General features: G+C 36.3%; 1 protein-coding gene across 1 annotated transcript; it reads left to right on the plus strand.

Annotated features, from left to right (window-relative positions):
• Nucleotides 1–4,583: 4,583 nt before the first annotated feature.
• Nucleotides 4,584–48,771, plus strand: KLHL4 (kelch like family member 4). Its single transcript, XM_050901789.1, has 11 exons — nt 4,584–5,005; nt 30,381–30,554; nt 31,013–31,149; nt 33,019–33,215; nt 36,302–36,514; nt 37,610–37,796; nt 40,858–41,082; nt 42,615–42,777; nt 45,702–45,914; nt 47,544–47,715; nt 48,419–48,771. Exons 1-11 carry the CDS (start codon nt 4,584–4,586, stop codon nt 48,476–48,478), a joined length of 2,163 nt encoding a protein of 720 aa, XP_050757746.1. The 3' UTR covers nt 48,479–48,771.
• Nucleotides 48,772–72,089: the final 23,318 nt, after the last annotated feature.

Below are 72,089 nucleotides of genomic sequence, written 5' to 3' on the forward strand. Positions count from 1 at the left end.
ATTATCTGGAAGTTCAGCATGTTTATACAAACCTTTTAAAATTATGCCCAATTTCCTGCTAGATGCCAGTCTACCATCATATTTAGTGTGATTTCCTAACCTGATCAAAGGTCTTCCTCAAAAGCTCATACCCATTGAATTGAATAGAGGTTTTTCAGAGAACAAAGACTTCTTTTTCCTCAAACTACTAGCAAGCCTCCTATAGGATGAACAACTAGAAATCCTCCACAACTGCAGGCAGTGATACTTAGCTGTTTTGCTACCAAACTGGAGTTGAGATTTCTAGAAATGTATCTCTTTTTCATAACTGACAACCGCATTAGTTTTACTTGGCTCTACTGTAGCCATTAGATAAACATCTCAAACACTCCCTGACATGTCACACAGTCACAGAATAACAGGTTGGAAGGGACCTCTGGAGCTCATCTAGTCTGACCGCCTGCTCAAAGCAAGTCCAGTTAGAGCAGTTACGCAGGACCAGGTTCATTTGGGATCTCACTTTCTCTGAAGAAGGAGATGCCACAGCCTCTCTTGGCAACCTCTTCCCACCTGCTTGATCGCCCTCATGGGTAGAAAGTTTTTCTTATAGCTAATCAGATTTTCCCATGTACCAACATGTGCCTGTTGCCTCTAGTCCTATCACTGGGCACCTCTAAAACAGGCTGGCTCTGTCTTGTCTGTACTCTCCCATTAGGTACTTGAAGGCAGCAATAAGATGCCCCTGAGCCTTTTCTTCATAAGGTTGAACAAATCATGTTCTAGCAGCCTCCCCTCATCCATCATATGCTCCAGCTGCCTGACCCTCTTGGTGGCCCTGGCTAGACTTGCTGTAGCCCTAGAAAATCCTGTTCTTTGGAGATTTCCAACTGTGAGGGGAAAAAATAATGCTGTTATAGTGGATATTTATCTAAATGCGACCAAACATATTAAATTAGGAATAGTAATAACAGAAAAATCTTATATCTTTTCACAGTTAGAGGTTTGAACCCAGTCAGAGATACGCCTAAAAATACGTTAGAGATTTATAAAGAAATCATCAAGAAGTAAACATTCCCATTGTGTTCAGTTTCAAGGGAAATTAGTTTTCTCACCAGAAGATACATCTAAATGATTAAAAGCAGGTATGTGGCATATATGTGTATAAAAATGGTGCAGCTTTATGCCACATGCCTGCCTCTAGTCATTTCAGGCCTGAAGTTTTGGATTATCAAATCACTTATACTATCCTAGTACAGCACATTGAAATTTTAGCCAGAATGGTAACAAGCTGTGTGAAAAATAATCTACTTATGCCCTACCTGAAACATATTCTGTGCTGACTCAAACTGACTTTTTGAGCAAGACAGCCTCTTTAGCAAATGTCCAGTTTTACTATTTTAATTTTAGCTAGATCTTCACATCTGCCAAAACATGTACTGAGTTAGTAGGAAAAAGAGTAATTCACAAACAGAAGTACTCTTTGTACATTCTCAAGTAAAATTCAAGGAATATGCTTTTGATGATATCTTGGAGTAAAGGATGACTTCTGCAAAAGAGATTTAAGGAAAGGAAACCAACAGAAGCTTTGTGACATGGTGAAAAAATATGGATTAAATGTATAAGCTGTTGCTAAGAGGAACTGACAGAGCTGCTGAGATAGCTCAATGACCTGATTAAGATAGTAGCGAGAAACCATGTACTCTGTCTACCCCTACAAGATTCTATCATAAATTATTTTATTAACTTGATATATAGAGACTCCCTCCTTAAATTGGATCTCAGATTACCATGTAGGTAATCCTGAGGAATATACATAGATACCACTAAGTCTCATTACTTTTATGAAATTGAAAAGAATAACATCCATAGGTGTGTAGGCTGAAATTGAAAAGTTAAGAAACATTAAATTAAATATTATATAGTTGTAATGCAAGAAAAAAATACCTGAAACATTTATGTCTCCAGAAAATTTCAGATTGTTATAAAAGGTCATCATTAAAGTGTGAAAACATCTTACACTGACTTCTGGACATATGATAATTTGTCTTACTCAATGGCCAGCATTTTCATTTATCCATTCACTCCCTATACATTCTTAAAATCCCTGAAGTTTGGGAGCAGCGTCTTTATTAGCTTACATTCTCAACAAGCTTAAATTGAAACCCCCTATCAAACTCACAAACAGACCTTTATATACCTTCTTCTTAATATGACTTCTTAGAAGTTGAACAAGTTTTCTACTTTCTATCCATTCTTACAACACATAAAATGAAGTCTTTGAAAAATATGTTCCTTTAAGAACACTTACAGCCTGATATTCTAACACAGAAATCCTTCTGTCATTTCATTCTCAAATAAATATTACAGAACACAGTTTGTCTTAATGAAGTCTTGTTAAAGAGAGTATTACTTTTATAGGGGAGCTGCACTGGTTTGGGATGTCCGTATGTGACATTGTGGCAGTCTTTGCTGTTGTGTAAATCACAGCGCTGGGAAGAACAGTGGCAGAGCAGAATGGTTCTTGCGTCAGAGCTGCTGAGACCCAGCGCCTGGTGTCTGAGCATAAGCCAGCCTTTGCTGGATGTTCAGTCATGACTTTTAGCTGAAGCAGCCAAGGCACACGTGAGTTCTGACAACTGCTGCGAGGACAGTAACCCGTAGCAGAGGACTGGGGTCAGCGATGGGAGCAATTATGCCAAAGCACTGCAGAAGGCTTGCCAGGACTTGTATTTTAGCTCCCACAAATAGTTTATTTTTTCATATAAGAAAGGATTCTTATCTGCAACCAAGTTTTTCTTGTTCTGTCTGTCATAGACATTTACCCTAATATCAAAATCACATGTTAATGTACATTTTATTGCAATAGCTCAGCCTCAATGTTCTATATAGCAACAAATATGCATTGGCTAGGTCTGTCAAATATCTTTCCTCAGCTTCTTCCTTTCTGCCTTTTATGGCCAACTCTTTCTCATAGGTTTTCTTTTGTACAAAGTCTTTTCTTTCCCTCTATGTATCTAAATAGTATAATATCTTTCAACTATGTTATTGTCCTTCACATGTCCTGTAATTTCTCACATGCATCCAGTCCATGATACTGCATATCATTTGCCTGAATACCATGAATAGCATAGGAGCTTGACAGCCCAGCAAAAAGGCTGATGATTCCTTAGTCCTATCCTCTCATTTTGCTTTTTCTTTTCAAAACTCTACTTCACATTTCTCTGTTTGCATTATATGGAACCAAAAAAGAAAAGAAAGCAGATTTTAGTGTTTGAAGGTTCAACATCCCATCAGTAGAGTTCAGGAAAAAAAGAAGAAGAAAAATCACAACACCGACAGAGAAAAAGGAAGTTCACATGGGAAGGTCTGAAGAGGAGATGTAAGATGCGTTGGAGAGGGGTACCCTCCTTTAGTTCTGAATCCTGTTTTACTGACTCTGTGTTACAGCTTTTTTTATTTCTGCACACTGCTTACAGTTGTATAGATCATCAGTAGCAAACTGTGGAGAATATAACATAAGAAAAAAAATCCAGTCCATTGCATTATTTTCAATTTGCATGTGAAAACATTCTGTGTACATTATTTCAAAACACACAAGGAACAGTTCTCACAGCCCTGCCTATTAATGAATGGATGGGAATGAATCTATATCATCTATTAAATTTGCTGAAAACATGTTACAGTGTACACTGTCAAAAGAAAGGTGTTTTCTAAAAAAAAAATCACACTCGTTTCACCGTCCGTGAGAAATTAAGAGCAGGATGGCAAAGGGTGTTTACACAGGCACTTAGCCAGGAAACTGTGTTTTCCACAGATACAGTCATTCAGGGAGCACATCTCTGATTTTCATGAGCTCCCTCCCTCTGCTCTCATACCCCTGTAATTATATCGAGAAATCTATCTGTAGGTGAGAAAATACATACAGTTCTGCACAATGTATTCAAATGCTGCCTCTTTCCTTTAGGTAAGTGCTACCACACTGAGGCCATTTGTAGGAATTTTAAACAGCAAGATAAACAAATGCAAACCCCTTAAGGAAACACATGAACTGCAGTATAGTTTCACAGTGAATCGTTGCCAAAAATCTGTGTAAGAAGACTATAATAGAATTCTTTATAAATCTTCTGTGAAATGCAGCCCTGCTTATTAGCAGGCTTGATGGAAAACCTGATGAGATAGAGAGTCTTTTCACTTTATTTGTATGTGCTTTCCTGCATCTTAAGTTGCAGCTTAGGATCCCTTAGGATCATGTGAGGCTAGGTTATATATTAGAGAGCTGTGCTATAGTGCTGTGAGTGTGTAAGCCTAGCAGCTGGGTAGTGTTATGGTTGCTGCTTTCCTGTGCTAAGCTGATTTACTTGTTTAAGGTCTGACCTCATCATCCTGTCAGTATGGATTCCCACCTATACAGTTAGCAGCAGCTTAGCATCGGCTTGAAGAGCTTGCAGTATATTAATCAGAAGAGAGAGGGAGAGAGCTACCGGTATTTGTTCTTTTGTTGTCTTTTCTTAAGAAGAGGAGTTGAAACACAAGAGATAACAAAGAAACCATTTCCTTTCTAAAAGAATAGGCTTTTGTCTTTTTTTTTTTTTTCCCTGAAAAAAATGTCAGTATCTGGGAAGAAAGAGTTTGATGTGAAGCAGATCCTGAGGCTCCGCTGGAGGTGGTTCAGTCACCCCTCGCAAGGCTCCACAGGCACGGGGGGCTGCCATCAGCAGGAAGGATATGAGCACAGAGGGACACCAGTTCAGAACAGGTTGAAGAACCACTCTCGGGACAGAAATGGGCTGAAGAAAAACAGCAGTCCTGTCCACCACAATATACTGGCACCCGTGCCAGGTCCAACCCCAGTGCACCACCGATCTATTCAAACCTGGCATCATCAAAATCTCATAGAACAGCTTCGGTCAAATGAGGATATTCCCAAAACAAGCACAGAGGAAAACTGTGTCAAAGAAGATTCAAGTAAAACCACACAGGAGTTGCAGATGATCACAGAAGAAAATTCAGATGAATCTGCAGAGAGGTAGGAGTTTTAAAGTCTGCACTTAGAAAGCCATACTTCTATCCAAGTTATTCCCTAAAACTGTCTTTGTTTTTAACCAGAGTTCCTTACTGCATTAGTCTCACTTTATATATGTGCACACCCACACTCAAATGAATAGGAACACACTCGCATTAAAAAAATGAACAGGAACATTGTCATGAAATTTTGATCTTTGCTTAAGATACATCATTTCATAACTATTCCATAAAAATAAAATCTGCCAGTTTGTCAAATTTTCTCTATCACAGTTTACAGCATATTAATTTTTTGGTCTTGATTTATTATGTTTAGGTGCAATGAAAAAATGAGCCTTCTGAAATATTGTCCTCATTCTGACTTTATCAATGGGTGCAACTTTGACAAATGGGAACTGCTGGAGGTGCACAGTCTGTGTGGTTGCCATCGATCTGTCAAATTTCTCACTGCTTTTTTTTACTGCCTTCTGGACAAGTATAATTAACCTTGAACTAAGTGGAAAGGAAGCATCATTACTTGCTTTTTTTAAAGGTTTATTTGAAATCACTTTACTTTCACAGCTTGTTCAGTATACTAAGACAAATACTTTCTGCAAGGTCAGGTGAAAAAACATTACAGCTATGAGACCATAAAGGTGTAAGCACAAAGGAAGAGCTATTTTTAAGATGCTAATACAGAGAAGAAAATATTAATACCAGTTATTCAATTAAGCATACCTTTTAATTTTTTATTATTTTTTTTCAAAATTGATGTCACTATTATTAGCTTATACAACAACAATTTTGCCCCACCTTGGACTCAAATTATGCATTTGTAATGTGATTATTTGCACCATTTGATGAGATTGCCATCAGTCTTTGGGAATAATTTAGGTTTCTTACATTGCATTTAAATACAAATCTATCTTACTTGAAGTTATAGTTTCTCTCAGTAAAAACAAAGCTGACAGTTTGTGTATTTTTAGCAGTTATTTTTCAAGTCATACATCTGGTGTAGGGAACATCTGCAGACTGAACAGAAAAAAAACGCATTCCAAAATGTCATTTTGAAAACAGCACTACTAGTCAATATGTACTCCATAAAATCATTACAGAATAAAATGAGTGAGGTAGGAATGTGGTAGTTCTGTATGTTTACTAGTGTACTAGTTTGTAATGTGTAAGAAGCATACTCCTAGTATAACATTTTGAATGACAGTACAAATTTCCTGGGAAAAAAAAAAAGTAAATTTAGGCACACCTTAGAAAGAAAGTCAATTTAATTTGAAGAAAAACAAGGAACACTGAATAATCAAAATAAGAGTCTATATCGGGTGAAGAAGGTAAAAAAAGTGTAATCAATTCAGTTTGGAAAGTAATAAAGCAATGTCTTCTAAAATAAGATGTGACATTTTCTCCAGGTATATATAAACTTTCTGCTACAACTTCATGAAGTTTTGTGCCTTCATGTTCATTCAAATTTAAGTTCTTCTCTTGAGCTCTTCAAATTTGCAGCTTTTAGAAAAGTTTTGGGAATGTATATATCTTATAATATATTGTTATATTCAAATAAGTGTTTTTTCTGTACAGTTATCAGTGAAAGCTTGTTATGCATGTTGTAGGTTACAATCTATCTTAAACATACACCTTAAAAGGCTGAATAATGTAAGAAATTGTTTAGAAAGTGATTCATGACTATAAATTTCTCTATAATTAAAATTTTATTTCAAGAAAATAAAATAGATCATTAAAAACACCTTAACATAGCTCCAATTTCTTAAATATGTACCAAAAGAAATCATTAAGTAAATCACCATTCTCTTCCCCTATAGCATCCAGCACAGACCACACACGAATTAATATGCTAATTAATTGGGTAGAAATGAAATACTGAGAAGAAGAAATAAAGAGAAGCAGCCTTATACCTATCTATATCTAGTTGCTGGATATATTTTCATCTCTTCAGAACAATGCCTTATCTTGTACCTTTGAAATGATCCTTTTAAATCATTTGGGCCTCCTTTTTCTTTAGAAGTTCCAGTCACAATCAATTGTAATCAATGGGATCTGCTAGTAATTAACACATCTGAAAAATCAGGCATTTGCAGAATCCCCTGAGTCCATCTTCGTACACTATTAAAGCCACTGCATAATGAACTATACAATTATTGCAGCCATATGCTCTTTCCCATTCATACCTGAGGACACCAAAGACAATCTCATACAAATTTGCCTTTTATTCTGTAAAAGGAATCGTATCTTCAGAGTGGTTGTCTCTAATCCAGCGAGTTTACCTCTGCCTGTAGAAGTCCCATTCTTAGCTGGACTCTAAAGCAGGACACCGCTACATGTCACTTGGACATTGAAAATAGTTAAAAAGGATAGAAAATCAGGCCAATAACTCAATCTTGAGCAGACTATGAAAGCAATTTCTACTAGCAGCTTAATGCTTCCTACGAAAAAGCTTTGGAAACATGAAAACAGTATTCTCAATTTCTTCAGGAAAAACTTGAGATGTCTTTCTCCAGAAACCTCAGGACTTAACGCTTTCAGTGATGCAGACATAGCACCCTGGGGTTTGATGAAATAAGGCTTGTTTATTGAGAAGGAAAGGTAAAAAAGAAAGTTCCAAACAACAGTTCCATTTTGAATATGCTATCATCAATACACTTGTTTCTGCTTTCTTCAGTCTTTTTTGGTACTCCTGTACCCAAATTAAATAGCGCAAGACCTAAAGAAACCCTTCTGACCTACAGGCTTGTTCCTGAATGATATCCTGTGACAAATGACAGACAAAGTAAATGAGGGCTTAAGTGACCAAAACTCATTAGTTTTGTAGTAACAGCAGCCAGTTAAGGTGTGACCAACCAATAAATGCTAGGTGCATAACAGCTAAATAAATTGCTTATTGGCACAAGGTTAAGTAAAGCCTCCCAGCGTGCCTGGGGACTGTCTTATCCAGTGTTGCTAAGAGAACATACTCAACAGGTATCAAACAGTCTTCTAGTAGCATCTGAAATGACGGGCCTTGACCTGTTATAAGATCCTTATGGAAGTTGCATCTATAGTTTTGAAAGAAGCTGAACAGTGGACAATACACATTTCATTGACCTAGTCTGATTCTCACCAATCTACTCCTTGAATGAGGATTGGGACCTTTTCACAGGTGAAAAACAGAGAAACTAGCTAAAATCTGAATAGATACCAAGTAATTTTGTTTATTTGTACACTGTATTTCCCACTATAAAATATTATGGTATTACTGGGATGCTCAGAAAGCTAAACCCACAGAGTACAGCCATGCAAATGAAGGGCAAAAACCTTCAAAGATTTTAGGTTTGGCTTAAAGTAAGTAGGAGCTTAAGTGAGCTCTGAAAGAATGCATGATAAATAAACCGTGAACTGCTTCTGGTTCAGAAGGCATGGTTGTGGATTTTTGTGCACTTTAGCTAGTTGGTGATCATCTCTGATCTCCTCTAACTGTCTGGAATCTTTTGAGGTTCAGGCTTCTCTGTCAGGGAGACCTTGAAGCAGTTCCATTTCTTTCAGAGAAAGTGATCTGGCAGTGGTCCAGAGACATCAGCAAAAGCTCAGAGGATTTGATTGCTAGATTTTGTTTGACCATCGACAAAAACTTCGCTTGTGTGCAACACGTGAAAACACACTTGTGCACACACAAACTGAAAAAGCACTGATAGCTCCTAATAAGAAGAATCCATGATATTGAATTACCTTGATTACTTCCCCTGATAAAGTTTGGACTCACAGGCATGACTGTATTGACCTTTCAATATGAGCACTATGCCTAGTATTTATTAACATTATGCTACATTGCCACATCAATTTATGCATGTTTGCTAGGAGATGTATTATGGTTCCATAAGTACACTATTGAAGACTATGTGTGCTGGTAAAGTATGCGTGTACCTCTTTTCCTAGTTGCCCAAAGGCAGTTAGATTACAATAATGAATGTAGCATCCATTCATCATTTTTCTCTTCTGCATTTTTTTCTAATTATATGGCTGAAAAATTGCTGACAAACTCTAGTTTGGTTGACAAACCCTAGTTTTGCTAAAGATACATGCTTTCTAATTTCCCATATGAGACAAAATATACTTCTAATTAATTTTAATAGAATCTTTTGATGTCATAATCCAAGCAGTCAGTACTGATGTACATGGAAACAGATATTTGGGAGGAGTATCCTCTTAATTGAGGCAATGCATTTTCTGTAGTGACTATTTATGAAGTTTGGTTATTTTGATGGCTCATCTTAAGACATGAAAACTCCTCTAATTGTCTTTGGTTTTTTTTTTTTTGGTTAGCCGTATGGAAATAACTAACAGACCATTTCCCTTACTGTCTCTGACATATACATATATACACACATACATATACATGACTATTTCAGACATTATCCCTTATATGAAGATTTTCCCTGGAGTTCTACTTTTATTTCCAGTAGCAGATAACAGCCTTGGCTCACATTCCAGTGTGAAATAAAGGTACCACACGGAAAAAATAACCCTTTAATTGTTGCAGTATCCCAGAAAATAATGAACAGGTGGAAATGAATAAATCAGCGTGCAGTGCCTGACCTAATTTTCTTGCACATACGATGCCATTTTTTTGATTAGCTACTGTGGCACAGATCAAGGACACATGCTGTCATGTTTCCTTCTGTTGAGCACTTTTTTGGGGAGAGCCATTACACTACACATTCATCATGTCCTCTAAAGTTTGTAAGAGATACTCACTGAAATGATGTCTGCTTAATTTTTCAATACAAAAGATCATTTCCGAAAAAGAAAACAGGTGATAATTTTCCTGGTGAAAATGGAACATATGAATTATTCTATGAAACCACCGGTCAAACCAGATGGAGAGGGTTTTTTGCATTAAGAGTACAGTTCTGGGTATCCAAATAAGCAGAGTCCTACCACTGATTCACGAGAATGACTGATAATGAATGACAATGCTCTAGTAAATGGAAGGACTACGATGTTTCCTTTGCAGAGAAGATGATAAAGCGCTGCATTCAGAGTAGTACATCATGACACTATTTTCCCCTCATGAGTAAGAATTCAGTTTCGTGAACCATCTCTGATGCCTAAGGTAAAAGTTTAGAAATGATTATTCCTAGTCTCACATAGCAGCAGCCTTTATTTTTAAATCAAAACATAACCGCTCTGATTTTATTTTCACTGAACTTCCAACATTTTGGGAAAAAAGCTTTCAAAAATCTTAACTTTAACAAATAAAAGGTTTGCAAACATAATGAAGAATACTGGACATTTAGTCAGACGGCATGTCAATCCTATGGCAAAGTGGGATCAACTATATTTAGATACTTCCTTGGTTATCTGTAGTACAATTTAAGCTCATTATTTCCTTGATCTTTCCCCCATGGATATAGATAGCATATTGCTCCCCTTATTCTTATTCCCACACTATTCTTCTTTACAGCATTCATTTATATGTTTGAAAATTGCTATAAGTCTAAAGAGCTGCAATTCTTGCAATCTTTTTTCAGAAATCCTATGCTAGACAACTATGATAATTTTCATTGCTCTCCTGACTTTTTCCAGAATGTCTGTACTTGCAGTACTGTGGTCAGGTCTGGATATGTTCTGGTTAAAGCCTGACAATTCTAGTGTAGAGGGCAGCATTACTTACATGTCATTCTGACTAAAAATTTGTTTGAATATCCTGCTCAGTGGTTTTTTTGTCAACAACATGGTGCTATTGCTCATGCCTGGCTTGTGATTCATGTGAAACTCCTGACCCTGTACCAAAGACCAGTTCCCTAACCTTCTGTACATTTTTGCAGTTATTTGTTCCTAAATATAGTACTTTGCACAAATAAATTCCATCTTATGTTTATCAGATAATGTCTCCAATTTGCTGAGTTAATATTCAGTTCTGATCCTGTGCTCCAATATACTTGCAGCTCTTCTCAGCTTGGCATGATCTTCAGTTGTAATAAAGTTCCTATCAAAGCTTTCTCTTTTTCCTCCTCCTTGCAAGTAATTTAGAAAATTTGTGAAAAGTCATAGTGGAACTTCAGTGGAAAGTTCCTTAGGAACTGTGGTGGGTTGACCCTGGCTGGACGCCAGCTGCCCACCAAAGCCGCTCTATCACTCCCCTCCTCAGCTGGACAGGGGAGAGAAAATATAATGAAAGGCTCACGGGTCGAGACAAGGACAGGAGAGATCACTCAGCAATTACTGTCACGGGCAAAACAGACTCGACTTGGGGGAAAAAAATTAATTTAGTTTATTACCAATCAAATCAGAGTAGAATAATGAGAAATAAAACCAAATCTTAAAAAACACCTTCCCCCAACCCCTCCCTTCTTCCCAGGCTTAACTTTACTGCTGATTTCTCTACCTCCTCGCCCCGAGCAGCACAGGGGGCAGGAATGGGGGTTGTGGTCAGTTCATCACACGTTGTTTCTGCCGCTCCTTCCTCCTCAGGGGGAGGCTCCTCACACTCTGCCCCGGCTCCTGTGTGGGGTCCCTCCCATGAGAGACAGTCCTCCATGAACTTCTCCAGCATGAGTCCTTCCCACGGCTGCAGTTCTTCACAAACTGCTCCAGCATGGGTCTTTTCCACAGGGTGCAGTCCTTCAGGAACAGACTGCTCCAGCATGGGTTCCCCCGGGGTCACAAGCCCTGCCAGCAAACCTGCTCCAGCCTGGGCTCCTCTCTCCACGGGGCCACAGGTCCTGCCAGGAGCCTGCTCCAGCACGGGCTTCCCATGGGGTCACAGCCTCCTTCAGGCATCCCCTGCTCCAGCATAGGGTCCTCCACGGGCTGCAGGTGGAGATCTGCTCCCCCGTGGACCTCCATGGGCTGCCGGGGGACAGCCTGCCTCACCATGGTCTTCCCCACGGGCTGCAGGGGAATCTCTGCTGGGTGCCTGGAGCACCTCCTCCCCCTCCTTCTTCACTGACCTTGGTGTCTGCAGAGTTCTTTCTCTCACATACTCTCACTCCTCTCTCCTGGCTGCAATTGCTGCTGCACAGTAACTTTTTCCCCCTTTCTTAAATCTGTTATCCCAGAGGCGCTACCACCATCACTGATGGGCTCGGCCTTGGCCAGCGGCGGGTCCGTCTTGGAGCCGGCTGGCATTGGCTCTATCAGACATGGAGGAAGCTTCTAGCAGCTTCTCACAGAAGCCACCCCTGTAGCCCCCCCACTACCAAAACCTTGCCACACAAACCCTATACAGGAACCCAGTTTGATTTAGCTTCCTATTTATCAGTGAACCATTGATAATTACTTTAAAAGTATGATTTCAAACTAGTTTTGCACCCGTTCCATAATGGTTTACTCCAAACAGTACTCAGATTGAACTTAGTACTATCCGATATGAGACAGTGTCAAATAATATTCTGATGTCCAAGATATAAATGACAACTACTTCTTTTCTGTTCTCCATAATGCCTACTACAGCCTATTAATGAAGGACTTCAATTTATTTTGACTTGTTATTCTTGACAAATTCTTGCTGACTGTTAGTCTTCTCTTTTATCTTTAAGTGCTTAGAAACAATAATTATATTAGTTTTACACTGCAGAATTAGGCAAGAAGTAAGAGCCAGGAAAAGAAACTATGTTTCTGTCTTGCGGAGAATTTTTTGGTGTGTTTAATACTTATAAAAATGTAATATATACTTCAGCAGTGTATTTTAAAAAGATGATTATGGCATTCTGCTATGGATAACCAAAATGCTTCATTGCTACCTCAAGGACAAGCAAAAACTAATTGTCTTCTAAAGATGACCTTTAACTAAAGGTCAAAATATGAATTTGGAACTGGAGACATTTGAAATGGGTTATTTAAGATATTGTAGCTGATTTCCTCTCAGAAGTGATGCTTGAACAGCTCATGTGGCCTTTCAATGCTTTAGCACAGCGGAAGAGCAGCTTGCAGCAGGGGAACGAGGGTGACATTCTAGGCAATAATGGTTGATGAACACCCCATTGACAGCACTGAGATGCTGCATCTGCTAGTGCCGGAGATTACTTTAGTTTTACTTACGAGCTGAACAAAGGCACATGTAGCACATGAGATAATTGGTGACATTAAGCTGAATTTTAATAGCATTTTATGGAAATTCACTCACAACTGGTTGAAAAATGATAGGTGAGAGCAACCAAGAAAATTTTCCTTTGATATCTAATGTTTTCTAAGTGTAGAAAATTTGTGAAGTTATAGTAAGTGGCATCTGATGCAAGATTAAAATCTAAGAGGAGAATTACCTTTTTCCCAGAAGCTGATATTTACAAGGAGGGATAGGACTTTTTAGGCAATGTGCAAATGTAATGAACAGTGACCAATGAAGTCATTCTGATTAAACAAATGCTGTTGCCTCATACAAGAGGTCTCAGTACAGCAATTAGAATCAATATGTCCCAAAGGCATCCTCAGCAGATTTTATTCCTACTTTCTTCTTCTATTATGACATCTTACGAGGAACTTGAAAGGCAAAAAGTATATGAAATTAAAGTGGGTTGAAACAGTTCTTAAAAAATAAAGGAAGAAGTAGGTTTGCATTTTGAAATTAGTTTTGTATTTAGCCTGTGGAAGGAGTGGATATTTATTCAAAGATTTTTTTTCATAGGTACATAAGTAGAATCATAGAATAATTTAAGCTGAAAAGGACCTCTGGATGTGATCAAGTCTAACCCTGTCCCCCCACCCCCCACCAAGAAAGCTATAATGAGAAATAATATGACTTACTAAAAACACACAATATTTTACAGGCTTACATTTAACACGCATAGCTTTCAAAGATGAATTATTACAGGCAAGGGGAAAAAAAATTTAATAGTAATCTAAGAAACTAGGACAATTCTATTCATTTCAAAACAATTTCTTTATGATTCAATTATCTTCTCATTTCCACTCCACACAGCTTGCTCTCAGCAAAGACAGCTGTTAAATTACTTTTTAAAGAGTTATTACTGTTCTTAAAATCACTTCTTAATGTCTCCAGAAAAAGTTAAGGAGATGATTAAACACATGCAACCAATGCAGAGCAGTTTTTACAGATATACTGAGCATATGCAATTGTAAGACCAACAGGAAATCATATGGTTGTTGAAGCATTCTTGGAAAAGGGGGAGAGAGTTTGCTTGATTTGAAAGTTATAGCTAGACAGCGTTCTGAAAGAAATGAACAATTTATTTTCACCGTTGTTTTGTGGCTGAATTGTTTACTTTGAACTATTTGAAATACTGTGATGAGGAACATTACTAAATCTTTCACATTTAAAGAAATAAAGGGATTTGTTTGTTATAGTCAAACAGCTAAGCCCAATATATACCAATTTAGTTTAGCTCCTTTCATTCTACTAGAATAAAATAATGATACTATATTTAGAGAATGACTATATCATGTGATAAGATAAAGAATATGTCTTGTGTATGGCATACCTGTAGGTATGCAGGCTAAATGAATACAAAAATGAAGCTGAAGTACTGTCAAGATTCCCAGAAAGACCTTAAGGTAAGTATAGGAAATAAACTTAAAAAATAATCTCTAAAATAAAGCTATAAACAAAATTTCCTCCTCTGTGAAATCAGACTCCACCTCAGTGACTCTATCGTCAGATACACTGGCACGAGGACTTCCCACACAGCTCTGACAGCAAATCTTCTCCCTGTCCACCCCCTTCCCTCCTTTTCCAAGCAAATGCTTAATAGTCAAAACTCAATTCAAAGCTAATGAAAATAGATAGAACAAGACCTTAGAGCCTGGCTCTTTCCAACAATTCTGCCCATCCAATAATTATTAGCTTAAAACATCTTTCACTTCATTCTAGTAACTGTTTCCATTCTATACGATAAGTCAGGATATTTCACTAAAAGTCTGTCTGCTGCTCACAGGTAACAAGAACAACAACTAAAAGTATTTAAAGGAACACTCTACCTTGTAGCCATTACTTCGTTTGAGGTTGAAATGTATGTTACGGTACCTAAATTACTACAGTTTTAAAATGTTTTCTCAGGAAATAGGTACTGTGTTCTCATGCTGTGTTCTATAGTTGCACGAGGCTGCCTTATTTAGAAATGAAGCAGCACATGAAGAGTATATGATTAAAAGTTTGCTTCATTGTTTTCTCAACTAAAATCCATTTAGGCTAAACAAACATTTATCGGAAAAGAAAGCAATGTCTGATACCTGGTTCTTTCTTCAGCTTTGCTATATATATTTTGAAAATCATTGGACAAGAATCTAGATATCTTACCTGTATATTAACATTTGATTTAATCAAATTCAAGCTCTCTCAGCCAGCTTCTAGCTTTTTAAATACATGACTTTATGACTAGTTGCATTACAATCTGAAAATCAATATCTATGGGTTACGTCTCAGATTTGTTGCTTGCTTCTGATATAAACTCAGAGAAATCACTTAGCCTCTTGGTATCACAGTTTACTCATGTTAAAGATAGCATTTGATATCTATTTTCCTAGGGACACAATGAGAACTGCTCAGTGTTTTCAAATATCATAATTTGCCTGCAAACTGCTACTAAAATGCAAAGTGGAATGCATGTACATTATGATTGACAAATTATACTATATAGTTGCACAGTTTATCTTCTCATGATAATACCATCACAAAAATCAAACTCTACTACTTTAGAAGTTTCCTGTTACAATAAACAGTAGAGACCACCAATATACTTATAATAAAATGTTTTGAACAGCAAACAAAGGGAATACATTTGATAAAGTGGACAGCCACTGTGACCATTTGCTATGCTTCAGTTTACCTGATAAATTAGAAGTCAAGAGGAAGGGAGATATTCTTGCAAGAAATGAGCATTTTCAAAGCCTCTTCATTTTAACAGAAGTCGAGAAAATGAAGAACCTTTTTGAACCGGGCAAATATACCTTGATTTAAATGGAAATTGTGAGCAAACCACTAAGAAATCCTAGGAGTTGGAGAAAAGCTATTTTAAGCTATTACATACGGTTTGCGTTGCTAGGGAAACATCTTTTACAGTGTTCATTTAGCACAGATGCTCAGGAAAGCTCTGTGTCTCCATGCCATACCATTTCAGAATGCTTCAGAACGTGAAGAAATAGAGATGCACATATACACACGTGCAGACAAAAATATCTCTGTAATTTTATCTTAGTCATGTTCTGTGTCTTTGGTGGAAGTTAGTTCTTTCCATTTCTGCCACGACCACGGTGATACAGCTTTGTACATTTGTATTTGTACAAAAATCACAAAAGCTTTGTAATTAAAACCTCTGTTTCCAGGCTGAGGATATTTGTTCAAACATTACCTTCAGTTCTGATCCATTTGGATTCATGTTTTAGATAGTCATCTATTTAGAGCAAAAGATTTGCCTTTGCCATATACGTAGTGAAAATGCAAGGAGAAAGACCAGCTCTGGTGACACCATTTCTAGCCCACCCTTTTGACCCTAGGACAGATATGACTTGCCAAAACATATCATATACCCTGCTCCATGCGTGCCACAGAGTTCTGCATTCTCCTTTTACCTCTTCAGTGCCCAGGTAGGTGACAGCCTGGAAGGAGTTGCAGTCTGCCATGATCAGAGACACACCTGCCTCTCTGTTGAGCGGGCAGGAGGGCTCAGACCCTAAGCATGCCACTGAGCCTGAAAATGTGTGCTGCCTTTAGTTTTCTTTTTCAGAGAGCAACAGCTCCATAAATTTAGAAAACATAGGATTCGAATTACTGAAAAAGAATTACTTTTTCAAATTTTGCAATATTTCAGTCTCTCGGTTTTAAGAGACCTTGTTTAAAATTTGGGGAATGGCATATTATTACTCTATACCATTATCCACTCTTGGTGCACTCTCAGATCCCACTACAAAGCGAGTGCATTCTCACTGTCTATCCAAGCAAGGTACTTCAAAATTGCATTAAAACAATTCATGAATTCAGCCATGTGAGTTGAACCCCTGTGCAGAATGGACCTGCAAACACATGCAGAATCACATGTTGGGGACACATGTACATGCAGTCACATAATAGGTATATAACTAGTCTTATGAGTATCCTGCAAGCTCAGGAAGCAGCTTTTGAGAGTTTTATTATTGGACCATATGGTATGCCAGGAACCAGTATTTTGAGTACTAAACTTCTAAATCCTTGAAGTTTTACTTACAATTTAACAACGTTTTGTAGTTTGAAACCTCCTCAACAAAATTAAAAAAAAAAAAGCAGAAAATATTTTTTTAAGAAACCATTTTTTAGAAAGCTAAAAATTAAGCCTGTCTATGGATGTGCTATTGAAGGCACCCCATAATGTGCTATTAAAGGCACTTGACTTTCGTTTATTCAATAAACGATAAATATTCTTCTGATAAAGAGAATAAAGATATACTCTGAACAAAAAATATGGTGTTCTACAGTTTGAAATTACGTTTATAATGGATATATATTGATCTAACCAAACATTAATAACTGTAGAACCCAAACTTGCCAGTATTGCCTATTTGTGAACCATAATGTTATTTACATATCAGAGGGTAATGTAAGAAAAAGAAAGAGACAGCGGGTTAGAGATTTGTACGGTCTTAGCACTACCGAAATAGGTTTAGGCTAGGCAGGAAAGAGGCAGAAACTGATTCTTGCTACAAGGTCATTTAATTGGAGTAATGAAAACCATCAGTTATTTTGAACATCACAACTACAGCTTTCTGCAGAAAGTTCTCTGTTTTGTCCAATACACTGGAGAATTCTGTTCATCTTTTCTGGGTCATGAAGTGTAATTCACAACATATGTAAACACTGAACTACGATTATATCAAGAGTTTTAAGCCAAACATACCTAAATATCTTTTAGAACAATACTTTGTAAAAAGCATTTAAAGATTAAAATGCTTGTTCTGAGTCATGATTTTCATGACTGTCTCACAGAGGACATTCACAGAAGATTGCATCCAGTCTATCCGGCTGTCGTTCAGTTTACAGAAAACTACATGTAAAGCCAGAAATTCCCTCCTATGCCATTACTTACACTCTCCCACCCCCCCTTCTGTGTGCTAGTACAGTGGCTTAGGATGGACTTTTGATCTTTCTGTCTGAGATGCTTGACCTAGTAAAATCATCCAGCAGTACAGCCAACTCAGTCTCTTGATATATCTTGTCATAGTGGATTTACAAGCAGTGTAAGAGAGCTTCCTGGGAAGTTACAGCGTTGTGATCGTGCAGGAGCCAGACTGTTCAATCAGAACACAACGAAGCAGTGAGAAAGGCACAGAAAGGAACAAGGTTGTAAGTCAGGACTAATTTTTTGTCTTAATTTGTTTTTTTCATTGACTTAAAGGATCCCAAATTCTTCTATAAAAGGAATTCAGAGTGGCTCGGTGTTACAATATGCCAATGAAGTTGCTCAGCATGAAGATCCCATGGGATGCCACAAAGCAGCAGCGCTTATATGTGCCTCTTACTTCCTCATTCAATAATGTAGCTCAATTACTAGTTAGCTGTTTAAAGTGTCTTTATACTTTTTCACTTTGTGTTACAGTGAATTTGAACCTGAACTTAACACAATTAGTAAAAGAACAAAGTCAGGACCAGAAGGACAGTTTGGCCTGCTCAGTGAAGCAATAAAGCTCTGGTATATTTACTAGTAAGCTACTGAGCTTTTGTTCTTCATCTGGAATCTGAAAATATTTTCTTATATATTTTAAACAATACATCAGGTTGGTACCTCATCTTTGAATTTTCACAAGTTGTTTTCTTTTAAGTCTCTACAGTTCCTAAAACATCCTTTGTTGTTTTTCCCCATATGTCAAACCATTAAGTGAAAAGACTTATTTCACTTTTACTGGCTACTGCTGTGACATTTCGTAAATCAATTGATAGTAAAAACCACAAATTTTTACCTTTTCTAACAAATATCTTCCAATCATAACCATATTTTAAAATTATTTTGGAGAATAACATAGCTGAAATTTCTAATTGCTAGACTTCTAACTTCCTCATCTGTTACTTTTTCATTCCATAAACTGTTGCTGAGGTCTTTTTGGTTTTCCTATACCCCAAATACTCTCTCTGAAATGCAAGACCGATTTCTGATGTAGATTATTTGGAGGAAAGACTTGCAATATATTAAGGTGATCTGTACGCTCCTTGCAAGATAGAAAGGTAAGACCCCAGCAAGGAAGGGTCCTGACCCAGAAGCAACATAAATATAGTTTCAGCTTTGCCTGTTCAATTTAATACATCAAATTTCTCATTGAATTTGGAGGGAACATCAATTTTATTCAATAAAGAGGTGTTCAGCAGACAGTGTCTAGCAAAAGGTGAGCAGCAAAGGCTGACCTACCCTTAAAACACTTGATTAGCTCTCATTTGATCTTCTCGCTGGTGGAAACATGGTCAGTACGAACACAGTAGAATATATGTTATGATATTGCACAAAGATTAAACAACTAATAGCAGTTTTCTACAGTCATAAGAGAAAACTGTGTGAGAAACCGAGCAACTTCCCAAAAGAGTAGTTAGAACATAATAATTTCCAGAGAGGGGAGTGTCAATGCTTTCAGGACAACCTTCAAACATTTAGATGGGAACAGATAAGTGTTTACATTAATCTGCTTAAAGCCTTTTTACTCTCCAATTGAAATCCTCATTAAGTGTATTATTACCTCTTTCCAATTTTTTAAATTACCAGGAGTCATAAGATCATAAGATCACAAGATCACAGGATTATTTGGGTTGGAAGGGATCTCAGGAGGTCTCTGGCCCAATCCCTGCTCAAAGCAGGGTCAGCTGTGAGATCAGCCCAGGTTGCTCTGGGCTTTATCCAGTCAGGTCTTGAAAACCTCTAAGGATGGGGACTACACAACCTGGTGAACAGTCTTAAGGCATATCTTGTAGTATATTTTCACTGAAACAATACACATTGCAAGCAACCTAAATAATCAATTCCTTCTTAAGGAGGCAGAAAACAAATCTAAGGAAAGATTTGGTTTTTCTATCAAGATTAGATATGATAGCATACTATCACATGCTTCATTTAGTTACTGTTATATAATAACCTCAGCAAAAGTTGTAATGCATATTTTATTAAATAAACGTGATTAAATCGCTCTGTTATTTTTTGTAAGTTCACATTATAATGTAATTTTGCCTCCCTCCAGCCTAGAATAGTGAATAGTACAGGTACTCCAGGAAAAAATCTGTCATAATAATACTATAAGCAATATTTTCCACAGTTCATATCAGTTCCACTTGTACTTTTCAGCCTTTCTTTATTTTTCTTTTGATTTCATATACTACTTTTATTTAGATTTCATGTTTTTATTTGAGTTCATTTACAGTGAGCTGACATTGAAACATACTCTGACTTTTTGGAGCTGTTATCACTATTATCTGCCAGGAAGAATGCCAAGTCACCAATGGCATCAAGAGTACAGGTTTTCTTAAGACATGTTGCCAGAAATAGTGTTAAATACACTTGATACTGTCAAATAAAAGTAGACCTAATAGCCTGTCTGTAAAGGTTGTAAAGGTAATTCTCTTTCTGTCTTACAAAGATGCTATGAACTCATGAATAGAGGTTTCCTCAGTAAGCAATTATTCTAAGTTGCTGTCTCAAAAACCTACTTTTCTGAGCAAGCATACTAGATGTGCAGTGGACATTAATTTCTGACATTAACAAAAATGCATATAATAATGAATACTAAGATATTTCTCAGATATTAAAAAAGTGAAAGTCAGTGACAAAGGATAAGAGCAGGAGATAAGGCACAGTAGTCTACATAATTTATAATATTAACAATTCTTTCCAGTATATATGGAAGGGTATTCAATGTATGCTGGTTTTATTGTACTGACTTGAAAGAAAATCCACTCAATTGAGCCAGATATGAATACAGCAGGCTAAGTTATTTTAATACTTTTCTAGACCTAGGTTTGAGTTATGTTTTCTGACACAGAAAACCAGAAGATAACAACTAGCTGGAGAATACCTTGGTATTAGGATTTCTGTAGCTATGAACACATAGAAATATTTGGCTATAATATAGGGAAACACTCTCAGGGTATAATTACACAATTAAGAAAAGGGAGGAATTGACCACAGATAAAATTATGTAGCTAGCAAAACCTTATAGAATAGAAAACTTCAGTCTAGCTCTCAAGTGTGCTTTCTATCTGTGAGGCTGACCATAGCATTATATACATTCTCTCTCACACTTTTCTAATAAATCTGTAATTATGATGGGGCACACTGGCTAAATAGGTTAAAAATCACACATTTTTTTCCATTGCAGTAGTGTTTAGCCTTGAATGAGGTATCCAGCAGATCAGCTGAGGAGATATTTTGGAACAAGCCTGTAGAATTTCACATGATTGGGGAAGTGTCAGACATAGTGAAGTGAAATTTAAAGTGGTGCTGAGGTGGGGATTATCATGTTTGCCCATTTGAGTGAAACGTAAGTCTTGTTATTGCTTAGTTGGTATCTAAACAGATAAAAGTAGAAAAGGAAAAGATGCGAAAAATGCAATGGTCATGGCAAGCACAAGAATAGAGTCCCTTTGCCTTAGACGAAGTACAAAAAAGAAGTGAGAAGCATGTATTAAGGTATTATGGTAGTGGTTTGAGTTTTCATAAATCAAGATGTCTTAAAAAATCTCACAGCTGTATCCATACCCAATTAGCTGCAAGGCTCAAAATCATAGGGGCAAGGATAGTTGCTATTGAGACTGTTAGTCTCTGGCTTTTCAAAATTCTGTTCACTGGAGACGGAACCACTTCACATTAATTTTTTTCTTATACTTGTATCTCCCAAGCTCCCCTTTGTTCCACTTTCACCAACAACAGTGAAAGGGGATAGCATAAAGCAGGTCTTCTTCCCCACAATCTCTCCCATCAGGAGTCTTTCTGAAAGGTGCTTAATGAAGTAACATACATGGACTTAATTAGTTTCATCTGGCAATAGTCATGCTTAGATTTAAAACAATTTTTTTTTCCTTTGGCTTGTATTTTGTTTTGTATGTCCTCTAAATAAAAATACCACAAGCTCATGTCCAGCATTTAGTCATTACTTTTCATTTTGTATATTTTGACAGCTTGAGATAGATAGTGCTATATCATGCCTTCTGGTCACATCATTTTTTGTTCTTTAGAAAGATGCTATTAAATAATCTATCAATATTATCACTAGCTACAAGAAAGTTGAGCAAGAAGCAGTCAGCCTCACTGATTTTCTCCTTCATGTCTTTTAATTTCCCTCCAACATAATCATGTAATAGAAACATCATATTAGAAATCATGCATTGCAGTGACAACTGCAGAATGCTTCCTGTGCTGTTGGAGTCTGTGTTAATCAAGACAATGAAGTATTCCTCATAGTTTACATTATATCACATCTTGCATGGTAAATTTCAATGTACAATGACTTAGTATTGATTTTCTTGTTTGTCTTAGGAAAAATGAATGTTAATTAAAATATAATTTTGTTTAAAAATGAGTTATACAACAATATTCACCATGCCAGATGTACAATATTACCATGCAGAGAAATACTTCCTTCTTCTGCAGGAAATGGTTGAATCAGCACATTAATCATTAAACACGCTGGTTCAGAGAAAAGGATAGGTTTTTGGTTGCTATAATAAATAATAACTACAGGTCCTAATCATCACTGGTATAAACAACATCATGGCTAATGTCTTCAGTTTCTATGAAGTTGCTGCTTCCTACATCAGCATTTGACCTAGTATTTTCTAATCAAACTTTCAAGTTAGTTCAAAAACATCTATTGATACCAGTGTACGGAAATTGATTTTGTTACTCATGAACCATAGTTACAGAGCAAGATTCAATTTTTGTAATTTCCTTATCCTTATATGGCATCTGCTTAACCTTGTGTAGTTGTCAAGGTAGTTATAAAGGAATGGCATGCAGACTTTACCTCTGATTAATTCTAAACTAATTTTCAGCAGTTACTTGTAGTCTCAAAATATCTACTTTAAAACTTTCTGTCTGTGAATAGTAAGATGATAGCTTTTATATACTTGTAAACAAAGAGTAAAAAGTGAACTCAAGCATTGTTTATGATTTGAGAAAAAAGGCACATAGGTATTTGAGATAAGTAGCCCCCACTACATTTGGCATTATCAGAAAAAAGGTTAATTTTAAGATGGTAATATACGTACTCCTATCTTTTTACCTGAAACGTTTCGCTTAGTTATTATTCTCTATTATGTAATGTAAATGAATACAGTGTTAATTCTCCTGGGGGATAATGTTCTTGAATGGTGATTTAAGATGGCATTAAGTGATTTGTCTGAGACACTCACTTCATCACTGAATATAGACATATATCTATTATAATAAAACACTCATGGACATACAGGCAGTGTGCTCTCCAGACTGATTAGATACTGCTAAAGCTCCAATTTTTAAGAAAGTATCTCATGCTATGGAAATAAGTGTTCTTAAGTCATGCCATTATAATGTTTATAGTAAAGTTTCATATTCAGATTAGTCTGAATCAGGAAGAGAATCATTATTTAAATTGAGAACTCCTAATATATTACAAATTTTAACACTGACAGGTCACTGTGATGAAGTCCCTAGTTATACTGTGTCATCCAATGGCCATCAAATATCAGAAGAAAGATTTGCTGATTTTTGCTCCTGCAGTCCTTTTAGTGAATGCAACAATTTAAACCTGCTCACTAGAAACCTCTTTGTTCAGCCTATGAATATTGCACTTTGGGCATCTATGTCAGAGCGGTGGATTTTACTCCCAGTGGAGCTGCACTATCACCCCGAGTCCTTGTGGGAAGGCAGTGCGGGGCACTGCATGCAAAGCCACAGAGACCAATAGGACTTGCTCCACGGCCTTTCCCAACCTATCATTCTGACTTAAGAGAAGTGGAGGCTACTTGACTCCTAATTTTAACATCTCTTGAAATTTGTGAATGGGTCTGCAATAAATTGCTGAGCAATTTTCAAAACTGATCCCCAAAACTCAGGAACAAAATCCCATAGACGGTGACTCTTGAATAGGCATTTATGTAATAGTGAAATCTTAAAATGTTTGTCTTCAGCAGTTAAAGAAAAACGATTCACATAGTACTATAGTGCAACCAAAGAAGATCTGGACCAGATCTTACTGTGCTTTTACACAGTAATAAATTACAGAAACTACTTTCTATATACATAGGAATATCACATTTCTTAATTATCTGTATAAAGCAAATTGCGAGCATAAAACTCTAGACACAAGATGCCAATAAAGGAATGCATGAAGCTTTCAACTGTCTTCCTAGTAGCGAAAGATCAAGAAATGAGGGAGTACACATGCTAATAAGAACAATCTGCACTGCAGTGAGCCTGGAAAATCATTTTATAATCTCCTCTGTTAAAAAAAAAAAATATACAATTTCCAAAGGAAAACAGCTTACTGGGGAGAGTGTTTGGATCTACCCTTCTTTGTAACATGAAATCATGATGTGGCCACAGCTGACATAAAGCATAAAGGGCTGTACAGTGCTCAGGGGCTCTGCAGTCTGGTTGCAGCCTCTGTTTTCCAGTGGAACTACCCCACCAAATACGTGCTCTCTACACACAGGAGAATTCAAAATATCATAACCCAAATTCATCCTGATATGAATCATAATGGCATTCATCTGTATATTATCATGTCTGGGGGGGAAGAACAAAACTTAAAACAGCTACAGTACTTTCAGTGGTATGCTGAAGCTCCTCTGTTTAATGATATGCACACTGATACTTGTAATCCCAAATGGGAAAAGTTGTTTTAACTAATGCCAACTGAGAAAAGTGGCAGGTTTATGTTAATACTAGCAATAAAAAATTATTAAAACCAGGCAGTTTCAAGAGCTCCAAGTTCTAAAGGAATTGTCAGTATGAACTTTCAATTTAGATAGGTTAGAAGTCAGCAGTCTCTCCGTTAACTTAAATAATTATACATTTCAATTGCTTATTTGTCTGTTTCCTACATAATTTTCTGTCATTGTTACTACTTCATGTTAATGTTACTACCTCAGCAGTCATCAACATATAGTACAATTTTCCATACTCTTTTGGATCAAAGTTTTTTACCCATACCCTAAAAACTTCAACACAATCTTTAGCTGTTATATTTACAAAGAATAAATGATGAAGGAGACAATTGCAGGAGAAATTTTAAGGCAGAGGTTGGGACAGTTACTGATGTGGTATAATTATATCAGCAAGCAGTTGGTACAGGTGCATCAACTTTATCATTATTTTATCTGTGTTCAGAAATGGCTTCCTAACTGAAATATTTTTCTTATTTGTCAGCCAGCTGATGTGGTTTATCTCTAACAGATGCTATGGTCCTATGATTTCGCACAGGAAAACACTATCTCTCAACCTCCAGCCCCACGACATTGCCCGACAGACAGAGGGTCAGAGCTCAAACAGCTGCATAGGAGAGAGTCTGCCTATCTGGGGCTTGACTGCAGTTTTCTTGAATAAGCAGAAACAAATGAGAGGAAAAAAAATGATGAGTTGCATTGTGAATATTGCCGCACAAACAAACTGAATTGATGAAGCTGCAGTTTTGTCTCAAGCCTTGTCACCGCTAAAGCACATACAGTGCACCACAGAGCTGAAGTCACATTGGTGCTCTCAGCTATGATAAAGTCCTTGGGATGTCTAATGTCTAACTGGTATCCAGTTTGCTGCTAATGGCTGGTATGATTTCCAGTGCAGAGGTACAGTGATCCAAAATCAAAATCTGTGACACTGATAACTGAACTGTTACTTGATTAAAATGAATTTCACAAGTATTATAGCAGGTTAAATAGGTATGTTCAACAAATATCCAAAAGAGAAGTAGTCACCATAAAAATATAAATAATAGCCTTATCAAGAACAACAAAATTAAAATACTGCTTCTCCTCACCTGGTTTTCATGCAATATCATGCTTCTAAGTTCCCTTATCATCAGATTTACTTTCTGGTTTTTGGCCATAGGCACATTTAATGAGGCACTGTAAGAACATACTGAATTTTAAAAAAGACATGGCAAATAAATGACATTTATGTTTTATCACGTTCTAATTAAATAATGAGGAAAATTGAATTTATCCTTTATATACTGATTAATGAAGAGTGCTGTGCTGATTAATGAAGAGTACTTCATGAAGACAGAAAATAATTTTAACATAATTCAGAAATTTGAAGAATTGCAGGCCTGGAATAAATCACAAAACTCAGCGCATCAATTCTCCTGACCAAAGAAAAGATGAAATTTTACCTCCTCAACACCATTTTTGAGTCACAGCTTGTTTGAGGTCCAGTATAATCTAGCTGTTACCTCAACTGTCATTTCTTCGACTGTGTTTCATTCAGGTAATTACTCACATGCAAGTGTGAGCAGGTCTTTGAAAAGTAAAAATTTGCCTAAAGTTCAATAAGGACAAGGGCAAAGTTGGCTCTCTGAATTTAAATTCTGTTCCCCAAAAGTTGGTGACTTGCTATCATATATTAATGTAACAATTGAACCCTGTTTCTATCATATGCTTGTCTGTAATAAAAATATGGAGTAGCATCAGAAGCAGAATTTGCCTGGAATGCATTCAGAGCATCATCTGCCTTTGAAAGTGAATCCCTGATAAATTTCAAGCATAGCTATACAAGTTATTCATATCTTTTATATTTATTACACTTAAAACATGCCATCCTAGCTCAATTTTGAAAATGTCATGTGAAATAGTGTCAGAAGTCATCCAAAAGTCAAGATGACTTCTGACAACTAATGTTTTTCTCCCAGTAAGCTTTGTTATCTTGTCAACAACAACAACAAAAAAGTTGTTATGACATGATTTGTTCTGAACAGCCATGCTGGCTGGTATTTATCTCCTTGTTATCGTCAAGACACTTAATGCTTTTTGATTATTTCTTCACATTTTCAGTTTATATTGTCTGTTTCAAAATTTCATGTTTCTTCTTTTTAAAAATGGTACCATATTTTCACTATCCTTCACAAATCCTTACAGGAAAACTCTGAAATTATTTCACTTGGCTCTCTACCTAAGATGAAATTCATAGAGCTCAGCTACTTTGGAATCATTTAAATATAGATTTATCTCTGCTCTCTCTAGGCTAATCCTCGTTCTTAAGCCATTATTACTAACGCTAATGGTGTTAACACAACTCAGCATCCTAGTGAACGCTAACACAAAGATGACATCAAGCAATTTGGGTTCCTGATTCTTCAGAACAGTTCATGGATAATTTTCCCTCCTGACTGAGTGGAAAACTAATTCCTTGGTCATCATAGGGCTAATGCACTTCTGGAAACTTTTATTACTCAATATTCAGATGTCGTTTGTCCAAATTTGTACACATTTTATAGAAAACAAATATTTCTCCATCTTCTACGTGCTTCCTTTCTGAGTAGGTTTACATGAACCTTCAGTTTTCTTAATGTGTTGTTCTCAACACATTAACCCATACCACACAGAACAAGATATGACAGGTAGACATCTTCATACTAGCACATTTGCAGCTAGCTTGCCTATCTTTGTATTACAGTCCACTGCATCCCCTATTATAATTCAACATAAAGGCACCAGACTCAAGGATGTTTTTACTGACTTCTTTCTTTAAGATACTTTAATCTCTGTCTCCTTTAGCTCACTGATCCCCAGTACTATATTCTGAAGGTCAATATTTGAGTTCTCTGCAGTGACAGTCATACACTAAGGAAAATATATAAATATTTATCTCTGAATTTAATTTTTCCCTTCCATAATATACTATAGCTACCATCTTGAATCAGCTGCTGAAGATAAACCAGCAATTATAATCTTAATATTAACAAAGTTAATGGAGCACTTTTTTTTGCTTCCAGTATTTTTCAGTCTCTGAAGACCTTTGTCTTTGAAATAATTAATTATGTTAGTGGTATTTCTGCTGTAGTTAAAGGTTACTCTACAAAACATGTGAAAAAAGTACCCAGGACTGAAGGAAATTATTAGACTTTAAGTCCCTTTGTAAATATTTGCAGCTTAAAAATGATTGCTTTACCCACAAATACATACACACTATGGGAAATTATTTCGAGAAACTAGTACTGTGCATTTGCGATAGGGATGGTTGAGTATTATTTTAGTTGATTTCTGCAAACATCAAGGATAAGTGTAATGTAATACATACTTAAATACAATACTTAGAGTGGATATAATGAAGCTGAAAAAAGACATTTTTGAAAAAATAATTTTCTGAAAAACAGTAAAGAAAGCTTAAGAGGTAAATAGCAAAAAATGAATGTTACAGAGCATGAATTTGGCATAAAGTAGCTGATGCAAAACTAATGAGCATATAATCCAATTTTGCAGCTTCTTCATTTTCAATGAAGCATTGAAGGAAAACAAATAAAAAAGTATAGTCATTAAACTCACTGAGACAAATTAATTTTTGTAAGCTGTAAACTACAAAGGATACACATTATAGGTGAACTTGATTTGCCCCTTTTTCTTTAAAAAAAGAAAAGAAAAGAAAATACATTTGAAATTGTAATAAAGAGCTTCAAAAGAAAGCTAGAGTTTATTGCACTGATTTGGTATATCTTAATGTGTTTGCAATTAGCAGTATAATCTGAGATTGCCCAGACACAAACACACGTGCAGTGTATCCGAGGATTTCAGATGCATCAGGTCTGCTGTTTCTCAGGTGACACATACATACGCCTCAGGGCTGACATACCTCAGTTATACCAGAAATAATGTGTCTCTGCAGACCATAACCGATCTCACATATCCAGTGAGTCTGGCAGGGCCAGGCCTGAATGAATATGTTGAACTCTGGTGTATCTGAAAGGCATCAAATACACTGGGGGTCTGAAGGTTTTTGACATACCAGTGCCCAAAGATGCCATATTCCAAATGGGCTGTGGGACATCTGCGAATGCAGTACAGAAATCTAGAAAACTTCATAATGATAGATTTTCAGATGGAAAAAAGAGATATGTCTGGAAAACCCCAGACACACGATAGCCATACCAACTGTGATTTTGTTCTATACTATTCTGAAAAGCACTGACATACAGTAACTTTCTTGTATTGCAGAGGGGACAGAAAACTACTGTCTCTCAATTCAGTATTACATTATAATTTGAGTTCTAATTATTTCCCTTCAATTCTGATTAGCTATTTAATGAGGTATGATCTTTGAAAATGTATGATCTGACTTATCCCTATTTTCTGAAATTATTACTGATTCAACCTGATTTAGCCATTTTTATTTCTATATTTTCTGAACTAGATGTTCACTTGTGAATGTAATTCAATATTCTGCTAAATTTAATAAGTTAATGTCATGAAGAGATTTTATCTCTCCTAATCATTTATGAATATGCATTAACAGTATCAAAGAGAACCAGTAAATTTAGTCAACCAGCTGCCATTATTTCCCAGCTGGGCTTGGAAATTTAAAAAACAGGTGCTTTACATTTTAATAATATATGATATTAAACTGAGAAAATGTTTTTCTAAAAAAATCTTTAACTAAAATAGTGTTGAAGATTGCAGCATTTTCAAGATATGTGATATACATGTATATCAACAAATGCATTACTAGTTTACTAAAACCAGATGAATATAAAAATAAATATTTTTCTAAGAAAATTTTTAAAAGGCGTTTCAATCTGCAACACTATCCATATTAAAAGGCAATAAGGAATGACATCTTAAAAAAACAGTATGGGTATTTGTAAGTGGGACAGCTAACAGAATTCTGAAGTGGGAGGAATGTATTTATAATGTGTATTTCCACGAAAAGGCAGAGAAATTAGTTTGTCTTTATTATTTGCATTCAGATTCTAAAGGCTATATAATGTACTGATTTCATCAGCTTTTAGTTTGGTAATTTGTCTAGAACTATATGGTCCTTGTCATATTGTCTTCTGATTCATTCCTATTTAGTAATGTAATTTAATGTACAAAGTCTGAAGAGAAACAGAAATAAGACCTAAAGACATGTAGTATCCAAAATTTCATACCACAAGATATTTTAACTATTAGTATCACAGGAAAATAGGTTTGGTTTTTATGTATTCTGTTTGTGAATGATCAGGAGGCTGCATTTATCACATCAATGCTGTGCAAACAGTGCATCAGTGACACAAAACTGATAGGAAGTAGAAAACTCAGTAGTACCACCTACTACAGTTAACTGTAGTAAACTACAGTTTACGTGCAGCCTTATAAATGAAAACGTGCAGATACCAAACAGAAAGCAATGGAAAAAGGCATAGTAAGACCAGGATCGTAAGAGCTTTATAATTTTAAACACTTCTGTACTGCCATTTGAACAAAAATTATATGAAGAACATAATCAGCATTTATAATGCTACACTCATCACACTGCCTCTTTCCCTTGCAGGCTGTCAACGACCAGCAGCTCACTGCTTGGAATGAACACCAATGGCTCAGATGAGTATTTCCAGTCTACAAACCACGCAGAGCAAACTTTCCGCAAAATGGAAAATTATCTGCAGCAGAAGCAGCTGTGTGATGTTCTTCTTATAGCTGGAGACGAAAAGATTCCGGCTCACAGGTGCCTTTCCCAGTATTGTTTACATGGCTTCAAGCCTGAAATTTCCAAATGCTAGGTCAATTTATGCCTACCCTGATTAATTATGAATGAACGGTTACTATAATCAGGACATCAGCTAACAACAGAATAAAACGATGTGATTAACATTTCATATTCAATGTTTCAAAAAGAATGAAATTCAAATATGAACCATTGATATTGTCCATCTTCCCTTCTTGCTGCTGTCAAACTGTAGCGAGATCAGTGAAGAAAATCTGCCCAAACAAGCACTATGGGAGAAAATTAGATTATGAGTTACCCTTTTAACTTTATTGCTCACTGCTATAAGATTTGAAACCTATGCTAAAGATAATGTTTCTATTGCACACACAATTTTTTATATAATAATACTGAATTTCATGCTTGCTATTGAGATTATGAAGTAATTTGCAGTCCTCCTAAAATGCTTTTGTTTCAAGGTTGGTTCTCAGTGCAGTGTCTGATTATTTTGCTGCAATGTTTACTAATGATGTGCGTGAAGCAAAACAAGAGGAGATCAAGATGGAGGGAGTAGACCCTGATGCGCTGAAAGCTTTGGTGCGCTATGCCTACACAGGTAATTCTTCCTCCATTACCCACATCACTGTTGTAAAGCAAGATAAAATCTGTTCAGTTCATACATAATTGTCATTTCTTCCATTTCATACTAGTACGTAAATATATGCATAAATCATGCATACATGATGTAAACCTTTCTCTAGGAGGATGAATAAATATTAGTGTTTTATATAATAACTTATTCTAGAAGATATGCAGAAAAGTTAACATATAAATTCATATTGGACATCTGTCTCTAAGTAGACACAAATTATTTCAGGAATTTTAATGAGAGAAGAACATATTTGCCTGTTTCCCCACCTCATGTAGTGACACAGAAAAGTGTACTATGAACCTTCCTGTCATGGGTAGCTATAGAAATGGTTGGCCTGGGTGGCATTATTTGGCTCACTCAAGGCCTTTGAGGAGGATAACAGGAATATGATCACACTCATGAGTAGAGCAACTTTTACCACGAGCAGAGCAACTTTTGGGCTGCTTACTATCCACACGTGTCTCAAAATCATCCCACTTGATCAAATGTCATCTCTTTCAGTTCACTTAATGCAAAACCATATGAAAGAACGTATATAAGACTACGAAAGCAAACGCCAGACTATGAAATAGTGTAAGTTTGCTTGTGAAATCAGGATTCCCTCTGCTTTGAGGCATTACATTGCAATCTTTATTTACAAGAACATTTACCAATTTTGCTATATACTTTCAGTAACTATTCTGAGTTGTATAGTAAAACCCAAACCCAAACATTGCCCTATTCTGCACCCTGCCAGCCCTTCCTCATTTCTTGCAGAAGTTGGAAGGTATTATTTAAGTTACAAAGCAAGGGACATCAGTAAGAGATGGGATTGTGCTAAGGTAAGACTGCTGAAGACTTATGGAAAACTGAATTTTCGTACTGCCTCTGTCATAGGTTTTCATGTGATAATAACCAAGCCTCTAAACTGAGTGCTACTTTTTTCCTAGGTAATGAAATATAAATGTGACTTTCAGAGATGACAGCTATAACTTTCAGAATTGTTTACATATTTTACTGAAATAAATCAGAAGTGAACTTTGGACAAGAAACCTCTTACAGTTTTACTCTGATGATAATTTTGACTGTAATCTCTCAAATACCACCCTTCTCCATGTGTTAAATGGAGATGATGTGTATCATCCTTTCACAGAAGAAGCCGGAAAAGAAATTGATGTTTCTGAGGCAATTGGATGTTGTATTGATAAATAGAAAACGCAGTCATAAAAAACCGCCACAGTTCTTTTTTCAGAATAGGATTTTAGGGCTGTGTATCAACTAGAGAACTGAGCCATCCACTGAGCAACAGGAATGGAAGATCTTATTAAATTAACACCTTCCAGTCCATCTATGAACATAACAAAATTCTCACATCATGTAATAATTTCATTAAAAATTTAAATGCACAAGTAGATGATGGAAGAAATCAGGCTTCCGGCACACACTGCTGGCATTTCCTAGCTTTTGATACTGAAGTTCTTGTGTGTAATATAAACTTATGCTATATATTTTTATGAATTAATATATGAATTTTAGGAAAGGTTTTTCTCTAATCACATCTTTCTCTTATTTTACTTTTTTTCAGGCAAAATCAGATCTAATACTGTTAAAGCTCCAATAAAAATGTTCCAATCATTGTATTCAAAATCCACCAAATCCTTTAAGTCTGTTAAAACATACGTTTAAAGAATCCTTCAGCAAGAAAGGAAAATGAATTTATGAATCACAGGACACTTCTTTTCAAAATTTTTCAGAGGAGGAGAAAAATTGGGGAGTGAGAAGCTTTCAAGTAATAAAAATACAAAGTAAATGACTGAAAACTTTTTTTTTTCCCCCTACATGCAAACTGCACAGGTATTCTAGAGTTAAAGGAAGACACTATAGAAAGTTTGCTAGCTGCAGCTTGTCTTCTCCAGCTATCTCAGGTTATTGAGGTATGCTGCAACTTCCTCATGAAGCAGCTCCATCCTTCCAATTGCCTGGGGATTCGCTCTTTCGGAGATGCTCAGGGCTGCACAGAGCTCCTGAAGGTGGCACACACATACACCATGGTAAGATGAACAATCTAACTGCTTTGCAATTATAACGTTAACAGCAAGTGTGAATACTCTCCTGGAAAGCATATGGGCTTTGGCGAAGCAGAGCCAGCTGAGCGGGGCTCAGGGCTGCTGCTCTCTCCAAGACTGATGCAGTGGCTCTGCTCTTCCTATGCTGGCAGGGTCAGTTCTGTAAAGTCCCTGATGCAGGGACATCTCTGCCCAGCTCAGTCTCCAAAGGGCAATTTAAGAACTGTGACTGTTACAGAAGTATTGGAAGGAGAGAAAAGCATGCTTAGAAAAACAAATATTTGGTTCTGTTGTTTCCTGTTTCAGAGTTTTGCCTTGTAGAAGGATATACTTATTGAATTTAAATGTGCAATATGATTGGTACATATTTCTTCCAAAAAATGTAATAGGGCCTTAACATGGCTAATGTCAAGAGACAAACAGCAATGGCCCATTCTTATGCTTTTGATTCAACACAAAGAAAATTCTAAAGCTGATTTTAAGGTGAGACACACATAAAAAAAGCCAAAATAAAGAATGTATGGGAAAGATTTGGAATGCTAAAAAGCAGCACATCCCTGACTGAAGGATAATCCTCCTTTGGCTCAAAGCAAGAAATGAATATTCAGAGCGTGGGAAACAGAGAAACAAGATAGCTTGCTGTGAAACCAAATCAAGGGATAAATATTCAGGGCAATAAGATGTGCTATAGCAACTTTAAACACAAAAAGTATAGCAATTGCTACAGCTAAATGGATATAAAAAGAACTACTTGTTAGGAGATACATGGCAGCTTTATGCTTGAAATATTAGTGTAGTATGTCAAAACCAGTTCAGAGGCTTCATAATGCTGAGAGCATTCCAGCAAGAGATCGTACACTTCCACATGCTGAAATAAGTGAGAGTGACATGTGCAGATTGAGGGCACTGGTTGTGCTCCTTCCTGTCATACTAATAAATGGTTTGTTTAGCAGCAATCTAGATTCCTCTTATATTTTAAAGTTTGAAAAAGGGCATTTAAGATAGAGGTTCACTCAGCCTCTATATAATAGTATTGTCCTTGTTGCTCCACACCATTTTATACTCAGCCAAATTCAGGAACTTCCCCCCTCCACTGTTGCCTCTCTTCTCCCACCAGCCTTAGCACAAGGGCATCAGCTTTACGCATTTAAAATTCATGGTCCAGATTTCTGCAAAACTGAAATGAAATCATATGGTTAGACCTATGATTTTATAATGTCAGACAATAAGAAGCCTTTTTTGTTTAGATTTTTTTAACCATTTGAATCCTCCAGTCTTCCCCAGAAGTTAGACTGTTACTACTTTTTAAAACTGTGTGTCACAGAAATGACAGTTGGGTCTTTAAGAACGCTGTCTAATGTGAAGGATCATAATGAATCTATGAGACTCAGCAGTACTGTGCATATAGGCTTTACACTACGTCTTCCTGAAAACAATCGGGAGCATTTCCACCTCTAGAACCACCTCCTGTATCTTGCATGTAACACAGATTGAGAATGCTGCCATGAAAGAGTACCTTGCCTGTCATAAAACCGCCTACCAAGTTTGCAGCTACTGACAATTTATAGACAGAAGAGGAAATCTGCACCTCTCTGAAATAACCTCAAAGAAAATTTTCTTTTAAACCCTTGAAGTGATATTAAAAAAACCATTGTTTTGTTTCATGCCAACATCAATCACTTGAAAATGTGTACCTTAGGGGAAAGACTATAAAGTTGTACTGCAAATATAGAGACCAATCAAATGAACTAGTATTTAAACATTTTCAGAAGATAATGAGCTATAAACACCACATCCATTCAATAAAAACAGACACAATGGAGACCTTCCCCTTCAATTACTTTAGCCGTTGATGCAAAGTATTAACAGTTTCCTGCCTGGTATCTTTTCGTGCAGATAGAGCTTGTTCTGATAAACATCTTGTGCTATATTTGTAACTAAATGTGGACTGGCTTTCCTGTTCCTATTCTCCGAATGTCACAAAATATTAAAGCAGGATATGTATAACAGAGCAAAGTTAACATCTCCTTTAATCACTGATACTTCTATATTTACATCCTTGTTACTCTTGAAAAGAATTACAGAAAGCTACTGTACTGAAAACAAATAATACAAATATCAGTTACTAAAATTTCTTCATCTGCCCGATTTCAGTCTGGTTCCCAAATAAGATATATTACTTCCAGGTACATAAATGGAAATTAATATTTCAAATGCAGACATGAATTCCTACATAAAAACATTAAAAATCCATCTCTCAAAATTTCTTTTTTCCTTTGGAATTAGCACAAGCAAGCATACTTAATATATTTTAATATAAATTCTATTATTGTTGTAACTTGACTGTACAATATATTATTTTTATGAAAAATAATTCTTTGAAAGATTCTAGGGATTTAATATTAGTGGCCATTTCTGGAGCTGAAGAGTTTTGTCATAGCAATAGCTTAAAGACTGAGACCCCTTTGTTGGGACTTGTCCAATTTTCTATTGCCCAAAAAGTACCATTAGAAAAATGAGTTTAATGTCCCTTGCTGTATTTTCTGCTACTAAGAGCAGAGACATACAGTCAACACCTGGCACAGCTCCTTGCAAAAGGTTTGGAAGGTTTCCAAACCAATGTAATTTGCTTAAAACTTTTGAATCTGATTGTAACAGAAGTTACACAGTTTATCTGAATGTCCGCGTGGCATTCTTAAGATACACATTATATCTTCAAATTGTGTTTCTATTAAGCTGCAGTGTTAAGATCACATTGATGGACAAAACTGCCAGTGGCAAATCCCTAAGACAGGACATACTGAGAAGAAGCCTGACAAACACATCTGTAAGCATGATAGTGTGAAGATGAGCATTATTCTTCAGTTCTGCAAGAGTAAGGCAGCAAAGAGCAACCAAAATCTCCCTTAAATGGTAGAAGGAGATTCAGTGATCTTTAGAATATATACTGCATTTCCCTATACTGTAGAACAGAACAGGAATGAAGTATATGCAAAGCCTACATTATCTAAGAAAATGTTATTTCAAGGTGTGAAAATCATCAGTGCATTGAAATCTTTTTTTCTTTTTAGGAACACTTCACAGAAGTAATAAAAAACCAGGAATTTCTTTTGCTCCCTGCTAATGAAATTGCAAAGCTCTTGTCTAGCGATGACATCAATGTTCCAGATGAAGAAGCCATATTCCAGGCGTTAATGATGTGGGTGAGGCATGATTTGCAGAACCGGCAACGAGACCTAGGAATGCTTCTTTCTTATATTAGACTGCCTCTACTTCCACCCCAGGTATGAATGTGAAGGGCTAACTGGGAACTTTTAACTACCAACTGAAATGCTTGCCTCAAGCATCATTTAGGCAGAGAAAAGAATTCTATGGAAAAGCTCTGGTTTTGGCTGGGTTTTTTTAGTGGTTTTTTTTTGGTGCGCTTTTTTTGTCTTTTTTTTTTTTTAACTGTAGAGTAGATAGGTTTATTATTTGTAAACACAGATGAAAAAAAATCCCACAATGCCAGTGTAATTACTAGGCTCAGAATTACCTCTATACAAATGTCAGTCTAATGATATTACAAAAGTACAGTGTTTCTTTGTTGGGTAGCAACGGTGGTAGTTCTCCTCTAATAACACAGCAACTTAAATACCATGCAAAGATATGTATTTAGCTTTACCAAACTGCAGGACAGATAAGACACAATACTTATTTCTTTATTACCATAAAAAGTAGACAAAACCAAAAGGGTCTAGATTATTGCTGACTATTCTGAGCATTGACATTATTTGTCCTTTAAGACTGAAAGAGACACTTCATTGAATAAGTTCCAGAGATGGACATACTGTTTTGTAGTAAGCTGACACATATACAGAAGAATCTATATATCTCATCAGAAAAGCTTATAGGAATATCAAGACTGTCAGGACACTACAGCTACTTTATAGATCTCCATGACCGAAGCTGCAAATATACAACTTTGGATTAAGCATCAAAATACTATATATACTTAATTCAAAATATATTTAATGTATTTTAAATATATTTAATATATTCTAATATTCACAGAAATGTCCAGTACTATATGTTAGATTTGCTTATACTCACATCAAAAGGAGTTTTCATTCAGAGGGTGCACTACTACATTTGCAATTCTAACCTTTTTGAACATTAAAAGAAAGATTTTGGAAAAAATAAAGCAAAGACGTCATACTTAAAGTCTTTTTTTCCTACCTTTATATTGTTTTGCTTGCATTAAAGCAGACTTTCCAGCAAAGCTCAAGTGAGAGGTGGACTGAAAATGAGTGTTCGTAGCTACAAATACTTTACTTACTAAAGTACGTACAATTTTAATGATTTAGATATATACAAGGTTCTCACTTTTCATTTCTTAGTTACTAGCCGATCTAGAAAATAGTCCAATGTTTGCAGACGACCTAGAGTGTCAGAAACTTCTTATGGAGGCTATGAAGTACCATCTTCTACCAGAAAGACGGTCCATGATGCAGAGTCCTCGAACTAAGCCTAGAAAATCTACAGTGGGTGCACTTTATGCTGTAGGAGGTATGGATGCCACTAAAGGTAAGTTCAGAAATTAATTTAATTGTATTAATTAATTGTATTACAAACACCCAGAGAATATATGACAATTATTTAAAGATTTCTGTTAGGAAAACAGCAATTTAGGGATGAAAAAGAGGAAAAAAACCCCACAGAACACAATCCTATGTGTCAGATGTTCTTTCTTCTTGCAAGAATCATATGTTTGTAAATTATATACATACATCTTGAAGTGCAGACTAAAGAAGTTTGATTCAGATGGTGATTTTAAAATTAAGTTTTGTAAGAATTGGTGCATATAGTTTGACTTTACAAATCAGAAGGAAAAATTAATATTCAAAATATTTCAAGATTTATTTAACGTTGTTTTAGAACCCTGTGCTCCACGTCTTGTCAAAAGATAGAAGGCTGAAAAAAATTTTGAACAAGAGGAAAATAAAACCAAAAAGCATTACTGAACTATAGAGGACTCTTAGCTAAAGCTTATCAATCCTTATAAAATTTCAGATGGAAAGATTTGTACTTTTTCATGAGTGCAACAGTAGGTGCAGCTTTTTTCAGGACTTCATACATAGGTTTTTTTCAGGTTTGTAATGGAAAGTTAAATGTTATAAATGTATTCCAGTTTTTATTATTTGATTTTCACAACTGCAATCAGCTTACAGCTTTACACATTACACTATTCTATTTAGTAGGCAGTATATTAAATCATTTTCTACAGGAACCTTAGCTTCAAACCTACAGCTTGGAGCCAAAGAACGATAATTAGTTTAAAGTCTAGCGACCTGCTGAATAGTATTACTTTTAGCTGTGTGAGTTCACTTTTAATAGAATCACAAAGAAGATAATCCATTTCATGGTTTGCAAAAAGTTGCTGATGACTGATTTTTCCTATGTGAGAGATCTTGCAGTGCTACCTTACTATGTTTATGCAATCAAATCAAGTGCAAAATACACATTCATTGCCATCACAACATGAAAACACTCGTTCCTAGGACAATTTAGCAAACTGAAGTTAAACGAGCAATTAGTATAGTTTCATTAGCAATACTGATTATTTATGAATTATATAAAACAACCAAGAATTCAAGGTAATCTTTAAACTAACATCTACCAAGACAAGAATAAAACTGTCTAATAGGTTTTTCTCAGTAAAGGTTATGCAAAGAAAGGGCTATTTCAGTCAACATCTGCACTTCCTGTTGGTGCCTCTTTTACTTATTACCTTGGAATAAAGCCAATTGTTTGAACTTTTGCCTTTTGATGGTTAAGAAGAACAGCACTTCCTCTCCTCCCTGCTGTCCTCTACAGCTCTGACTCATATTTTGAGCCTGTGCTGGATTGTAAGATAAAGGAAACAGCACCTAAGAGACTACGATGCACTGGAAGAACGGCTCTGAGAAGGGAGTAACTACCGCCTCTGGCAATAATACGCTTTCTGTGATAAGGAAAACTCAGGGAATGCCAGGTTTGGCTTTGTGTTTATCTCAGGTGGCATATGAAGTCAAATCTCAACTTCAAATGATCAAAAGAAGATCAAAGAGCTACTTTTGGGCTGGTATTTTGAAAAATGGGAATGTGCCTAAACCACATTAACTTTCAGAACCTACCTTCCAGGCTCTGTAAAAATTACAGCCTACAGGGTACGTATGAACACACTGTATACCTTAATATATTTTTCCTGTTTTTTAGTTAGTGTGCAAGATACTTCTTTTGAAGCTGAGAACTTTGGGGCACTCACGTATTAGCACAGAATAAATGAGAAGGGATCAAAGTGAAGAAGAGCAAACAGACTAACAAAACGGAAAGAACAGTCAAAGAAATCCAGTTGCCTAGAATGAAAGAAGACAGGAAAGGGGAGAAAATAGAAGTTCTTTCTTTTATTGCAGATGGATCTGGTAGTTTCTTTCCCAGTCTATGCATCTGGAAAAGCATGTAGAGGAGAGAAAAGATATCATGAGATAAGCTCTTACTTCACTATATGTATTGAGTATAGCAGATAATCTCTAGCAGATCTCTAAACCAAATGCTACCTTTCTTTTCTGCTTTATTGCATGGTTGTTTTGCTGTTGTAAATAATTTCTTAGCCACTAACTGCCTATTGTAATTCTCAAGATACTACTTCTCTAGTCTCAAATCTCAGTCAAGGAACAGGCAGGAAATCAGCTCTGTTTTTCTCATCTGGTTGCCTTCAGCTGAGCTGAAGCTGAGCTCCAGGGTGCACGGTATGTGGAACTGGCAATTGCCTCTTCTACCTTGGTTGTTACTCAGCCATCTCCCCATTGTGCTAAATCAGCTCTCAAAGGAGCAATTACGGCTGCTGAGTGACTGGCAGGAGCTAGTGCATGGAAAAGTGTCAGTTTTGAATGGCAGAGAGCTAGGGCCTTATGAATAGTTGCAGTAAAAACATTACTAGAAGTTCAGTGACCAGAAAAAATTGAAAATACAGCTTATATATTACAGCAGACAAACAGTTATTGCAAGGCTGCTGCAAAGGTGAACCTCAGGGAAGCTACTACCTGTGGGAACCAAATGTGTACTCACACGCAACTCAGTCTTCTGCCTGTCTCCATCCTAGAAAGGAAAATATCCAAACTATTCATGAAGATGCATGCCCAAGTCCTAAGACAGACAGACATATGGATACATTTTCCATTTTTGATATCACTAATGGTTTAAGCACAAACATGGTTAAAGAGTACGTAGTTGTGAGGTACTATATTCATAAGGAATATAAAAAACCCCCAAACCACAAAAAACCTGCCCTCATGCTATTTAAATGAGTAACAGATATAACTTGTCTCCAAAATCTTCAGTATTAAAAATTATTCTGGCATTTAATTCTGCATCTTCTTGCCCCCAGTTTATTCTCATAGATTTGACAATCATATATGCACACAATTAATGCAGCTTTCTCACTGGGTTCACATTTCATAACTGAAGTTCTCAGGGAGGCACAGTAAAAGTCCACACACAGAATTTCAATGTTTTACAATTTAATAATGTTTTGGGTTGTACCGACTACTGACTGCTGGGTACTGATCAGTTCTTGGCTACCTCATAATACTTACGTTTTTAACAGGTACCACTACAATTGAAAAATATGACCTTAGGACTAACAGTTGGATACAAATTGGTACTATGAATGGTAGACGATTACAGTTTGGAGTTGCAGTAATTGACAACAAGCTCTATATTGTGGGAGGAAGAGATGGTCTGAAAACTTCTAACATTGTTGAATGTTTCAACCCTATCACCAAAGTTTGGACTATAATGCCTCCTATGTCAACACACAGACATGGTCTAGGTAAGAGGTGCTCTTTCTAAATACCTTGCATCACATACAAATGAGTTTTGATTGACACAAACACTGTTGACATAACTTTTTAAAGCATTTAATAACATGTGGCAATATTTGTAGAAGACATTTTTCAAAGACAGAGTTGCCTATTGCCATAATTTTATGAAATTCACAGTGAATGAAGAATATGAATATGAAGTCTATAATTTATTTCTGGAACTATGAAAAAATAAGGGTAAGTTTACAGTTGAGGAGACTGTAAGGGAGGGAATATGATGATTTCTGAATGATTTATATATCACAGTTCTTATGAAAAAGCTGGCTTCTCTTAAGTTTACAGAAACAGGTATTGCTTGAAATCGTTGGTAAGTTCAAATGACATAGAATATTTTTATTTTAATAAATATTAGAAAAAGATTGATCCGGAATTATTCAGTAAACCTTTGTGGCTTGTATCACCTTCTCCACCACTTGGTGGAGAAAGTCAAGTGTAGGGTTCCTACCAGCTAGTCTGTCAAATTTATAAACCCAAATACTAGTAGGTAGCAAAGGAAAAGAAGACAAAACAGATTAAATAATTCTTATTGAAGTCTTTATAATTACCAACTGCAGGGGCATAGTTCTACCCAACAAGTAGGTCACGGCAGTAAATTTGAGTGCCCAAAGTTAGGCTTCTATCTGTGCATCTGCCTGGTTTGCAAAGCTGCCTTACACTTACAGCTCCTATTAGCTTCAGTGTGATTTTGCGGAGAGTTAGCACTTTTGAAAAAATCAGGCCATGTATATTTAGGCCTGAAAAGACGGATTTAGAAAACTTTTAAGCAGCCAGATTCAAACATTTTGCCTTACTTAACAAAGGAAGCAAAGAGCAGCGGCAGCTGCCCAAAGGGGAGGCACCAAAGGCCTTCTCTCTGGAGAAGGATAATGACACAGAATATGCGTACACAGAGCTTTGCAGAGACAGCCAAGTTCACTCTCCTGTGCCTCAAGGACAACAGACACAAGCCAGCTCTTATCCAAAAGTATGTTCCCTTTACAGGCAGGAAAATGTTATGGTACTTTAGCCAGTAAGGACAGCCAGATATGTACCCAGTCAGGCTTCATGCTGGCAGGACTACAGAGCTTCAGCTGGCTCAGAATAAGGATAGGTGGTTGGTTTGGGCATATTTTTCATTGCCTGGCTCAACCTTTGCCTTTCTTTAGAAGAATAGCATTGTTTCTCATTTAGGGGCTCAAATTTGTTTCAGAACAAGGTCAACAGAAGTGGAAGAGATCAAAGTCCAAGAAGAGAACATCAGAACTAAAGCAGCTTTCCTCTAATCTTTTGGCAAAAGATAATGCTTATTCAGAAAAACACTGTATATGAAGTACTTTGTTTATCTTTGTTTATCCTGACAAATGACAAGGCAGCTTTTAGATAGTTTAATACCAGCTAAAATTGCGTATCTGCATACAGGGAATTAAAGTATCAAGTTAATACACTATTGGTCACTGAAATTATTAGATACTGTAATTTGTCCCTTATTCTATCTTTTAAGGAGTAGCAATGCTTGAAGGACCAATGTATGCTGTTGGTGGCCATGATGGATGGAGTTACCTTAATACTGTAGAAAGATGGGACCCACAAGCACGGCAATGGAATTACGTTGCTAGCATGTCAACCCCTAGAAGCACCGTAGGGGTTGCAGCATTAAATAGCAAGTACGTCAACAGGAAAAACTCTCTTTGGTTTTTCATTTGCTTCCTTCCTTGGAAATACAGTTTCTTAAATTTTCTTTTCAATCTTTTAGTAATTAATCACCTCAAGAAAACAAAGAGAAAATATAATGCACAAAAATAAGAAAGTAAAGCTTTTCCTCTGTTGTGCGGTAAATTGTTTTCAAACTTGCAGTCATGTTTTAAACGTATTTCAGCCCTTTTAAGTTATAGCAATTTGAAAATGTTGTTACACGCATATCAGAATTTTACCTAGAATATAACTTAAGGGGATATAAGATCAGCTACTTAAAAAAAAATATTCCAAGTTTATGTTTACATTTTAAAATCGCTGTGTCTAGGGAAACACCATCTGAAAGAATGTGTACAGAAACAAAGTCATTCCTCTGTCATTTTACACCTCCTGCATGCATCTACAACTTTAACATACAAGTTCACAGTGAAGAATAATTTTTAAAAGATTAAAGGTATATGGCACGTTCAATGAAAGGAAGACAAGTTTAATAATTAGGTATGGAATAAACAACCTTCTATAAGTCTTATCCTACCCAGATTTATTCTGCCCTTCATCTATTGCTTAAATACACTGAGATCATGTGTTCAACTGTGCACTGGTTTTCCCAACAAGATTTTCAAAACTTCTTTAAACATCCTGCTAAGACACTAAGGCCACTCAAGCACTTTTACATGGGAACAGACACATGTATGAATCTACTGCGTAACCTGTACTGAACAGTGTGTTACACCTTGCTGTACGTTCCTATTTGAAAGTAGCTGTATTTCTGCATGAGGAAGAACAATTAATAAATTAATGCCTAACAGAATTCTGTTTTCCTTCTTCAGCGACATAGTCTTGTGCTGGAAATACAGAAGCCTGTAAAAGGTCCCATGTTATGTTGGAGACCACGGCTTGAGCCAACCTTCCTTCTATTTAAATCTGTGGAAAGCTCTTAGCAATGACAGTTTGTAGGGGCTGGGAATATTACAGTTGCAGGCACACAACTGCATTTATCCTGAAACTTTATCACTGGCTTCCCTGTTCACTTCTTAAATTCCAGAGAAAGAGAGGATAAAGAGCAGAAACAAAGATGTCAGCAAACAGATATTTGCAAATGCGAAACTTCTTCACATACAAGTCAGGGTTTTGCATTCAAACATGACATGATTTTAATCATTAACTCAAAAGTCCAAGAGAGGCAGAACTGCCTGTTCAAGTCCCTGTTGTATCTCAGAGGAAATGTTCTCAGCATAAACTTCACCAGAAACTCCTGTTGGTACCTTCCACAGCGACATGCAGGAAACCACTTTGTCAAAGAGGAAATTCAGCTTGATCCTGACTCTGTTCTCAATCACTCCTGATACAAGCTGTCTCCAGCCTGGCTTAAATCATGTCTGTTAGTCTAGTGATGTAATTTCTGGCACACCAGGGGAAGCTGACATCAAATGTCCATCATTCAGTGCTACTGCTGCGGTCTAACCAAGCAGAAAACTTCTCCTTTTCCTGTTTCCCTAAGTCATGCAGTATTTTTTTTCTATTCAACCCCACCAGAAAAGACTTTAAGTTTCTGTGGAGCAACACTTTTTGACCAATAAATGGTCTATTGAAAACATCAGTCAATAACGCTATATTTGTTCTTTTCCTTAGGCAATGGGAAACACTACCATGTTTCTAGACACGTTACGGAAAACAAAAAATCCCAACCAATCTGTTTGTATATACTGTGATTTCCTCTCTCTGTGAAAGCTGTGTAAACAAGTAGTCTGTACCTAATGCATAATGTGAAAAGAAAATAAATCAAATCCTCAAGTTTTTTATGGGTCAAGCAACAAACTGCACAACCAAACTCAAGTCTGTCTTCCATTCACAAACATCAGAAGAGATAGCTAGAAATTTTGTATTATTCTAACAGTGGCCAAGAAGTTTCTAGTTAAATTATACATCAGAGCGGTCTAAAAATTTTTACAGTCATTGGAGAAAAAAAGGCACTTCTTAAGCAAAATTCAACTGATCTGTTTCAGGTGACTTACTCTGGACAAGTCCACATGTTCCCTAGGTCTCTAATCAGTTGCACTAAGTAAATTCAATATTTCATGGCAGCAAGTAATGGTCAGGATTTGAAAGGGACCCGAACAATTGGCACACTCAACATCTGAACATGTCTGCTATTACATCCAGTATGCATACTATCATAGTCTAGCAGCATCCAAGTTAGCTTGAAATACAAAAGAAATTCAGGCTTTGTAAAATTCTTTGACAAAAAGCCACAACCCCCCCATGCTTCTTAATGTGGATTTCCACCATCTATTCTTACATGTTGTCCCAACATCAGCTGGTTTAAATCTCCAGTTGTTTGCTAAGTGCCTTTACACTGAACAGACAAGATGACATACCTGTATGGTGACTTCTGTCCAGCAGATTTTCTTAAATACAAACATTGAGGGAAATATATTTAATATATTTTTGACATATGTTTTTGATATATAATGACATTATTAAAGTTTTTATGTATTAACAGTATAGGAAAAATGCTTAATGCGATACTAAGATGTCAAATACTCCATAAGCCTGTCATAAGGAATACTACTCATATGTTTCAAACATATGTAGCATCTTTCAATTAAATTCTATCTATAGGTCACATTTAATGAAGTTGACATGCATTTTTAAGCTTAATTTTCATATGTGACTGCTTGAAAATTTACACTGCAAATGAAGAATATAACTTCCTTTGTATAGCATGCAAAAATCTTTGTGCAAAGAAAGTTCCAGAGCGTAGCTGTCAGATAGCAAATAATGGGCATAACGATAATTTTAAAGTGGTCTGAATGAAGTTAACCAAATAAAATTCCTACTAAAATGAGATACTAAAGACTGAAATTGTTTGCCTTCTTGTGGGTAATTATTCCAGACTGTATGCTGTCGGTGGACGAGATGGGAGCTCCTGCTTAAAATCAATGGAATGTTTTGATCCGCACACAAACAAGTGGAGTATATGTGCTTCGATGTCCAAGAGAAGAGGTGGTGTTGGTGTTGCAACGTACAATGGGTTTTTATATGCTGTGGGAGGTCACGATGCACCTGCTTCCAACCACTGCTCTCGACTTTCCGACTGTGTGGAAAGGTAAGGATTTTTTTTTTTCTTTTTTGCATTCCAGGAAGGAAATACAAAATAATTTATAGCAGCAAGGGAAATCTCTTCACAATTGGAATGTTATGTGTGTAAAACATATTACGCTTTTTAAAATAATATTTTGAGCAGAATACCTGATTTCCAATGCTCTTGTGATAACAAAAAAATTAACCCTCAGAAGCAAATTCCTCCCAGCTCCCCCTTTTATTTGAGCTGCCCAGGAGCCAGGTAAAGACAACTTAACAATTAAGACAAATTCAACATGTGACCTTTTTATTTCTCAAGTGCCAAAACCCAGGTTTGGGCTACGTGTGTCATATATTGTAGGAACTAAATCCTTTTCAGTTGTGTCTTCCTCCAATAATTTGGCTGATATTGACCAAAACATTAAAAATATAATAAATATCACATACTCAAACAGACAGTAGTCACTACACAGGTATTTTCTGATGGAGGAGACTGATAGAAAGAGCCTTGTTTCTGTAAGAAACTATGTTGCTATAGGAAATCAGGCTAAAACATATGCTAAGGGTCTGATTTAGCAAGCAAAAAAAAAAGTAAACATGCACCCAAGCAAACTACTTTAGCGTGAATTCACGCTTTAAAACTAAATAGCGCATTAATACATTGGCCTAGTGATTTTGGTAGCACGCAACTGTAAGCAGTGAAATCCTGGCTTTATATCAATTTCTCAAAGTAATTACCTTTTAAAATGAAAATACCGTTTATCTGATCTTTATTTAAACCCATTTTTGTATTCTCCACTGATGAGCACAGTTCTTAAGAAAATGCAAATTCTGGACATTTCTTTTTCAGAAACAGAAGTATTGTGTGTCAAAGGTTGCTTTGCCACTGTGGTGGCACGTGGCACAATGTAGGAGGACAAGAGAACACTTGAGCCCTGGGTGAGAAGGGAGCATAACAGTGGGGACAACTCCTCTGGCCGTTTAACTGGCCATGAGTATCCATTGACACTCTGGTGTCATTTGGGGACAAGAAAGGAAAACTGAGCAAGTATTCAACTCCCTGTTGTGAATAACAATGGCTAAGGTTTGTTCTCAGTGAGATGGTGTAAAGCTGGAACTACCCTGGAATTCACTTGAATTTATGTTGGAAATTGACTGAGTACATATCGGAAATAAAATCAACACTGTTGTAAAATATTGCCATGCATTTTGTGTTACAAACTTTTATCAACTATATGAGATATTTAACTTCTTTTACAGTGAAATTTGCTGAAAACATTAGTTCCGACAAGAAAGAGAAAACAAAAATCTTTATGGAGAAAGAAAAAAGAATATATTGAAATTAACTTTGCTGAGTCAACTGATAGCCATGCTATCATTCCCTCAGGCCTCATTTATGTTTAAAATGTATTGATTGTTTAATCTGATAGAAACAGAGAGACTGTAATCAAAAAGCGAAAATATGGGCATTTTTCATGTGCTTGAAGACCCCTCTAGTGGCTAAATTAAATATTTAATCATGTTACTCACAGTTCTCTATACTATGGTGTAAGCTGAACTACAATACAGGAGAAAATAAGCAAATATCAGTAATTTAAATTTGAAATGTGTTTCTACAATGTATTTTTCTAAATTTGATCATAAAACATCCTAGGTATGATCCTAAAACAGATACTTGGACAACAGTGGCCCCCCTGAGTGTACCTCGGGATGCTGTTGGAATTTGTCCTCTGGGGGACAGATTATATGCTGTTGGAGGCTATGATGGCCATACGTACCTGGATACCGTGGAGTCCTACGATGCTCAAAATAACGAGTGGACAGAGGTAATAGGAAGAATCGCGCAATAAATAACAGGAATTCTTCCTGCAGATAGAAAGAATTCTGTCCGAATAATGGACAAAACAAAAATGATTATGTTGCAAAATTATCACTGGTTTTGTGAAAAATGATATAATAGGATGCAGTAATACTGTAGTTGGGCTCGTATAAAATATTGGTTGCCTCTCCTGTGAAATAGCTGTATAAAATCTTTCAGACTAAAGGGTGGAGGCAGTGCATGGGCAAGTGAACCAGGTTGCACAAATCATTTTGTGCTTGAAGTGCTTAAATTTGCCGTTGTGAGAGCTGGCATGTGTTTGTCAGCAATGCCCTCTACTGGAGGCACTTTCAAGTTTTCATATTTACGACCATCACCATTAAAACCAAGAGGAAATATTTAAAATTGTCAAGATCCTTTTGTAGCTAACACAGTCCGTGTTGTTGCAACACAGGATATGAAGGTCTTTCACAAAAGTTAAGAGCAACACCACCAGCCTACGCTCCTGTAACTCTCAGCGGCTGCTACAGCCTTTTCCCAAAAAGCCAAAACTGTTTTTTAGAGCCCTAGTTAAGTCTAATTTTTTTAGCAGTACCTTAGTTTGAATAAACAAATTGCTTTCCTTTTAATCTGCAAGCAATTTCTTCTAGTCCTGTCCATAGGAGTCTACTAAAATTCTTCCTTCTTTTTCTTTTTTTTTCCTTTTTTAGGAAGTTCCTGTCAATATTGGAAGGGCTGGAGCATGTGTTGTTGTTGTGAAGTTGCCCTGAGGACTGTAAATATTGTGAAACTAAACTGAGTGGAGTTTCATGAAGACTGAGTCAGGAAGATAAGAAACATTTCCAGAAAGCAGTACAGACTATACACAACTTAGCAGCCCTCCATTATAGAGAACACTTATCTCTGAGCCGTTATGCTATTAGAGCACAAAAGTGTCTTCCTGCATTACAAAAATCAGAGAATTTTGCATAAGTGAATTATTTTATTATGTCTAATACATAAAAATTCAATAATATGTTTAAATGGTTCAGGTTTGTTACAAAAGTGTATCTGTTATTTATAAAATGCTGTAGTAAAGTGATAAAAACGGTGTATAAGATTTCATAAACTTTTTTCTTTTCTATGTTGGCAGTAATGCTAACGTTTTTAAAGAGAGCTTTTATATTTTAATTAAATGAAAATGAATAAGAGAGAAACACATTCAATAGATAACTGCACAGAAGGAAATATTTGCCTATAAATATCACTGGCAATAGAATATTCTCTGCAGAAGTAACTTCATTTCTATATTCAGAAATTAAATCACTAAATTAACTTTAAAATCAAATCAGAGAAGCATAGAATTTGGTTGCTACTCAACCTCCGGCATTGCTAGTACTGTGACAGAATACCCATTTTTAGCAGTATATTAAATTGAATAGTGTAAGTTAAGAAATAGTAGGGGTAAGGTATCTTTATGTTATTAAGTATGTGCCAACAGAAAGAAATCTCTTTTGTCAAAACACGATGCTAACATAATTTGCAATCATTTTCACAGTGCATAGATATGTGATATTTCAATGCTGATCAGTGTGTCAGGTTATTCATGGATTTGTCTTTGCCCACTAACCATCTGTCAGTATGCGTTAAACTAATTTGACTATTCTTGGGATAATCACCATGCATTAAATTTTAAAACAATCATATAATTACATTCCTTGAATATAACTTACAAAATGAAATTTTTATATCATATTGATATGACAATCTTTGACCTCAGCTGAAGATTACCAGCTTTCTCTCGTGTACAGTAGAAATATGGTAAGAAAAAAACCACATCCACTGTGTAACGTTATATACCATTTATATAAGCATGTTTATGTTTTATTTGAAATTAAGGGAATGCTAAGAATCAAGAATAAAAAGGAAAAGAATCACCTGAAAACAGCACATAATATTCCACATGCATGATATTTTCTTTTTGTGTGCCAATTTCTAATGAAAGTTTTGATTTTTTTTTGCATTAATTTCATTTGTTTATCGTTTCAAACGCTGAAAGTGTATTTTGGAAAAAGAATGTATGTAAGATATTCTATGCTGTAAAGCACAATATTTGGACAGTATCTACTTTAGTTCTTGTTATGTTGTTGTTTTGCTGGTATCAGAAAATTCAGGACAGAGATGAAAATTCTCTGAATGTGTATACTAACTTTCCTGATAGAATACTGTGTTTTCAGAATTCAACAATATGCTATTTTAAAAAATTTATAGTATTAATCCTATTGAATGCTTCTAAAGATGAAATCTCATAAGCATATTTATAAAAGGAAAAATGTTTTTAACTTTAAAAATCAGTTATGTTTATATATAGCATGCTACTTTCAAATAAACTTTACTTTCTCTGCTAAGAAAATTTAGACTATATTTTAACAACTTTCTGGTTTTTATTATACATCTTTTCAAGAATAGAAAACACAGAAGTATCAATCTCATTTTTGTACTCTAAAAGAACACAAGATCCTGTCTTAGTGTCCTTACTGCTTCTGGTCTGCAAACTAAAATTTACCTTCCTTCTAGCACTTCTTTTTAGATAAAGTTCATCTTTTTTCTTTCTTTGAGTCAAAAATAATTACCACTACTGTCATGTCAGGATGCCCTTTCTATGAAAGGGGCTTACACACGCCAGCCCTCGGGAACCTGAGTTGATTGCCTGCAGAGGGCTGAAAGTACAGTACATTTGAAGATGATTTCTTTTGGGGCCATTACATGAAGCTGTCCTACAAGAGAACCTTATCAGTGTATCAGCTTAGAACTACCTTCATTTAGCTGTGAATTTCTAGATAAACACACAATCTCTTGCTAGCTTGGTGGGCCAGGAAACAAACTTTATTTCATGACTATTTTCATTTTGTATCTATTTTTGTGGATACAAAACCCCTACCAATCCAAAACAACACAAAGAGCCAAGCAAACAGGGAACAAACCCTAAAGCAGCTAGTGGGTCACAGGTTAGAGGATTCACATCAGAGGAGGAAGGTATTTTTATTTCACACCAAAACAATAATCTGAGGCAAATACAAGGGGGCTAACCACCAAGCTTGACAGTGGATCTGCATAGTAAGATATTTGTGAATGTGAGGTAGTTACTAATTTTATTTCTCTCTCCTCTGTGCTATAGGGAACCTGTCTGACCACCTACGTGGAACATCTTTTTGCAGCAAATATTAACTTCTAAACATCAATAATAACAATGCTAACATTTTTGCCCTATTCATTACCATCCCTGCTTTGGTCATGCAACAGCCATGTGCACTCTTTTATATAAATAAAGACTTATGTGGATCAGAGGGAGAGAGTCACTATTGCTTATCATTCAGGCTCTAAATCATGCTTTTCTTATGTTCTCCTATAACAGCACATTGCTGTTTCCAGTAACCAGTATAACCTCATTTATTCTACTCTTGTTTGGAAAGCACTGATATTGAATGCCCATTTTTAAAATTCTAATATACAAATTATACAAACAATGAACAACTAATGTCAAGATATGTGCAAGAGGCACATCAGAATAGACACTGATAAACTGTCAATGCCAATGAGTTTTTCTCTTAGAGCCTTTGCATGGAATTTGAAGTTTGCTTGGGGTAAAAGAAGGCACACAGCCTCAAGTGAGAGAAAGCAGGCACGGGTCCTTAAGCCAGTAGCGTGGTTTACAAAATATAAAGCCATATCTAAAAACGTAATCAAGTCTACAGTAGGGAAAGAAAATGAAGACTTGAGCATAGAAGACATCAGTTTTGAAGAACAGAAACCGGGTGAGTACCTTAACGCAAACGCACAGGACCAGCCTTTGCGAGCTGCATGGCTTGCAAATGTTAGGACTGCAGAGATGACGTCGAATTCCCCTGCCTTTGTCCCCTCCTTCAGCTCGCAAATTTTATTAAATGCTTTATCAGTAAACAAGGCATGAGACACTTAGGAAAAACACCTAGATATAAACAATCCCCTTAAACTTATCTTTAAATATACTACCATTTCCATAGTTTAATAAAATCTCAAAAAGAGTATTAGAAGAAAATTACACTTCCTGTATTTCTTTACTGTTCTCTAAAGAAATCGTGTCACGAGGTTTGCTTATTTAAAAAACAGCATAAGAAAGAAAAATTGTAGCATTCTTTTAGCTTGCACCATGCAGCTACTTTTATCAGTTTGATAAATTCAGTAGCTCTTCCTACCATGAACCAGAACCACTGAGGCAGAGTATGTGTGCGTTATGTGACGAGATGGTCTACTAATTCCTATGGCAAGGCTGTGGTAAGTAGTACACTTTAAATTTTAAGTTTAAGGTTGTATCTTGTTATAGAAACAACACAAAGATAAATACGGGTAAGGGGAAATGGGAAAAGATTGGAAGAGTATGAAGCAGAGAAAAGTCAGAGAGCAATCTGAATGCGACCTTATAAATTAAAGCAGGCAGCTTGGGGAAGAATGGATTTAAAAACCACAAGTGGAGAACTAATTCTGCATGTCCCTTCCTTGAGTGAAAACTCAAGCTTCAATCTCTGTCTGAAGAGGTGGTACTGAGAGATCTGCTATTAAGGTGCCATGGAAAGCAGAAGTGGTGAAGGATCTGTTTCTTTACATGGTACTTTGATGTGCAACACTACAGCTGGGAATCAGGTTGTGCACATGCTGGCAACCCTGTTTGGAGCTCTTAAGTGCTAGAAAACATCAAAATAAAATTTGAGCAGATACTTGAATATAAGCAATAAAATGGCAGAACTGAATTTTCTAGAGAAAGCAGTTCCTCAGTGTTTTTAGTACTAAAGTTTGTTTTAGTTTTTTTTTCTTCCATATTATTTGTACAGCAGTGAAAAATCATGTGAAAGGAAACTAGCAATTCGCAAAAGGAAATTGGACACCTGACAGGAAGACATAAGAAAAGCAAACTGGAGAGAATTTGGAGATGTTTAGACATTATTAGGTGAGAGGAAATGCTAGAGATATTCTCTGATGAGGTGTCATCCCTTCACATTTCCTCTGTTTCTCCAAACATGAGTAGGTGCAATAGTTACGTAGCATCTTTGCTTATTAGGTACCCTGACAGCTGCACACACAGCTGGCTCGCAAAGTGTGGAAGGGAGCCATCCTCTCTTATCTCTGACCTTGTACTGCTCTATGCTTTTTATCATGACTCTCGCTGGCAGAATGATTATTATTTGTGTTATTTCTTTTTTGCCCAAATAATTGTGTTTTCTTTCTTTTTAAGCCCTGGCCCTTAAACCACCTTTTTCTGCTTTGGACTGGGTGACAATCTCTACATGAACTGGACCAGCAATGATATTTTATATAATGTGATGTATGGGAAGCAGGGATACCGCTTAGCCCATGAAATCAATTCTGGGAAAGACTGAGGGTTCAGCTTAACCACTATCATGTCTCTATCTACCAGTAGGAGACACTTAGGCAAAGAGCATAAGAATCAACTAGCCCAGAAAAATCCCTTCCATTACTTTAATAATGTTATTTTCAGTAACGTAACTGCATTACTGGAGCATTCATCTTCATAACACATCTACAAGGTAGGAAAGCAGTACTATAGCTATTTACAACTGTCACAGAAAAAATAAATTATTTCCCTGATGCTGTAGTAGAAAAAATACATAAAGGGAAGGACTTAGGCCCAATTATTTCAACACCCAGATTAGGTAATAGCCTAGTCTGTTTCGGACAGTATCTCCACTAAGCCAACAAGATTCACAGAAATTCAAAGTTTATTTGAGCTACCTAGTCAACTAGCTCATGCTGCTGCCACCTCTTTTTTCTGCCTTCTTGACTGAGGAACTTACAAAAACAGCTTTTCTACAGTACCTGCTGAATTGGTTGAAGAGTGAAAACAAATCTTTTAACATAAAAGGAGACAATTGGTTTCACATGCCTGGAAGGAAAGTCCAGGGTAATTTCCTTGAAGGGAATCAATGAAGTGTCATATGAGGCTAATCCTAACTCTTTCGACATGTATATTTCTGTACATAGTTATCACATGATGTAATTTTTTTGCTTCCTACCTGACCCTAGACTCATTCAGAGATGGGGTTCATGATGCTAAACACATGCTAAATACCTGGGCTTCAGTATCTGATTCCTCAAAAGCAAAATCCTGCAGTGAAATTAGCTCATTTTCTCTGACCCCGGACATCGTAAAAATTGCATGCTGAATAAACTGTAATGAATTTATTTGTACATTTCAACATGGGTGCCTCCCATGGGGAAATTTCATTTTATTCATTAGAATTAATTCCTGGAGAGATTAAACTGAACTTCTGTAACAGTCACCACTGACGTAGCATTTCTAAGAGGTTGTATACTAAAAGTACCTATAGTTGATATTTGAGCCTCACCTCTTATTCCCTATCTCCTCTTACAAGGAAAGCGGGAATTTTATCAGAACAGAAATCCTTTCACTGCCACTTCCCCTCAGAAAGATGAAGGTCTGCTTTTTTCATAGTAAAACTATATTCTTTTTATCTTTAAGATCTCTGCTGACCTCATCTCTTGCCAAAGAAACCTGACAACAAAATGCTACATTCAACAATTCCTACTTTTCAATAAAGCTCCGCTACATCATTCACACATAGACTCATTGAAGGTTACACACCTTTTCTTCCTCATGCCCACAGCCCTGAGAACTTTTTTCCTACATCGCAATTCTACATATGCAAAAAGAATTAAAAACTCAGTTCTCTTGCACATGAAAAATCATGTTTATGGAGTGTACAGAAGAGGATGGTACTAACTTCACATTATCAAGATTTTCACAAGCCAACCATATATGACTGAGAAGAAAATATATCTGCCACTTATTGCTTGGACAACTCATTTGGGAAAGACTGTCTAGGAATGATCTTTTAAATATGGTATTTTAAGTATAGATTAATATTTTATACTTAATAATAGAAAAACTATACCTGAAAGCGTGTTTGTTTGCATGTTACTCCAGCAGGAAGGTTAATACAAGACACTTTTAGTTCCACTTGTTCTTTTTGGTGAGAGAATGAATCTGTTTTAATCAAACCCAATGTCCCAAAAGTCTCAATTTACAGGAATTGTTAAGAAAACACTCTACGGTTTAGCCCAAATTATTTCTGCATTTTGAAAGTTACAAAAAGTGTTGAGGACTGGGGAGTGGATATGAAGACTAGGATAATTTTGGGCAGTGTAAGATTGGATAGAAAACCAAAATATCATCTAGACGATTAAGAATTTTGGCTTTTCAAAGGAGGATTTCTCCATCTTATATTTACTGTATGTTATCCCTTCTCGTGTCTGTAATTTAGGTGGCATTCCCTGAGCCATTGGAGAGGCAGCCTCTCACATTCTCTTCTTCATTAGAAGTAGGCAGAAAAATATACATAGAAAAACAAACAAACAAACAAACCTTGGTACATAGACAAAATAATAAATCAGAGTGCCTTTGAATTGTCAGACGACAGACTGATGTTCTATTAGCAGATTATTGCTTTATCTTCTGTTCCACAAATAGACTTGGTAAAACGAGACTGTCCCTTTCCCTGAATAAATTTCACAAGAGAAGATGAGTAAATTCCAGTAAATTACAACTAGTAAAAGTCTCAACAATCAACAGAGTGCCATCTAACTTTAACTGCAGTCATCTGAAACTGAAATGTCCTCTGTTCTCCTTCCTTTGAGAGTGAAGCATTCTTCAGAACAATTATATGACAGATATATACATATATTATCAAAATAACACACTTGTAAGGCTTTTGTCTCTAACTAGGTTTTCCCTTTTCTTCTTGAAATATACCTTTCTTCTGCACTTTACAATTTTCTATGCATATTGTTTTCAGTTTTTACGTATATGAGGCCACCAGAGGTAATTTCCTTGTATGAGTTTTCTGGTTTTTTGCTCTTGGTTTTCTATAATCCTTTCAGTTTGTGTGCACTTATAAAACTTCTACCCTTTGGCCACATCAGCTTCTACCTTTAAAGCATCATAAGCATCTCTCTATTCTATTGCAAAATAGATTATTACAAAAATATTGCAATATCCCTGTAATGCATTGCAAAATACATAGCACAGAAAACATTTTGTAGTATTAAAAGCAATACAGAAAATATGAAGAAAAATAACATAGGCAAAAATAGAGTATAATTTTTCGTTTCTTGCATAGAACAGTTTCGCTAAATGACAATCTCAACCGATCAGTGCTAGATGTCTTAAAATTGCAGAAGCCAAGGATTGAATAGCGTACATTCAAAGCTTATAGGAACTTTGTCAACATTTCTTCAATCTGTGCAGTAACATGAGATCTTTTTATCAACAGGGTCACACATACTTCATTTTCTACATAGGATTTTCTCATTGTGAATTTCCTCAGAGGTACTTGATGTTTGTCAGTGAATTTTTCAGTCAGGGAAGACATGAACCTGTTAAACACAGACCCACTTCTTAATAATCGAGTCCTCTTCCTCAGCAAATTGGATACAAGTTTGCTTATAACCTAGCGCTTGAAAAGTCAGGTATTGAATACTGAGGTTTTCTTGTATTGCTTGAGTGTACAGTGAGACCATCGCAGCTCATGAATCCCGTTTAGGCTTAACAGTTTGCAATACAGGGTTTGCTCAGAAGATGGTGCTATGTGACAATTTTTAGAGATTACTGGCTCTTACTAAGAGAATATGAGGCTACCTTGTAGTAATGTTTATCCTTTAAATATAAACAAACTCTTCCCTATTTCATAATCTCAAGAGCCTACTACATTTTTTAGTGAAACTGTCTTCCATTCCTACACTTTCACCACGTGCACACACACAGACGCTGCTGACCTCTTAAGAGCAATTTTGGAATCAAAGTTACAAACTTACAGCAAAGCACCTTTTGTAAACATTTCCAATGCAACAGTTGGTATCGCTGGCCCTGTGCCTGTCCCATGGTTTTGGCACATTGAAAAAGTTGCTTGTTTTTTGTTTTGCTGAGCACAAATCATGAAAAGCATTTCTTTAGTTGCAAAGGCTCAGCAAGAAAAGCCAATGACGTATGGACAGACCGATGAAGAGAAGCCTGTATTTTCCAAATGGCCCATTAGCCCACATCAACTAGCCAGCTAGCCCACACCACCTTTTCCTGACTTAACCCAGACACATTAAAGATGCAGTCCCTGAGATGGGGTATAATCTATACATCTCTGCCTTTTCTAAAAGGGACATGTTTTCTAAGCAGGACAACTCCATAGATGTTAAGACCATAAATATAATATAAAATGTTTTTTCTTCTCTTTACCCGTTTTCCATACTAGGAGAGTCATGAAAAGGGGACAGAGGTGAATACAACATGCTTCACGTGAAAGATAAGGAAACTTCACATAATCCTAATGTTTCCTTCTACAGGGTATAAAGCAGGGCATCATCCCTCCTCTGTAGCAGTGAACAGAGAGACTGCTCCCAGATATTGGATGTAACTTTTCTGGGATTCTCCAACAGTCTTGTCTCATCTCACCTCTCTGTAAAACTACTGAGCTGCAACTTGCTTTTATATATACAAAGTATTTCTCCCTATCACCTAGAATTAATATATAATTCAGTGATATTACTTCTGGAATTCAGAAAGAGGTTCTGAAGTACAACATTAAAAAAAATACAGCTTATGAATTATTTCTTTCAGAAAAGAGAGACCAGTTTACAATCCGCTTTATACAGTTCACAAGACAGCTCTAAATAAAAATTAATTAAAAAAAAAAAGTTGGTGAAAGTGAAGTATAACACCACTTGAAAACTACCCTTTCCTCTGCCATACTTTAATCAAAGGGATAACTACTCATTACTGACTGACTTGTTCTGTCAACTCAAGATAAGTCCGAGCTCAGGGATTTTTGACTGTGTTCTATCTAGGCAAGTTAAAACACCATAAATGTATTACTAATCTGTTATGACCCACCAGTATTATATGGCAAAGTTTGCTTTTGCTTTTTTAGGACTCCCCTCCCCCAAGGACATTGCCTCAATAATTACAACTGTGGGGCAAAAGAAACCCCAAAAGGTCTTTATTTCTGGGGTACAAGCAGTAGAGATGGAAAGAGATCCAAAAATCCAGATGGATTCAATGCCTCAGCTTCCCAAACTGCTCAGTCTCCAACTGGTCCCTTTTAAAAGCTAGAGCTAATATTTGAATGCAACTGTTTATATTAACAGGCTCAGTGGCTGTCTTTCCCTCCCCCCCTCTCATCACCAACCAGGAGAGCTTTCTTCCAATTTCTTCCAAAATTTGGAAGCATCATTTCCCTAGAGAACGGCTAGGCTATTCTACCCATTACCTGTTCTTCTATTCTCACAGACTCCTTAAAAACAAATATCCTGCCCTCAAATTCCCCAAACCTCTACATGCCAATTGCCTGGCTTTCCTACCTTCGAGTTTTTCCTTCTAAAGATTTAGCTCAACAGTTATATGACAGTGCTTACATATAAAATCATGCAAGATAAAATAATGCCAGTTGTCAAGAAAGCAGTCCAAGTAGGAACAGTTTTAATTTCAAGCATTCAAATGTAAGTCAATCTTTCTTAAAATAAAGATAAAATCAGCACTTCTAGATGAAAAAAAGCGCCTATGTGTACATCTACTGAACAACGGATGATAATTGAAAAACCACTTTCTGCCCAAGACATTTCTGATAAGAATTGATTATCAAAGACCTCATTAGTGTCTTTCACTCTACACTGTTTGTATTGAACAATAGTAAATAAAAAGTCTTGTGATGATTGTGTCTTTACAACTTTAAGTATTACACTGAAACTCAGAAAAACATGTGCTTGTCAGATTCACAGTTGGGAAAAACAGTTCACCATATAAAGAAAAATTCATTTTAATCACACTCAGTAATCAGACTCTTTTGTGAAAAAAAAGGGGCCTGCAGCTGCTAGATGGAATCAAACACACTTTAAAAATAAAGAAAAATCACTGTGGCATGTTTTTCCCAAGCAACATTGTACACACTTCATTAACAATATTCTATAAAAATGAGAAAGATTGGAGAAAATAGGTCAGGAACCAAAACAGACACTAAAGAGTAGGAAAAAATCCCGAAAGAAAACTAGAGTGAATGTAGTAGGAGAACTCTGAGGAACCTCTCAAAGTCCATCTCATCTTTTAAATACAATAAAATACAACATAAAAATCTCATTTGATGATTTACTACACTGAAGTAAAAGGACCATGAAGCAAAGGAGAAGCAATGAAGTTACAAGAGTATTTGTTACAGACTTTTTTCCTGTTTTCTTCCTGCCAACTAAATAATTTTGTCAGATCAGAAAGCAATGTGGTGTTTGGAATTTGTTTCACTCTATACTTAGTATCTTAGAGATGAAAATTGCATATATATTCATATTTCAATTATCTGGCATGCAGACATAGCAATGGAGTTAAAATTCATAGTGATTAAAAGCCAAGAGATTTTTATTTCATTTAGCAACAGAGCATTTAAGGACCTTAACTGATTCTTGGTTAAGAACAACAAAATCCAAAATGGAAAAGAATTTTCTTAAATTTTAAACATCAGCCTCAGCCTCTGTGAATTTCATTTTGCATATACTTTATTTGTCTGTTATCTCCTTGTATTTGTTCTCTTTTGTTCACAGTCAAGACTTTTTTTTTTTTCCTCTTCACTAGGTTGTCATCATAAAGCCCTTATAATTCTCTGAGGACTGTCAAGTTTGTTCAGCCCTCAAGAGACAGATATAATGCAAGTTCCGCTACATATGTTGGCATCTTGTCATAAACGTACTGTAGCTAGAGATGAAAGTAAACTTTGCTACAGTTATTTCACAAATATTGTTTGGAAATGGATTCAATAATTGTCACTATCTTGAAAGGTTTATAGTCCCATAATTTATTTATATAACTTTTTTTTACTATTGTTTAAAACAAAACCTTCCCAGGGAACACAACCTTGAAATGTCTTTATGTAGTCTGATCACTTATTTTCCCTCATAGTAACTATTGAGGCAACCCACTTTTTTCCAGGTAGTACAGGTTCATGTCTTCTCAAAATGGTTGGCAAAATGGCATTAAAGTAAACAGACATACAACAGAAGAATTTGTTATGAGCCCCACAGTATCTCACATCCAGCCTTGACCAATGGAGCATGTTTTAAAGAAAGATAAAAAGTTAACTAGGAATCAAACTGTTGTCTATTTGTTTCTAAATGTACTGCAGAGTTACACATTTTATTCTCAAATTCCCCTTTGAGAACAGACACCTGTAAAAGTATAAACACAGGATTTTGTAGAATTGTGCTTGGATATTGATTGATAATTACAAGTAACAAGCTGTTGATTTGAGCATGCAACTAACTTCTTGTTTTTCGCATGCTAGAGTTACAGGCTTCCAGAGGAAACTGTTGAGTACATCAGAATTAAAAAAACCCAAAACAACCAACAAAAAACTCAACACCACCCCCCAACCAGTCTGTAAGAAAATACTGCATTCAGAATCTTCCCCTATTATTTCCCAGGTGCACACTTTGGACATGCAACATCGGCGACATCAAGTACTGCACTTGAGCACAACGAATGAGCAACAATGCAATGCGATAGACGTAATGCCTCCAAAGGGAAATAGAAAACAACTTCTTAAAAGCAACAGTTAAAAGCACTTTTTTGTACCTTGTATATTGCTAGAATCAGGACTTAAAGGGTCATTGCAAGAATCTAAAAGTGATTTGCAAATTAAAATATACCTTCTGTGCGGTGTATTAAAAGTTTCTCTTTTCCACTGTTAAAAGTTCATTTGCTCTCCTATTATAAACTGCTGTTAAGTAAAATAAATTCAAGCTCTATGGTTCACAAAGAAATAAATCTCTATTATATACATCACACTATGCCTTACCCTTTTGGTAAACAGATTTTATTTTCTAAGTTTCATGACCTATGAAAAGTACAGATGCACTTCATAAAACAATAGCTTAATTTTAAAATAAAGTACCTGGTAGACATGTATTCTCATGTGGTGACATTTTTTTTTTTTTTGCAGCCTACTGCCAGCCCCATCTCTAGACATTGCAGTAGTAAAATAAGGAATTTATTTATTTAATTTCTCAGTTTTTCAAAACCTAATCCAGTAAGAAGATAAACTTGTTATTACTATGACTGGAATTGATTACAGACCAAAACTCTGCTCCCATATCTAAGTAGATACATTGATCATGTTTCCAGGTTTGAGATACGGGGAGATTGTAGGTGTTAATTATAACCAATACTAAAATTTGTCATCTTTATTTCTGTAAAAAAGTTATCTACCTATTTCTGTATAGATTAGCTGATAAGAATAGGAGAGGGTTGTTTGGTTTCTGTGGTTGTGAACCCAGGTCACGACGGTTGAGGTCTTGTGTTATCTTTCTGTGGGGTGCAGGCTAATTCTTTAGTCTAAGAGCTGTAATTTCTGTTATTACACAATGAAAATATGAAATTTACTATCTTACTGAAATTCCACATCAGCTTAAGAAAACTTGAGATACTTACTAGTTTCATGTCGATGCTTTTGAACCATAAAATGAAACAATCAGAGCTCAGCCAACATGGAAGTTTCCAACTGAACTGAAACCAAAGCCTAAATAAAAGCATCTTTCTTTAAAATGGTCATATACCAAGTACATACCCAAACTGCAGGTATTTGGTGGCATTTCCTAGAGTCTGCCTCACAGAAATTGAGGTCATGTTAACACAATGAGCTTTTTGCCCCTATCCAGCGTTTCTTCCCAAACATGAGAAATTAAGTCAACAAAAATACTCTTCCAATACCAGTGTTAAAAGACTTACTATTTTTATTAGAGATCACACCAATAATGATATTGTTGAAAATAATGAGGTATATGTGAGATAAGGATGAACGAAAGAAAAAGAAAGTAATCAATAAAGCAAAATTAATGAACTGAAGGAAATGCACTCCAGGTGATAAATTACCTGTTTAATGTGTATATACACACCTATACATATTACAGTATATGTCAGTGACTACATGGCACATTTTACACTCTACCATGAATGTTTGTTCTTTGTTCTGTTTACTACTCTAACATTTTATACCCTCAACATTTCTCTACTATAATTTCCTCCTCCTCTATTGAATTTTAAACACTATTTTGAGCTAAACATATAGTGTCATAGTTTCCATATGAATATGGAAGAGAAGTATAAATATATTTTTGAATCTTGAAAAACTGATAATTAGATACTATAGTTCAGTTTCCTGATTTTTTTTAAGTTAGTTTCTTTGTATTCTGATTAAGATATTTTTTTTTATTTCAGGAATTTCTCCCCTTCTGCAGTTTTCATAGGAAGTGAGTGGACATTACTAGAGGTTAAAAAAAGTATATTACTTCTCACAATCAGTCATCAGCTTTTTTACCAATATCAAGAGCCAAAAACAGTGGGGAGAATAAAACCTGTTTAAAAACAAACAAACAAAAAAAAAAACCCGAAGGCAACCAGTGTGGTGAATCTCCAAAATGTAATTTAGATATAAACTCCTAAATTAAGACTGTAGTCCTCTGAAATTGTGAGTGCCAAAGGAACAGAAAAGTGAAAGAGTCTCTCACTGTGGAAAACTAACAAGAATGAAACAAGAACAAACAAGCAAACAAATTATTTGAGAAGGATCAACAAACACGAAAATATGATATGCCTTTTGACTTCTAATCTTTTATAAACCAGTGCTAGAATAATCAATCATTCAAGCTGAGACAATGAACTCTATGACTGAAACCATTCAATAAAAGCTAGAAAACACTGAATATATGCTGTAACCCTTCTGAATGAATGACCTTGGGGTTTGCTTGCATTTCAGTCTTAGGAAAAGTTTGTATTGCATTAAACATTATATCTTTAAAACTCCCTACAACTTGAAACTCCTGGCATTTCATCTCTGTCTAGTGGCATGCACAATAGCCTTGTAATTCAGTACAGACAAATTTTATTTTTAGTCTCCCGCAGGTGATATCTCAGAAACTCACACAGTCTAGCCAGTATATCTGTAATGGCACTCCAAGCTATTTTTACAAAGCAAATCAATTTTTAAATATGGTATTGAATTACAATATCAGTAATTTAATTTTGACTTGAAAAAAATACCACAAACAGCAGACTGTTTGGCTGATAGCATAAAGGAAGAGAGAGGAAAAAACTGCATTTGAACACAAGAGAAACTGAGGTTTGTATTATATAGAAAATTCAAAATAGGTCCGAAGCAGCATTTCAAATGAAAGAAACAAAGATGCACAATATCCCCGACTGCATAGCCATTACTTTTATGTTTTTTAAAAGTTTAAAAGCTTGTTATGTGTCTCAATAGTAACAGATTTAACAGCAGGAAACGATATTACTGGAAAAAAATAGATGCATACAGCTCTTACAAAAGGGAAGTACTGTCTGTGTATGGCAACTGTACAGTGGACTCCTATTTCTTTGGGGGAGGGAAGGGGTGACAATTTATTCAAAATGCTAACGAGGAAAGGGATTTGGTTGGGAAGATAACTCATATTAAAACTTGATATGCTAATTAGGATACTGAAATGCATAACTTTTTAAGAAAAAGTGGTTCTTTCTACTGCATATTTATTTATTTGGACTGACTTGCAGTAACTGGATAATGATGATATAACTGACTAAATTCAAACTGTCATGAAATCTTTGTCATGTTTGCTAGATGAAATTACTTTTAATAGGAAAAGTATTACTATGACACTGGGCTATGATTCTGAGCATGCTATTTATTTATTTTTATACCTGTTAAGAGCTGGAATGGCCACTGGACTTCAATCGCCTTTTGTTTTGAAAAACAAAAAGATTAGTGCCACAAGACAGTAGGAACTTCAGGATTTCAAAAACCACAAATTCTTTTAGAGAAATTCTTTAGTTGTCTTCATCACCACCATGCTCTTACATCGTACCGTACAAGCATACAGTCTTTATGGTCTTAAACAGAAGGAAGGGACAAAAGGAGATGTTTTCATGACTTCTAAATAGGGAGGAAAAAAACAACACAATGAATTAAATTGGAAATGAGCCATGGTAGTGTTCTGCACTATTTACCAACAATCGAGGTGAGAGTTCTGCACCATTCATCTTCAACATTCAAACTGCATCATAAGATAGATAGCTACCAAGGAAAGCTAAAAACTCTATTATAAGATGGCTATCTGCTTTAAACTGTTAAATATCATAGAATCATAGAATAGTTTGGGTTAGAAGGGACCTTAAAGATCATCTAGTTCCAACCCCTCTGCCATGGGCAGGGACACCTTCCACTAGACCAGGTTGCTCAAAGCCCCGTCCAACCTGGCTGACACTCCAGGACATCCACACCTCTCTGGGCAACCTGTTCCAGTGCCTCACCACCCTCACAGTAAAGAATTTCTTCCTTACATTTAACCTGAATCTACCCTCTTTCAGTTTAAAAGTGTTACCCCTTGTCTTATCACTACACTCCCTGATAAAAGAGTCCCTCCCCATCTTTCCTGTAGGCCCCCTTTAAGTACTGGAAGGCTGCTATAAGGTCTCCCCAGAGCCTTCTCTTCTCCAGGCTGAACAACCTCAACTCTCTCAGCCTGTCTTCATAGGAGAGGTGCTCCAGCCCCCTGATCATCTTCGCGGCCCTCTTCTGGACCCACTCGAGCAAGTCCATGTCTTTCTTACACTGGGGGCCCCAGAGCTGAACACAGTACTCCAGGGGTCTCATGAGAGCGGAGCAGAGGGGGAGAATCACCTCCTTTGACCTGCTAGCCACACTTCTTTTGATGCAGCCCAGGATGCGATTGGCTTTCTGGGCTGCAAGCGCACATTGCTGGCTCGTATTCAGTTTTTCATCCACTAATACCCCCAAGTCTTTCTCCACAGGGCTGCTCTCAATCCACTCATCGCCCAGCCTGTATTTGTGCTTGGGATTACCTTGACCCATGTGCAGGACCTTGCACTTGGCCTTGTTGAACTTCATGAGGTTCGCACAGGCCCACCTCTAAAGCCTGACAAGGTGTCACGGTTTAACTCCAGCCGGCAACTAAGCACCACGCAGCTGCTCGCTCACTCCCCCCTGGTGGGATGGGGGAGAGAATCAGAAGATAAAAGTGAGAAAACTTGTGGGTTGAGATAAAGACAGTTTAACAAGTAAAGCAAAAGCCACGCATGCAAGCAAAACAAAACAAGGAATTCATTCACAACTTCCCATCGGCAGGCAGGTGTTCAGCCATCTCCAGGAAAGCAGGGCTCCATCACATGTAACAGTTACTTGGGAAGACAAACACCATCACTCCAAACGTCCCCCCCTTCCTTCTTCTTCTCCCAGCTTTATATGCTGAGCTTGATGTCATATGGTATGGAATATACTTTTGTCAGTTGGGGTCAGTTGTCCCAGCTGTGTCCCCTCCCAACTTCTTGTGCACTCCCAGACTACTCACTGGTGGGGCAGTGTGAGAAGCAGTGGTCCAAGTGGTCCATCCGTCAAATCCATGTCTCTCCAATTTAGAGACAAGGATGTCGTGTGGGACAGTGTCAAATGCTTTGCACAAGTCCAGGCAGATGACATCAGTTGCTCTGCCTTTATCCACCAATGCTGTAATCCCATCGTAGAAGGCCACCAAATTTGTCAGGCACAATTTGCCCTTAGTGAAGCCATGTTGGCTGTCACCAATCACCTCCTTATTTTCCATGTGCCCTAGCATAGTGTCCAGGAGGATCCGCTCCATGATCTTGCCATGCACGAAGGTGAGACTGACTGGCCTCTAGTTCCCCGAGTCTTCCTTTTTTCCTTTTTAAAAATGGGGGTTATGTTTCCCCCTTTCCAGTCAGTGGGGACTTCCCCGGACTGCCACGACTTCTCAAATATGACAGAGAGTGCCTTAGCCACTTCTTCCACCAGTTCCCTCAGGACCCGCGGATGCATCTCATCAGGTCCCATGGACTTGTGCACCTTCAGGTTCCTTAGATGGTCTCAAATGTGATCTTCTCCTACGGTGGGCGGTTCTTCATTCTCCCAGTCCCTGCCTTTGCCTTCTGTGTCTTGGGCAGTGTGGCTGGAGCACTTGCCAGTGAAGACTGAGGCAAAAAAGTCATTGAGTACCTCAGCCTTCTCCATGTCCCAGGTAACCAGGTCTCCTGTTTCCTTCCAGAGAGGGCCCACATTTTCCCTAGTCTTCCTTTATTACTGATGTACCGATAGAAGCTTTTCTTGTTGCCCTTGACGTCCCTGGCCAGATTTAGTTCTATCAGGGCTTTGGCTTTCCTAACCTGATCCCTGGCTTTTTGGACAATTTCTCTGTAGTCCTCCCAGGCTGTCTGTCCTTGCTTCCACCCTCTGTAGGCTTCCTTTTTGTGTTTGAGTTTGTCCAGTTGTCCTTGTTCACCCATGCAGGCCTCCTGGCGTTTTTGCCTGACTTCCTCTTTGTTGGGATGCATCGCTCCTGAGCTTGGAGGAGGTGATCCTTGAGTGTTAACCAGCTTTCTTGGGCCCCTCTTCCCGCCAGGGCTTTATCCCATGGTACTCTACCAAGCAGATCCCTGAAGAGGCCAAAGTCTGCTCTCCTGAAGTCCAGGGCAGCCAGCTTGCTGTGTGCCCTCCTTGCTACCCTAAGGATCTTGAACATGCAATTTTTAAATACACATGCAATTTTTAAAGCTCAAAACAATAAATTGTTTCTAGCACAACCCTGTGTTTTAGACATCTTTAGAAAAAATTCTTCCATCAAATGACTTTATAAATCAACATACCAGTCATCTGGGAAAAGCAAATAAATCAATGGTCTCATTCTAAAACGCTGCTGCAAGGTAAAAATTTGAAAAGGTCAGAAACGGCTAAAGATTACCTTTACAGTCACAATTAGGGAGTTTCTCAGCACTGTTGGTTATTCAGGCTGAGTGTAGCTATATCAGTTCACAACAGCTGAAGACTTGGTGCAATGAGCCTCTTTGTAGAACAAAGACTACATACCATGTGCAAGACCAGCAAACCACTGCTCTGAAAGAGTTAAGTGCTTCAATATACAGACATAAGCAGTACTTAAAAACTGCTTGTCTTTTTAAATTCTGTGAATAATTTGGGGACTCTATAATCCATAGCCTTTAATTACTGATAGCGCAGATCAGAATGGAGAGCTGGATGTGGATGATCAGTCCTTAGAGGCTCTTGGGAAAAATTGAGAAAGTTCAAGAAAGGCCACATTGGTCTTTACATTTGTTTTAGTATGTCTGCAGTGCCAACAGGCCCATAACGAAGGTGCTTGGAGACTACATTTAGGTCTGCTGTAATCTAATGACATCAATGGGAATGCAGCAGAAAAGGAGCCAAACCTGTGCTCTCCATGAAAGACACAAAGACATGTCAGACAAAGCTGGCCCAAGGCGTAATGAAATCTTAATTTGTTAGCTAGCACCAATTAGCGGCAGATACAGGTTTCTATAATCAATGAAACAAACATTAAGAAAGTTGATATTTGTGTCTTATGCAGGCTGCCCAGGAATAGAGAGAGGCGGGCGAAATCACAGAACTGCTGAGGTTGAAAGAGACCTTTGGAGTTTGCTGCCCTGCTCAAAGCAGGGTCAACTAGAGCAGGCTGCTGTGTCCAGTCAGGTTTTGAATATCTGCAAGGATGGAGATGACACAGCCGCTCTGGGCAACCTGTTCCAGTGCTTGACCGTTCTCTCTGAAATACACATGAAAAAACTTCTGTGTTGTATGGCCATGTCCCTGAGCAACCTGATCTAATTTCAAAGTTAGCCTACTTTGAGAGTCTATGACATGAAGTGTTCCACTTTTGCATTATTATTTTTTCAGAACAACTCTTGCATTGGACATCAAAGCTTTTTTTTTTTTTTTTTTTTTTTTTTTTTTGGTACAAAACTTGCTGTCTCTGTGCATACTTGGAAAGCATAGGAGAAGTTCTGGAAATTTCATAGGCTGGCAAGGAGCTATAGCTCCTGGTTCAAATGTAAAAGCAGAGTGCTCTAATCTTACTCTTTCAGAGTCTTTACTTCAGAAAAGCAGCAGAGGATCTAAGTTTCAGACGGAACTACGTCAAGACATTAAAAAAAAATAAAAATCCTATTTTAAAGAATTTTCACACTCCACCGAATGTTTCTTTGGTCTTGGACAGCATTAAAAACATTACAGCCTACAAGGAAAGGAACTCTCGCAGTTCAGTGATGTCATATCATGATGTCACGCTGTGATGCTACAGGTTTTAATAGAAGCACCACAAAGTACCAATAAGCTGTAACATTAGTTATAGTAAAATCAGTAGGATCTGACCTCTGATGTACTAACCTTATAAGTGGCCATACGTAACAGGATAGAAAGTTTGGAGCAAGTTTAGTAGCTAACTCTTAATTAATGCCTCCCCATTCTTGTGTGTTAGGATTGCTCCTTTTGTACACAACAACAAAAAAAATCACAACAGCTTTTAAATAAACCTATAATTTATTCTTCAGTACATGAAATTCTGTTAGATTTTCAAGTTTGTCTTCACAAGGAAAGGCAAATACTTTTCAGAAGTCCCATGAAACAGAAGATGTATTAGCACATGTAGCCTTAAAGGGAGATTACCAAAGCATTGTGTTATTTGTATCAGTTTTCTCTTACTCTATGCCTATTACACAGAAATATAATTGCAACTTAGTAGACTTTTTATGAATAGTATAATTTATATAATGTATAATTTTTAATGTAGACTGGGTTATTTTTAAAAAAAGGTAAATTAAACATTTTAAAGAGTAAAGATTGTAAGCAAATGGAAACATGACTCAAAGCTGGAGAAGAGTTATGCTACTCGTTGGAAACTGAAAAGTACTAATTTGCATTTCTGTAATCATTAATAGGGGTTATGAGGTGTCAATTATGTTCCACGTGTGACCTTTTTAGTTTCTAGGTAATGTACCCCAATTAATTGTCTGTGGCATCATAAAGCACCTTTTTCACTGCACCATGACTGTGAAAAGCAATAAAATTCTTCATCTGCAGCTGAAGTATGAAATGCGCAACTGACCTTAGCACTTAGCAGTAGCTCACTGATGCTAATGCAGACCTTCTATTGGCATAAATTACAATGCAGTCAAAATTTCAGTGCTTAGCTAATGCTTTCCTAGTTCATGGTAGATTTTTGTAAAGTCACAAAAATGACCATGCTTTGAAATTTCTGTTTCAGTCTTCTGTTGAACTGCACATTGAGAATTCTGATCTAATGAAATAATGAATAAGCTGCTTTAAATTTCAGTGTAGAAATTGCTATGAAAGGCAAAACTATGATTCTTTTATGCTATTCCTTTCTTAGGAATATAAATCAACCAAAAATCTTGATATTGACAGGCATTATGAACACAGATTTATGAACAAAATCAGATGGGTATCATGCAATATTTTCTACCCAAGAGACTTATACTGTAAATATGATGGGTAAATGTAATCTGTGAATTAAAATCTGTCATTAATTCATTCAGTATTTTGCAAACATTCATAGGAACAAATTTTCATATGATTTTTTTTTTTAGTTTTTAAAAAATAACCCAACCACCTTAAACTTATTGAAACAAGAAAAATAATAAGTTTTTCAGCTTTCAAAGTTATTCACTTGCAAAATCATACAGAAGAAAGAAGAGAAAAAACCCAAGAGATGGAGAAAATCTAAGAAAATGCTGAGTGGTAAAATAACTGAATGCTACAGTGGATAGGATATAAGAAACCTCCATAGTAGATGTGTTGGTTACCAGAGGGATGATCCGGACAGAGGGAGGACCTAAAGTCAGTTCTGCTCTCAAAATGTTCGAAGTGTTTTGTAGTGATTTAAATTCTTATTTATTTATATATATAATTAATATATATATATTAACATACTCTGGTCATTAAATGGTAAGGTAATTCAGTAATCATTTATTTTTTCTAAAATATTTTTAGGAAGCCTAAATCATAGTTGCACTGTCATTTTAAAAAGGAGGACACTGTGAAGAAATGAATAACTATTAAAAAAAAAAAAACTATTAAAAAAAAAAACTATATAAAAAAAATCCTTAACTTTCCTCCCCCTGCTCCCCAACAATGTACCACAGAAATGAACATCTAATCAATAAACAAAGTAAATTAAATCCAACCGAATGTTTTATATTTCTCAGCTTTCTAAACCTTCAAATAAATGTTATATGTAAATATATTTCCCAACCTGACAAAGCCAAGGTGTAAGAAATTCTTTAGGGCTTCAAGTAAATGTTTTTTGATGCTAACAAGGACTCTATGAATCAACAGTTAGATAGCTACTGAAGTTTATATTTATTGCAACAACTCCTTTTCAAAGCCCACCTGTCAGTAGTAGTTTTATTTTGTTTTCGTTATTTTTTGACCCACATGTCTCTACACAAAGACAGACATGGCAGAGGATTTATCTCAAGTTCAGAATCACAAGACGGCTCAACAATTTCATGAAGTGTGTACTGACATGCATATAAAGTTGACATTACCAGAACTTTTAAAAGAATAAGGTTATATTGAGTTGAAGTACAAACATCAACATTTCATAAAAGCTTCAAGCAGTTCTATAAAAACTAACATGCTCAATTACATCATAAATGTGATCAGTATGTATCCAGATAAAAAATGGACTTCCCCAAAACACTTTCATTTTTTTCCTGACTTTTTGGCCTTAAGAAATAAAAACAGTTAAAAATGGAGATTTTTCCAATATTAAAGTATTCAAAATGTCTGGTATTAGAAGTAATGAAATGTATTTAGCTGCTTTGTAAAATGTTGTCTTTGAGTCCTTAGCTTATCCAGTCTATGTGAAAAATAGAATATACTCATTCTATGTGCAATTTTATGGCTCTGAAAAAATGCAGACATATGAAAGTCAGACTTTTGTCTTTCCTTCCCACATAGTAGTATTCAATCAGCTATACTATAAATACGGATTTATATTTAGGAATATACCTCAAGCACTCTCAGAACTAGTAGGTAGCTACCATACTAGTAGCTGTAACAGGGAGTGAGAGTGTCTTAAGATTTTGCCTATTAAAGCAAGATTTAACAGACACATAAAAATGTACTTTATGTACTCAAACACTACCTGGCATTTCAGTATAGCATACTTATTTTGCCTTGCTTGTTCACTGTTACAGCACAATGTAAGCCATGTTGGGCACAAGCGCTTTCTCACTGGTAAATCTTTCTCTATGTAACAAATAAAATTAAGTCTATTTATTGAGTTCCTTTATGAAACAGAAAGTTTCCATATGTGTCTTGTAATAAATAGTATGGTTGAAACTAAATGGTATCAATTCTTATGAAAAAAGTATATAACTGTATTGTATAAAATAGCCTATTGATTTAGTAGGCCTGGTATTGCTCACTTTGAACAGCTCCAACAACTTACAGGCTAACTTTTCCTCCAAAACACTGCATGTGACATTGGAAAACGTCCATTTTTAAAAGGAAATCGGTACAGGTACAGTAAATGATGTGTAAAATTGAGCAGAAAAATCTTCACTTTTTCTCCATATTTATTGTTGCCAACTATTCTCAGAATGGCAAGGGATTGACAGAGCATTCAGTAGAAGTTTCCATCCATCTGTAGCTTGTTTTCATTAAACAGCATAATTTTATGTCAAAAGAATTTATGGTCTGTTCCGACATGCATTATAGTATATGTCTTAGATATAATAAAATGGTTTCTGATCACCAAAGTTTGAGAGAGATTCATTCATTCCACTTACCTTATTCAGAATATGCCCTTCGTTTCCTTCACAATAATTTCTGAAGCTTTTCTTTTGGGGAACAGTGATTCTGCTAGTAGGATAACCATGAATCTTGAACTCGTGGTGATTAAGTGGAAAAGTTTATATTAATATTGAAAACTAAACATTTTGTTACTTCTGATTACAACAGTCCTGAAGGTTTTATTAGATTATAATATCCCAAGTGAAAATACATAAATACATACAAATAAATCATGGTTTTGCTGCATTGTCACTTCATAGACACATAAAAAGACACATATGTATATAAATATACTTAGAAGATAGTTGAAAAAAAAGCGTGTTGTGTAACACAGCTTGCCTTTTTAATTTTTCAAGAGTTATTCTAAACACATAAAAACTTTTAATTTCTAATAAAAGTGCACCTGAAGAAGATGTAATAATTCAGGATATCCATTTTTTTCAGAATTTGGGAAGGACAAGTACGTCTGTTCCAGAGAAAAGACATCCACTATGGACAAAACCAACAACCAGTCTCAGAGATCAAAGTGACCTGATAGGCAATTGCCATAACAGATGAGGATACTGATTCACAGGAAATTGTAAAAGGTAGGTCATGGCTATAGAGTAATTAGTTGCTCTGAAAGGAAGTTTCAGAAAAAAGTTTATGT

This window comes from Gymnogyps californianus, chromosome 9, assembly GCF_018139145.2.
Source record: "Gymnogyps californianus isolate 813 chromosome 9, ASM1813914v2, whole genome shotgun sequence".
Lineage (NCBI taxonomy): Eukaryota > Metazoa > Chordata > Aves > Accipitriformes > Cathartidae > Gymnogyps > Gymnogyps californianus.

Bases quoted from the DNA above. Each gene is read 5' to 3' on its own strand.
- KLHL4 (XM_050901789.1), top strand. From the start codon at position 4,584: ATGTCAGTATCTGGGAAGAAAGAGTTTGATGTGAAGCAGATCCTGAGG. The intron at 5,006-30,380 runs GTAGGAGTTTTA...TTTCCCTTGCAG, and splicing joins TCAGATGAATCTGCAGAGAG to GCTGTCAACGACCAGCAGCT. The intron at 45,915-47,543 runs GTAAGGATTTTT...AAAACATCCTAG, and splicing joins CTTTCCGACTGTGTGGAAAG to GTATGATCCTAAAACAGATA.